Source organism: Lissotriton vulgaris, chromosome 3_1, assembly GCF_964263255.1.
Source record: "Lissotriton vulgaris chromosome 3_1, aLisVul1.2, whole genome shotgun sequence".
In the NCBI taxonomy this organism is placed as follows: domain Eukaryota; kingdom Metazoa; phylum Chordata; class Amphibia; order Caudata; family Salamandridae; genus Lissotriton; species Lissotriton vulgaris.
Genome location: NC_141689.1, coordinates 1,755,208,236 through 1,755,280,324, shown reverse-complemented (window position 1 = coordinate 1,755,280,324; position 72,089 = coordinate 1,755,208,236).

Here is a 72,089-nt window from a genome sequence, read left to right as displayed (position 1 = left end):
GGCATCTTGTCATTTGGAGTATCTAGAAGTGTCCAGTGTTTGCGGATAATCTGTCTTATTTTTGTGGACAGTGGGTCAAAGGTGGTCACGACTGGTAAACACGGCTGATTGGTTTTCACATTGCGTTCAAGCAAAGCCTCACGTGGGGTGTTAAGGGCCCTCTTGCGTGCGTGTTTAATTACTCTGGTCGGGTACTGTCTCTGTGTCAGTTTGGTGACCAGTCAAGCTGACTGGTCCACATATGCTTCAGTGGTGGAACAATTCCTGCGATAACGAAGAAACTGGCCAACCGGCAAGTTGTCTCTGAGGGCTCGTGGATGGAACGAGTGGTAGTGTAAGAGGGAGTTCCTATCCGTGTCTTTGTGATGAACCGTGGTGACTAGCATGTTCTCCTCCACTAATATGTCCACATCCAGATACACTGCCTTGCTGTTGCTAATGGACCAGGTGAAGCGCAGGCTATCATCGGCTTGGTTTAGCCAGTTAAGAAACAGATGTAGCCGGTCCTCTGTACCTGACCAGATACAGAGGACATCATCGATATAACGTCTCCATTCCTGGATGTTACTCAGGAAAGGATTGGAGGGATGGTATATCACATTCTCCTCGAACTGGCCCACATAAATGCAGGCCAGGCTGGGGGCAAATGTAGCCCCCATAGATGTCCCAGACGTCTGCAAGTACAGTTGTCCTTTGTACTCAAAGAAATTTCTCGTGAGTGCCAGTTCAATACATTGAAGAACAAATGACACAGGTGTGTCATAGAACCATTCCATCGCCCCCAGGGCTCTAGCTGCTGCCACTAGCGTCGCGCCCTGGGGGATGCTGGTATATAATGATTCGATGTCAATAGTGACTAGTAACTGATTGGTAGGGTCAAAGGTCATGTCCTTCAGAATGTTTAAAATGTCTGTGGTATCCTGCACAAATGATTTCTGTGTGATGACTTCTTCCCTGAGGAAGAAATCGGAAAATTGAGATAAGGGTTCGAGGATCGATTGAATCCCCGAAACAATGGGGCGTCCTGGTGGTGGCCGCTGTGGCTTGTGAATCTTTGGCAAGATGTAAAATGCCGGTATGCGGGGATTCGCATTGATGATGAAGTCAGCCTCCTTGGTTGTGACCCATTTCTTTGATACGGCGTCCGCCACTAAGTTCTTGATAGTGTTGGCAAGTTCCTGGGTGGGGTCACGCATAATGGGACTATAATTGGTGGGCACAGACAAAAGTCGCAGCACCTCCGTCTCGTAGTCGGCGGTGTTGAGCACGACCACTGCGCCACCCTTGTCCGCCGGCTTGATGGTAATGGCGGAATTCTGTTGTAATGCTTTGACTGCTTGCCAGTCCTCTTTAGTCATATTCTGTCCCTGATGGAAATGAGTTTGTTGTTCAAGGACCTCCACTTCATGTAGCACTCGTTGTTCAAAAACTGCAACTTCTGGACCCACAAATGATATTGGAGGACAGAACGTAGAGGGGCGGTGTAGATTTGTGTCGAACAATGACAAAGGAGTCTTTTCTTTGTCATGGAAAAATGTATGCAGCCTAATGTTGCGCATCATCTCAGACAGCTCAGTTCTGCAGAGGAAGGAGTCATGGTGGGGTGTAGGCACAAACCCCAGTCCTTTATTTAGGACACCCTGCTCGGTAGTGGTGAGTTTGTAGCTGGATAGATTGACTACAATGTCATTCTCCGGGACAGGAATGGGAGTGGCCGACCCTGTCACTTCTGGAATGTGCGACCCCTGCTCCGTGTCACGCTGGGAGAGAAAGTCTGCCATGTTGGTGGCGCTCTGCCCCTGCCTCGGCCTTTCTGAGCCTGACCACCTCCCCCTCTTTGCCCTGACCTAAAAAAGCTTGCAGCAGTACTCCAAGGTCGTCTTCAGGTTTGCCACCTGTCGTGAAATTGACCCGGTTGCCAGTAGACGTGGAGGGACGGTCTGGTGCTTCCTCGTCCTCACTACTGGTCACCAAACTGACACAGAGACAGTACCCGACCAGAGTAATTAAACACGCACGCAAGAGGGCCCTTAACACCCCACGTGAGGTTTTGCTTGAACGCAATGTGAAAACCAATCAGCCATGTTTACCAGTCGTGACCACCTTTGACCCACTGTCCACAAAAATAAGACAGATTATCCGCAAACACTGGACACTTCTAGATACTCCAAATGACAAGATGCCAGCCCCGCGCTTTGCATTTAGAAGGGCGGCCAACTTGCGTGACAAGTTGGTACACACCAGGAATGCGACTACTATCTCGGAAGTTAGCACGATCCCGGCAGGCCACTATCCTTGTGGCGGGTGCACTGTGTGCCCGCTGACCGCCGCCACAAAGGAGATTACTTTACACAATGGCAAGACCTGGTACTTGACTAAATTTAGTAATTGTAACACGAAACACGTCATCTACAGGATCACCTGCAGCTGCGGGCTACACTACATTGGCCTTACCACACGTAAAGTGAAGGTCCGCATCCAGGAACACCTTAGCACGATTCGGGCTAAGAAACTTACCACACGCCTGGTGCAGCACTGCAAAGAGAAAAACCACGGACAGGGTGATTTAAGGTGGACAGTCTTGGAGAAAGTGGTGGGCAACACACATAATCTAGATATGATATTGGCCAGGAAAGAAGCAAGGTGGATTTACCTGGAGAAGGCTGACGAAGAGGGGCTTAACGATTCCATTGAGTGGAATAAAGTGAGCAGACGATAGGTCATTTGGGTGGGCCCCCTGAACCATCTATGTATCACAGATATAGGTTTGATATCCCCTCAATTACTTCTCCACCCGTTGTTGCTTTCTGTTTGCTGAGTGCTTGATACATCTGAGTCAGTACCCCCCTCTGGACCCAATCTTGTATAGGGGTGCTATGTGTATCTATACATTTTCACTGACTTTTTATTTACACATCAGTGAGAGACAAAATTCTTTTGAGGGCATTATGGTAATTTTGTATACTCTGGGCACATCTGTACCACCATACTCCCGTGTGATACACCTAACCTTAATGTTAGCCCATGGGTTCGTTTCCGTTATTTGAGGAATTTACATAGTACATAGCTCCTTGATAGTCACGACAATCAGCGCTACATTCACATTGAGGGATCATCCCCTATGAGATTTAACCTCGGCGATTGTGTTTACCTTTACTTTACTCTAACTTCATACCTTACCTAAGATGGCCGCCACGTTGCGCGATGGGAGGAGTCCCGCCAGGCTTACTTCCGCGTCCCCGATCCTGTTGTGGATTGTGAGACGTCGGAAGCGCCGGAGGGACTCGGCATCGGTATGTTTCAGCCGGTGCTGGGAGCATGAGGCTTTCGTCTGATTGTTGTTAGCCCCGGTTTGTTATGGTAGGATCTTTTCCTCGTTGCATGCTAGTGGCGGCGGGTGTGCTCTTCGAGCCACACTGCAGGTAAGCTCCACAACTCGCCTGTCGTCCCATGAGGTTTCATGGGTAGTTCTTGGCAGTTTCATAAGCATGTGGCTAGCGCCGGTTGGTTATCACTTTACATTCTCCAATCTACATGCACTTGGAATACTGATAACTTTATGACAAACTATATCGGTTCGTTTTAATTGAACATGAAGGGTGTCACCGCTGTGTATTCTAGAGGTAGATAGCACACCGCGTTGACACCAATATGGGGAGCATAGTTCCAACTTCTTTCCTACTCCTCACTTTACTAACACAGCCGGACCATTTCTATATCCTATTCAAGTACATTACAGTATAGCAATGGTACCGTTATGTGTCTCCTACATAGGTTACTCACATATAGGAGTTTCCGCGACGGATCCGTGATCTTTGACACGCCGTCTGTTGATGCTCGACGGTACGACTACTACAATCGAGCATAAGGTAATTATAGCGCCATACAGCCGCCGGCAATGGGGTGGTGTTGTGTGCTGTAGCCTCCTTTTATGTACTCTCCATATGACCACTGCTGTGCTCTGTGTTTTTATGTATGTATGTGTACAGGTTCTCATATGAAAAAATGGAGGACTGAGAATAGAGACCCAACTATTTTCCCTGACGAAGTTGCCAATGACAAGGCAATGAAACATGTCGGTCCAGTCACAAAATTTATGGTAGTAATTTAACCATTTTTAATGGTGGAGTTTGGCAGCACCAGAATAAAATCGACTTTGCCAGCCAAACCCCACATTTTTATACTTGTTGGTTGTTGGGTGTAGGCACTTTTCTTAACACTTCTTTCTGTCCTACTTGGCAGTGTATTTGTACACTCCTTGCCTGTTTCTTTCTCTATTCTTTCTTGTGCATATCTTCTCTGCACTTGTTTCATCCTCCTAGCAAGGAAAGTAACTGATGATGAGAAGTGGGTATACCGGTGATTAACAAACCAGGAACCCCCTCGGGTGTTACGTCCGTGAGGTACTTTCCTTGCCTTCTCACATATTTTCTCTATGTGGGTGAGTCTGTACACATCTACTTTCATATTCCATGGCATGTCCGACCTGTAACACAGCAGTGGTCAAAATTTAAAAATGTTTTTTCTGGTGAGCCAATATGAGGTGTGGCCCCATTAGTTACAGAGTTTGAGAATTTAACCATGCAGGCTGAATAGGGCTCTTTGTTTCATGTTTGCTGAGTGGGGGGATGCCCTATATAGCCTTTCTTCCCCCTTCCATCCCTTTTTGAATGATTGTTTTAGTACGGCGGCCCAGCCGTGAGGATGGTGTTTAGAATTTGTTTTTAAATTTGCAGAGTCAGACAAGGTGGTTTGGGGGTTTCCAGCATCACACACGACCTTAGCAGCCCGTGCGAGGAGCGTTTTACCTTATTCACCACACAGTACACATTAACTATTAAATCTGGGAATGAACTGCCTGGCCTTCTCCGATGAACAGATTGCACTCATACTTGCAGGCCCTCCGCTACTACCAGATGCACCCCTGAACACGGAAGGGTCAGCAAGGGAGGAGTGGGATAAACTTAGTGCCCTTAAGAAACGTCAGATCCGAGTGGCCCTACATGGGGCGCTTATGACCGAGTACTTAAGAGCTGGGGCGTCCCCTCCTAGTCTCATAGTTAGGCTTGAACCCAAGATCTTTCTGGAAGACAAGCAGTTCCGGTTTGATTGGAGCTGTGTTGCTAATAAATGCACACGCGATTGGTTAATCCTTATTATTAACACAGCGAAACGCCTCAGTGAGGCACTCCTGAAAGAAATCTTGGAATTAGAAGAGAGTCTCAATAACAACAGTGCACTACTGGATGCGAAGGACCAATTGGCGCGCATTCAGGGGGATTTAGCGGACTACAAGGCCTATATGGTTAATCAAAAAATCAAAGGCCTTAAAAAGAATCTTGAACGCCATACCCACAAGTGGGCTTTCCCCTATATTGAGGACGAGTATTACGAGAGACCGCAAGAACAACCTAGGGGTCAGTACCAGTCTAGGAGGGGCCAACAGCAAGCCAACCGAGGGGGCCAGCAAAGTTATAGACGAACACCAAATAACTGGCAGTTCGATAATACCAGTAGTGAGGACGAGGAAGCACCAGACCGTCCCTCCACGTCTACTGGCAACCGGGTCAATTTCACAACAGGTGGCAAACCTGAAGACGACCTTGGAGTACTGCTGCGAGCTTTTTTAGGTCAGGGCTCGGGAGGCCAAAGAGGGGGAGGTGGTCAGGCTCAGAAAGGCCGAGGCAGGGGCAGAGCGCCACCAACATGGCAGACTTTCTCTCCCAGCGTGACACGGAGCAGGGGTCGCACATTCCAGAAGTGACAGGGCCGGCCACTCCCATTCCTGTCCCGGAGAATGACATTGTAGTCAATCTATCCAGCTACAAACTCACCACTACCGAGCAGGGTGTCCTAAATAAAGGACTGGGGTTTGTGCCTACACCCCACCATGACTCCTTCCTCTGCAGAACTGAGCTGTCTGAGATGATGCGCAAAATTAGGCTGCATAAATGTTTCCATGACAAAGAAAAGACTCCTTTGTCTTGTTTGACACAAATCTACACCGCCCCTCTACGTTCTGTCCCCCAATATCATTTGTGGGTCCAGAAGTTGCAGTTTTTGAACAACGAGTGCTACATGAAGTGGAGGTCCTTGAACAACAAACTCATTTCCATCAGGGACAGAATATGACTAAAGAGGACTGGCAAGCAGTCAAAGCATTACAACAGAATTCCGCCATTACCATCAAGCCGGCGGACAAGGGTGGCGCAGTGGTCGTGCTCAACACCGCCGACTACGAGACGGAGGTGCTGCGACTTTTGTCTCTGCGCACCAATTATAGTCTCATTATGCGTGAACCCACCCAGGAACTTGCCAACACTATCAAGAAGTTAGTTTCGGACGCCGTATCAAAGAAATGGGTCACAACCAAGGAGGCTGACTTCATCATCAATGCGAATCCCCGCATACCGGCATTTTACATCTTGCCAAAGATTCACAAGCCACAGCGGCCACCACCAGGACGCCCCATTGTTTCGGGGATTCAATCGATCCTCGAACCCTTATCTCAATTTTCCGATTTCTTCCTCAGGGAAGCAGTCATCACACAGAAATCATTTGTGCAGGATACCACAGACATTTTAAACATTCTGAAGGACATGACCTTTGACCCTACCAATCAGTTACTAGTCACTATTGACATCGAATCATTATATACCAGCATCCCCCAGGGCGCGACGCTAGTGGCAGCAGCTAGAGCCCTGGGGGCGATGGAATGGTTCTATGACACACCTGTGTCATTTGTTCTTCAATGTATTGAATTGGCACTCACGAGAAATTTCTTTGAGTACAAAGGACAACTGTACTTGCAGACGTCTGGGACATCTATGGGGGCTACATTTGCCCCCAGCCTGGCCTGCATTTATGTGGGCCAGTTCGAGGAGAATGTGATATACCATCCCTCCAATCCTTTCCTGAGTAACATCCAGGAATGGAGACGTTATATCGATGATGTCCTCTGTATCTGGTCAGGTACAGAGGACCGGCTACATCTGTTTCTTAACTGGCTAAACCAAGCCGATGATAGCCTGCGCTTCACCTGGTCCATTAGCAACAGCAAGGCAGTGTATCTGGATGTGGACATATTAGTGGAGGAGAACATGCTAGTCACCACGGTTCATCACAAAGACACGGATAGGACCTCCCTCTTACACTACCACTCGTTCCATCCATGAGCCCTCAGAGACAACTTGCCGGTTGGCCAGTTTCTTCGTTATCGCAGGAATTGTTCCACCACTGAAGCATATGTGGACTAGTCAGCTGGACTGGTCACCAAACTGACACAGAGACAGTACCCGACCAGAGTGATTAAACACGCACGCAAGAGGGCCCTTAACACCCCACGTGAGGCTTTGCTTGAACGCAATGTGAAAACCAATCAGCCGTGTTTACCAGTCGTGACCACCTTTGACCCACTGTCCACAAAAATAAGACAGATTATCCGCAAACACTGGACACTTCTAGATACTCCAAATGACAAGATGCCAGCCCCGCGCTTTGCATTTAGAAGGGCGGCCAACTTGCGTGACAAGTTGGTACACACCAGGAATGCGACTACTACCTCGGAAGTTAGCACGATCCCGGCAGGCCACTATCCTTGTGGCGGGTGCACTGTGTGCCCGCTGACCGCCGCCACAAAGGAGATTACTTTACACAATGGCAAGACCTGGTACTTGACTAAATTTAGTAATTGTAACACGACACACGTCATCTACAGGATCACCTGCAGCTGCGGGCTACACTACATTGGCCTTACCACACATAAAGTGAAGGTCCGCATCCAGGAACACCTTAGCACGATTCGGGCTAAGAAACTTACCACACGCCTGGTGCAGCACTGCAAAGAGAAAAACCACGGACAGGGTGATTTAAGGTGGACAGTCTTGGAGAAAGTGGTGGGCAACACACATAATCTAGATATGATATTGGCCAGGAAAGAAGCAAGGTGGATTTACCTGGAGAAGGCTGACAAAGAGGGGCTTAACGATTCCATTGAGTGGAATAAAGTGAGCAGACGATAGGTCGTTTGGGTGGGCCCCCTGAACCATCTATGTATCACAGATATAGGTTTGATATCCCCTCAATTACTTCTCCACCCGATGTTGCTTTCTGTTTGCTGAGTGCTTGATACATCTGAGTCAGTACCCCCCTCTGGACCCAATCTTGTATAGGGGTGCTATGTGTATCTATACATTTTCACTGACTTTTTATTTACACATCAGTGAGAGACAAAATTCTTTTGAGGGCATTATGGTAATTTTGTATACTCTGGGCACATCTGTACCACCATACTCCTGTGTGATACACCTAACCTTAATGTTAGCCCATGGGTTCGTTTCCGTTATTTGAGGAATTTTCATAGTACATAGCTCCTTGATAGTCACGACAATCAGCGCTACATTCACATTGAGGGATCATCCCCTATGAGATTTAACCTCGGCGATTGTGTTTACCTTTACTTTAGTCTAACTTCATACCTTACCTAAGATGGCCGCCACGTTGCGCGATGGGAGGAGTCCCGCCAGGCTTACTTCCGCGTCCCCGATCCTGTTGTGGATTGTGAGACGTCGGAAGCGCCGGAGGGACTCGGCATCGGTATGTTTCAGCCGGTGCTGGGAGCATGAGGCTTTCGTCTGATTGCTGTTAGCCCCGGTTTGTTATGGTAGGATCTTTTCCTCGTTGCATGCTAGTGGCGGCGGGTGTGCTCTTCGAGCCACACTGCAGGTAAGCTCCACAACTCGCCTGTCGTCCCATGAGGTTTCATGGGTAGTTCTTGGCAGTTTCATAAGCATGTGGCTAGCGCCGGTTGGTTATCACTTTACATTCTCCAATCTACATGCACTTGGAATACTGATAACTTTATGACAAACTATATTGGTTCGTTTTAATTGAATATGAAGGGTGTCACCGCTGTGTATTCTAGAGGTAGATAGCACACCGCGTTGACACCAATATGGGGAGCATAGTTCCAACTTCTTTCCTACTCCTCACTTTACTAACACAGCCGGACCATTTCTATATCCTATTCAAGTACATTACAGTATAGCAATGGTACCGTTATGTGTCTCCTACATAGGTTACTCACATATAGGAGTTTCCGCGACGGATCTGTGATCTTTGACACGCCGTCTGTTGATGCTCGACGGTACGACTACTACAATCGAGCATAAGGTAATTATAGCGCCATACAGCCGCCGGCAATGGGGTGGTGTTGTGTGCTGTAGCCTCCTTTTATGTACTCTCCATATGACCACTGCTGTGCTCTGTGTTTTTATGTATGTATGTGTACAGGTTCTCATATGAAAAAATGGAGGACTGAGAATAGAGACCCAACTATTTTCCCTGACGAAGTTGCCAATGACAAGGCAATGATACATGTCGGTCCAGTCACAAAATTTATGGTAGTAATTTAACCATTTTTAATGGTGGAGTTTGGCAGCAGCAGAATAAAATCGACTTTGCCAGCCAAACCCCACATTTTTATACTTGTTGGTTGTTGGGTGTAGGCACTTTTCTTAACACTTCTTTCTGTCCTACTTGGCAGTGTATTTGTACACTCCTTGTCTGTTTCTTTCTCTATTCTTTCTTGTGCATATCTTCTCTGCACTTGTTTCATCCTCCTAGCAAGGAAAGTAACCGATGATGAGAAGTGGGTATACCGGTGATTAACAAACCGGGAACCCCCTCGGGTGTTACGTCCGTGAGGTACTTTCCTTGCCTTCTCACATATTTTCTCTATGTGGGTGAGTCTGTACACATCTACTTTCATATTCCATGGCATGTCCGACCTGTAACACAGCAGCGGTCAAAATTAAAAAAAAAATTTCTGGTGAGCCAATATGAGGTGTGGCCCCATTAGTTACAGAGTTTGAGAATTTAACCATGCAGGCTGAATAGGGCTCTTTGTTTCAAGTGAATCTGAAGGGGACAACCGGCCACCTGCACATGCGCGCCATGCACGTGGGGAGAATCCAGCTGAAGGCCACAGACGTCGCAACCACATCACAGTGAACAGTTTCTAGTATACCCTCTTCCATCACCCCACAAATCAACAATGCATGCAAAAAGTAATGATGACACAACGCTAATGTGTGTAGCAAAATAAATGTATTTGTTCAAATCACAAAAAAAAAAGGTTTCAGTTCAACTATCTCCCACTAACAGTATTACAGCATACTGCAGTGTCATAGGACATGGCAGGCTTAAAGTCAGCCTGTGCCAATTAATGTCAAATGTTCTCAAGTGCGCCTACTGCGCGTTGCGCCCAAGCGCCTCTGAGGGGCATCCTCTTCCGGGGCTTCTGGACCTGGCGTGGGCCTGGTGCTGCGGCTGTGTGGTGGGATTTGTGAGGCTGAGTGGCTGCTGATGCTGGATGCCCCCTCACTAACATCATCACACCCCACAGTGGATGGTATTGCTGGAGGGTGTAGTGCCGTAACGGCCGTGGTGAGGTGCTCCAGGACCCTGGTCATGTCCTCACTGCACTGGACAAGTTGGTGCTGCTGTGTTAGGGACCGCCGCGCCAACAGAGAAGTTGCATTGGCAGCAACATAATTCGACCTGCTGTAGGAGGCCAGCCGGCTCATGAGTTGACGGTGGCGGCGGCGTGCTGCACTGCGCTGTGTGGACATCGCAGCGGTGTTGGCCTCCATGGCTGCAGTCATGCGGGCCATTCCCTCACCCACACCTGCCATGGCCGCCGTCATGCGGTCCATGCGGTCAGCGACTCCGGCCACATTGCGCCCTATCTTATGGAGCTGCAGCTGAATGGCACCTTGCTGTCGTGCCTGGCGCTGGTGTATCCTCAACATGTGTCTTTCAACGCTCAAACGCGCCAGCCCCTGTCCATTGCCCCTCCTGCTTGCTGGAGTGGTGTGCTGGCGAGACCTGCCACGCCTGCCCTGCTGGCCTGAGACTGTGGCTGGCCGCTGTGTCGCAACTGGCGCGGGCCCAGATGTTGTAGCGACAGCTGCTGGGGGTGTGACAGCCGGCGTTGCTGGTGCGCCAGATGCAGGGGGCACAATAGTAGCTGGCCTGGCTGCGGCTCTAGGTGGTGCGGCAGTTGCAGGGGGCACAATAGTAGCTGGCCTGGCAGCGGCTGTAGGTGCTGCACCAGTCGCAGGGGGAACACTGCTGGTGGATCTGGCTGCTGGTGTTGTAGCAGCGGCAGGGGCTGGTGCCTGGGTTGGTGGTGGCACCTCCTCCTCCTGGACCTCCTCATCAATTTGCAGCCTTTCACTGTCGCTGCTTTCGCCGCCACCTGTGAGGGTAAGTGGAGGATCATTAGTTGCATGTATCTGGCAGACGTGCAGTTGCTACATGCATGCTGGGTGACATTCCCTGAATGGCTGTGGCTTTGTGTGCTTTGGGACCTGTCTGGCTGCATTGTGGTACTACTACATTGTGGCCACACTACATCTCCCACAATGCATCAGGGCATTCCTTGATGTGCAACTATGGCATGCCTATGGGACATTAGGGGAGCCTATTTGGTCATGGACTTTCATAGGGGGCAGGGTCGCAGTCGCATGCCACTTACCTTGGGTGTCTTGGGTGGTGCGGGATGAGTCGAGACGTGTGAAGCCTATACAGGCTCCCTCTCTAGGGTGTCCTCCACCTGGTCCTCCATGGCTGTGTTGGGAGGGACTGTAGGTCCGCCACCTCCAGTGCCCGACGACTCTCCAAGGCGCTCCGCCGCCTTCTCCTTGGCACGGCCTCGGAGGTCGTACCATCGTTTCTTCAGCTCCTCTAGGGACCTATCGGCCACTCCCACGGAGTTGACAGTGGAGGCAATCCCCTGCCATATCCTCCGCTTTTCTTGCTCGGGGACCCTCCTGGAGTCTTTTCCGAAGAGTTTGTCGTGGTTGGCCACCACCCCCTCAATCAAGTGTTCGAGCTCCTGCTCGGAAAATTTGAGCTTCCTTTTGCGCCCAGAGGAGTTGCTGGGGCCAGGAACAGGTTCCTCTGACATTGTAGCAAAGTAGTAGATTTGTAGAAATCTCCTGTATTGCAGCAGCTCTCCCACTTGCTCCCTCGAGGTCTGCCTCACTGTGGTGAACGGGGGTGGGAACTGGCTGCTTCCTGGTTGTGATGTCATCACTGGGCTCGAAATGCGACTTCCCGTTTTCCCGATCTCGCGAGTTTGCGATCTTGCAAATAGCGATATCGCAAATAGCGATATCGCTATTTGCGAGTTCGCAATCCCGGCGCGGGTAGCCGGAAATAGCGATTTTTCTGCGATTATCGGTAATCGCTAACGGAATTTGCGCCCGCGTACAAATCGCTTTTTTTTTTTTTAATCGCTAATCTTCATGAATTCGGATTTGCAATATCTGAATAGCGAATCGCATTTTTTCGCTATTACAGATTCGCAAATGCCGTTTTTTATGAATCTGGCGGTAAATCCGCAGAAAAACACTATTTGGCGCTATTTTCTTTGTGCAAAATGCACCCTTCTGTCTAAAAATGGATGTGAGGATGAATGTACCTAAGAAAATAGCACGCCCCCTGCATACTAATAACTGCAGGGTATGTAAGGGCACTGAGATGTATGCAGTTGTTTCTAAACTTTGAAAACCACTGCATATCACTCAGAGCCCACCCCTTACATTGTCTGAAGTGATTTAAAAAAATGTAATCCCTGTGGAGTATGCAAAGGCACCGAGTGGTATATGCAGTCCTTGCCCTTACATACTCTGCAGTGATTAAAAGTTTTAATCAGAGCAGAAAGTTTAATTACTGCAGAGTATGCAAGGGCCTGAGTAGTATGCAGTGGTTTCTAAACTTTAGAAACCATTGCAGAATTTTTAATTCTGCCATCCGAGCAGCAGAATTTGTATTTATCACTAATTCTGCTTTACAAGAGTAATGTGGAATTACCAAAGTTCCGCCAATTTCCCCAGCGGAATTGAAAATTCCGCCCAGGACTACTTACAATACTTCATCTTGAATAGCACATTTGATAATAGCTATTTTATGAGGCAACGTAAAACCATTCACAATTTACCTACATAAGAATCATTCAATTATTTTGGAACTGTTTGAAGTTTTCCACATTACATTGCTAAAGGAACGCAATACCACAATGTAACATAACAAAAAACTTTTTCTTTTCTCCTCCATAGCCAATCACGTTCCCTCCCCCCACCCACATTACACAGTCCTCTCAAGATGTATTAACTCATCCTGATCTATTTTTATGATGACTTAATTTGGAATGTAGGGCATAAAATTGTTCGAAATATAGAGGTAAAAGCTACTGATTGGTCATTCAGTGCATATATAATCTTTTTATATTCCGACATCTTTATAAGTTCTGTATACCAATCAGCATGTACAGGAATCAATAGTGTCTTCCAATATCTCAAAATGCACAATTTAGACACTTAGGCTGCTATTTCTAACCATCAACCCTGGCCTATTTCATACCAAGAATCTCTGAAGTGTGATGCAAAATATCCATGGATGCTGCTGGTGAGAAATATACTTCATTCGCTGGTTGCAAGGTTTCCAGTATTTGCTTCCAAGGTCTTGTAAGACCGGGGCAAATCCATGGAGTATAGAGAATGTCTCCGTCTAGAATTCCACTTCCCCAGCAATTTGAGTTAAAGCTCATGTGTGCATTATGCAATCTTTTAGTGCGCCCGTGCAATTCACGTATACTTTTATAATAGCTAAATTTTAACCTTGCCTCTCTCATTCCCTTATCATGAAGTGCCATTATATCTGTCAAGCTTTTATAATCAAATCCTATTCTAACTTCTCTTGCCTTTTAGGTTTAAGTTACAATGCTGTTGGTGCCAAAAAGATGGGATCAATTATGGATCTGTACATCCCCAATGTCCTCACTCTGCACCGTCCCGATGTCATTAAATATTTCCTTATCTGGAACTTCCTTTCTCTGAACAGTTTGGTCCCCAAGGTTTGCATAAAACAGTAAAATGATAGATTATATCTCCAGGTTTTGGGGAGTCTTAGATTGAAACTATTTCTAAGGTCCTTGAATGGTTAGGTTATCCATTAATCGGTAGCTTGTTAAGAGTTTGGACATCAGCTTTTTCTCATTCTTTTCAGTAATGTGATTTTATTATGATAATTGTCCCCATATTACTCCAAATTGGGGTAACTAGATTAATGTGTTGGTCATTGTGTATGCGTCTGTGAGCATCTGACCAACCACCTGCTGTCGAGTATATGATAGTATTTCCTTTCCTCTCTCATTCCTGATGGGTCGGCATACATTATATCTGAAATCCCAGCTAACAATAGTTTGTGCTCATCATGAGCTCCCAAAAAGGGGGGTGTCCAGCTAAAGGCACATTTAAGAGATATATGCCAAATTAACTGCTAGATAGTATATTTTTGTGTGAGAGAGGCGTAATCATCTACTTTCCATAGCTGCATATAATTTAGAAGAGTTTAAGCTCATTTTTAATGATTTCCAAACAAGCTGTTTGATGTTCAGCGAGGGTGTGGCTAGCTGCCATAAGAATTACAAGATTGCTCTGGCAGCTGACCTAACAATCAGGTCTACACCCAAGAGGAGACCACGCAAAAATAACCTTAAAAGAGGGAAGCAGAGAGAGGACAGCCTGGCAACACATGCCATGATTCCAGGGGGAATGTAGCAGAATCCTTGAGAAAGGTTGCTTACTAGGCCCACCACACAAATGGAAGAAATGTATTGAAGGGCGACTGGTGTGGTGAGCCTTATGCACTGAGTTGGTATCTGCACTCCTTGCTGCCCCAGGGATGTATGAGACCCTGAGTGGTTATACACAGGGTCCTTGACTGCTGCGATTGGATCCTTGTAGTTGCCTGGCCTGCCTAGTGGTGCCTCACCCTCTTCATGAAGCTGCCAAATACCCATCCCACAGCCCTGGTCCGGGGGTTGAAGGTAGGATTGAGCACACTGGGGAGGGCCCACACAGCTCTGTGACTTCCGGACTCTTCTGGTGGGCAGGGGAAGAGAGGGCATGATGTATGGCAGGCAGGGGAAGAGAAGGCATGATGTATTAGAGGGACAGTTTGCATCGCCTTTCTGGTTGGTTAAGGTAGGCGCCTCAGCCAGGCAGAACCCACCACTCTAGCCAGGGTAAGCTAGATACACATTGAAGATAGCCTGTGCTCACCCTCTGGTAGCTTGGCACAGAGCAGGCATGTTTATTGACTGAGGCAATGTGTGAATATGTGTGCAACACACACACAGTAACACTGAATCTACCATAAAATACTCCACACAGGTTTACATAATGTAGCGAATTATATTCTGAACAAAACAAGACCAAAACTAAACAATTCTAAGTACTTCTCAAGTTATCACTGTAAATGCATACAATGCACAGAGGGTTAGAAATGCATTTGCTTCTTTTCAGTAAACAAACTTCCTCACAAAGTACTCTACTTTGAGCAGGGCTATACAGCTACTGACCTTATATATTTAAGGCCAGTCACTTTAGATCAATGTGATTATTAGGTTCTGGCCGTCCATAATAGAGTGCCGAACAATTACAGGGACTGTGCAGGCCCTGTGGGACACAGTACCTTTAGGTGGCAAGTTGTGTTGGAGCTCTGAGACTTCCTGAAAAAAGGGTCACACCAACAAGCTCTTGGACAACACTGATGAAGAGCACTGCAGTAGGTAGCAGACAGCAGCCCAGCAACAGAAGGCAGGTTGCAATGTGGCAGTCCCTTCTGTCATGTGCTTATCTAGGTTCCTGATCGATACTGTGACCTTATGCCCCTATTCGGCTATAAAGCCCTTTATTCCCTATATTGGCATAACCGTTCAAGTGCGATTTTCTGAAAAGTCATCTCTGGCCTCACACGAGCAGAGCCACAGAGCCACATTCCAGCATGACTCTCTGCTACTTCCTTTGCGACCAATTAGTGCAATGACAGAGCAGCAGTCACTATCTGATATTCCTAGATAACACTCCGAGTTCTTCAACAAGATAAAAACTTAGCAAACCTGGAAATCCCCGCTTGCTATGTTTTGATTAGTAATAGAACTCTAATGAGCAACTGATAGCTGCCACTTCCTAGTGACATCTTTTATTGACGTCTTATGTCCAGCAAACTTGCGTCAAACCTGGCACCTGTCAGGTATAAATATTACCAACGTTGCCTTAAGCAATGTGCGGTGCGTTGCCTGTTGCTGATGCCAGCTGCCTGCATGACCAGTGTTGGTAAAAACTAGCACTCTGTCGCTGCAGCCTGCTATCCTGTGGTGGTGAAGCTACTGATTACCATTATCGCCGCTACAGCGCGAACTGTGGTTCAGTACGCTTGAGGAGCCGTGCAGCCGTCCTCTGCGAAGACATCCAGCCCAGCTGCCCGCGGACGCTGTCACCCCTCCTTCCTCCCGACGCGCTGAGAGAAGCCGCTGCCTTTCTCGTGCAGAGAAATCCAGTCCCGGCGCTTCCAGTTTACCCTCGCGGGTGACTGGGATATCGAGAGAGACCCCTGAAGGAGATACCAATCCTCCATCATTCTATTCAGAGGTATGGTGTTGACTAAACCCTTAGAAGAGAATTCTTGAAACAAACCTTGGCAAAACCAACTTAACTTAAGCTACTTACTTACTCCCCTTCTCACGTGTTAGGCTTAGGTCAGGCACACCGGGGTAGGCTTAGTTAGAAGCACCAGTTGAGTATGTTAGCCTAATGTATATATGACTGTATATATGTTTTATTACTTTTAAACCATTGTATGGCTAAGAAACCATATCAATGCTTTTACAGTTCTATTTCGCAATTCTTATCTTACTGTACGTACTTTTTATAATAACAGTTATTGCAATTGTGGCAATACATTTCTCTTGTATGAGAAGAAAGACTGTTCAATAAATGTTAACCTTTATTGATAAACGCCCGTCTCTCTATTCTCTACATACTGTGAAAGTAAACTGCACCAGACTGACTGAGTGAAATCTATGTCTATTGTTTCACACGACCCTAGAGATCGACTCTTGATCTGAGGAGCAAAGTTGTCATGTTGCACGGTTGTTGGAAAACTGAATCCCTTCTTGTCTGTGCCAAGGAAGCTGATCACTTCCTATGCAGAGAAGAAAGTTTCCAGTGACCTCTGAGCTAGTTGGTAACACAACCCAATTAAGTTTAGCATAGTCAGTGGAGGCCTGGAATATCCGCAGTTCCACGTCGATACTACTGTTTATGTTATTCCAATGCGCAGGGCCTAGTGGGAAACTAGGAACTACACTACATGGCGCCCAACGTGGGGCAAGGCGATAAACTAACGTAAGACTTATAGAGTAACTCAGTCGTGCATATTTCACACCCCTTTCACCCGTAAATACTCCAATAGACGTCTGGAGTGGGTGAAAGGTTAAAATCCGCCCGACCTTAGTAGGAAGAGATTCCTATGTAAAGCTCCGGTTTATTCAACGTTGAAGGATACAGTGTTCCAAAATATTGTGCATCTAATCTTTGTCTCCTTGGAGACCTACTCTGCAAACCTGCATTTTTTGAAATGTCAGTAAATAACGGAACCTCTGGGGCCGCAGTAGATGCGACTCAGCAAGGTCCCGAAGAAGCAGACCCGGATGCTATCATCATCCCGGTCCAGTTAAGAAGATCTATAACTTTAAAACTTATAGAAAACGGACTGCCACCTCAAGGTGGTACAGTAATTTTCGTGATAGAGGCTCACGAGTATCGGCAGACAGAGGTATTCTATTCATGGATAAACTTTCCAGCGGTAAACGCAATAACACAAGAGTTTCACTATTACAAAATAGAGGAACCTCCGGGAGAGTACGCTCCTTTCGAGGAGATTGAAATCCCACTTAAATTTCAAGAGCACCTGCTCTGGTTTAATGGCGCCCTAAAACACAATGATCACATAACTAGGCTCGGTCCACTAGGTAGACCAGGAGCCACGTGGCCGGTTCTAGCCAGCTACACACCACATCCTGACATTGCAAAAATGTCTAGAGAAGAGCTGTTAGCACAGCTAAACACACTAATAAAAATACATAGGCAATTAGTCCAATATGTAATACGGACTGCAACAGTCCAGCCAGCTGTTAATTCACCACAGCTGACCCCTCATCAGGGGAACACAAATAAAATTACACCACAGAACATACAGTCATGTCTTGGTAAAACACCCGTAAAACGGGAACAAATTCCTTTCTGGTTAGCCCAGAAAATCACTCAAATAGAGGCAGTATTTCCTGATACTACCCCTATTGAGAAACACAGAATCTTGACCATCTGCCTTCCTATGGGAATCGCACCACACGTGGAGGACTGCGACACTTGGGGTACAGTCTTTGCTTCCATTTACACAAAAACACACGGTGTTCCGTCTATGGCGGTAATACCAGACGTGCTAAAACAGATTCAAAATGAATTCGGTCCAGAGCCCGCTTTAAATCTAGGTATGAAATTACTGAAAGACTTCAAGCAGGTCACGGCTATATTATTAGCCAACGTAAAGGGAGAAGCAGCATCTGTGGCGATTCGCCAGAAGTTGAGGGAAACAGATATAAAAGATCCTGTTGAGCTTGCAAAAATCATAGAAAAATGCTATGAAGAATTAGGTAGAGACAGCTTGGGTGGAAAACCAGTTAAGCCCCAACTGCTCGAAAATCCTGAAAAATTATTTATTAAGAATAATTTAAACACTCCTAAAAAGAGCTGGGATGGAAATAAACAATCCACTCCCAAGGAAAAAGTTTTCCAGTCCAGAGGAAGGTCTCCTCGACGGAGGGAAAGAACTCCGACTCGAGAACGCCAGTCTCCCCAACGGGAGCCCTCTGAGAAAAGATATAACCTTAGAAATAGGGATAATATAAAAAGACCTGATAGATATCAAAGTATTGATACACGTCCCTCTCGATCTTTTCCACAGAATTCGGAAAGAAGAGGACGGTCAGAGCCAGGAGAGCACACCAAGTCCAAAGACAAGGAACCTGCTCAAAATAAGAAATCTCAATTTCAGACAAAGAAGGTAGCCAGTATTAGAGTAATTAACCATGCCGAGAATACTGAGGACACAGTTGAAAAACGGGGAGTGGGCATTGACAATGTTGGACAGTGCAGCAGAGATCAGTATAGCGCGCAAGATCTTGATGAGTCATCTGGAGACAGTGGACACGAATGAATACATTCAGGTTGAAACTGCCGACGCCAGACTTAGCGAGCCCCATAAAATATACGAAATAACATTGCGTATGGAGGGTGATAAGACTAGGAAAATTAAGGGTCTATTTTGGGATAAGCTCTCAAAAGGCTATGATATTCTGTTAGCTGAAAAAGATTGGCCCCCGGAGTTTGTCAGGGAGTGCCCTCGTGGCGAAGAGGTGATTATGCCTGCCTTCTCGAATCACATACCGATTCATAAAAAATACACATATGCAAGGAAATGGGCAGTAGCCCAGGCACCTGCATTGTATAAAAATCACGTAGGATGGGATGAGGATTCACCGCCTCACAAAATCCAACTAAAAAGTGAACCAACTGCCCAACGGCAGTATCCCATAAAGCAAGAAGCTAAAAAACAAGTCAGGGAGATCCTAGATCAACTTGAGTACCAGGGGGTGATTGAAACATGCACCTCTCAAATGAACAATCCTTTGTTTCCTGTCTCCAAGCCAGACAATTCATATCGTCTAGTTTTGGACTACAGACACCTTAATACATGTTGCAAAACCTTTGCAGTTCAAAACTCGCATAGTGCAGCCCTAATGAATAATATAGTTAGGAAAAAATACAAAACAACATTAGACATTTCTAATGGTTTCTTTTGTCAAAACATTGCACCAGAAAGCAGATACTTGACCGCTTTCTCCGCATTTGGGTCGCAGAAAAAATTCTGTCGACTCCCACAGGGGTTCAAGAACAGCCCAGGACTATTCTCAGCTAGGGTAACAGAGTTACTACAAATCTATGATGATGAAGCATTATCTTACGTAGATGATATTTATCTCACAGATGACGACTTGGATACTCACTTGAAAAGAGTGAACACCATCATACTTGGGTTCGCAGCAGAGGGTTACAAATTCAACTTTAAAAAGTCCCGAATTGCCCATCTGACAGTACTGTTTTTAGGGTACGAATTATCAAGTGAAGGGAAAAGCCTAGCGGACAACTTCTTAGAGAAGTGCGCTGTACTCCAAGCTCCAAAAACACTGAAGAATTTACAATCAATACTAGGTTTTCTGAATTTCGGAAGAACTTACATCCTAAATTACGCAGAGAGGGTTAAACCTCTCTACGAACTAATTAAACCTGATTTAAAACAAATCAATTGGACTCAAAAACACACAGAAATTTTGAGATCACTGCAAACAGACATGTTAGCAAAAACAAAATTAGATACACGTGACAACACACGTGATCTGGTAATCCGAGTCATCCCAGGAAGATGCGGATTCACATACCTAACCTCTAATGAGGGAGAAAAGGTACCAATTTCAATTAAATCTCACTTGTACACACAAGCAGAAAAAACATTCAGTCACACAGAAAAAACTGTGAACGCAGTGCAAATCGCATTAGCAAATGAAAGAGAACTAGCACACGGCAAACGGATTAATATCCTCACAGCGGAATCCGCCTTCGAGGCGCTATTCAGCCCAGTAAACCTGCCTACAGTGTCACTGAATCCAAAATGGATACAGTGCATAGATTCTCTAGGAGCGGAAGATGTGAAATACTTTTTCGCCCCGCAATACACAGAACTGAATGATTTAGATTATGAAGAAGAATATCCTCTGCCAATCGAAATCCTGCCTCTCCCACAATACGCCTGTATAATCTACACAGATAGCTTTGTACAGCATTTCAACGTAGAGAGAAAATCCTACGATGCAGCATGTGCGATCATTAAATGTCGTTGGCTGTGCGGTAAAATCAAACCGAAAATAACGAAAACTGAATCAGTTAAGTACTGTTCGGCTCAAAGAACTGAAATCAGATCTTTAAAGATGGCGCTCGAAAATGCAGAACGCGAATTCCCCACACTTATAGTGTGCGATTCTCATTTTTGCGTCAATTCTTTCAATAACAAACTGCAGAGTTGGATCGAAAACGACTACAAAGATGACACAGGTGCCACAATAAAGCATAAAAAGCTCTGGAACGAGGTAGCTCTTTTACACAAAGAACTACAAATGACTCACGTGATTCACGCACAGAGTCTTCAACGTGATGGCGTTCACGTTGCAGGGAATTCATTGGCTAATACAGCCACCACGGAAGCAACTAACCCGGCTTCCGTAGTCACAAAAAAGCGTACAGATAAGTATATAGACGGGGAAACCATGCTGGCAGTAAGAACGACCGTAAAAGGCGACTGCGCAGCACTACCCGTAAACTATCCACTCAATTATGCATACATAATCGATGCAAACTCCGTTCCTTTTGCTCGAATCCCTGGAGTGGGGGATAGAGTAATTCCAAACAGGAGCAGGAGGGGCTTCCTCCTACTGGAAGCACACATGGGGTTGGGTCTGAAACATCAAACAATCAAAGCCTCTCTGAAAGAATTGCAATCAGAGTACTGGTGGCCAGGAATGAGTATAGATATTCAATGTTTTGCTCAAAATTGTGAAAACTGCAACAGAGATCGCAGTAATGAACAGGCCAGTGTAGTTTCAGGATCCCTTCTAGACAGCATAAGGCGGTCTATCTGCGCAATCAAAGAAGAGAAGCGCGTCCCAGTGTACAACGTTTAAGACGAAATACACTTAAATAATGAGGCCGCCAGCGCTCGGCTGACGCTAGAACTGTTATAAAAAGATTAGCGAGTCCATATCGGCACATACGCAATTACCACGTTCCATTCTGACCAGGGTCCTGCTTTCAGCTCTCGAGCTTATAAGGAGGCCATGGCTAGCATGGGAATTGGGTTGTGGTATTCTTGTCATTCATACATTAGTGTGATAGAAAGAAAAAACCGGGATATAAAGCAATCTATAACAGCGAAGGTATTAGGTTCAGGCGCTGGGTGGGTCAAACATTTAATAAGTGTCCAGACTAGTCTTAACAACATGCCAAGAAATTCTCTAAAAGGTTTCAGCCCATACGAACTATTGTTCGGAATAAGAATGAACGTTCAGGACCTCGATAGTCAGATGTCAGTGGTACAAAAAGAAACAAAGCAGTTTGAAGTAAAAGACCGTTTGGCTGTTTTACAGGAACTGAATGAAACAAGAAAATCATTAAGCAACATAAAGTTAAAGCAACAGCCAAGTACCACTGACGAGGCACCACCCGCAACAGCCCCAGCAAGGCCTGTCTGGATTCCAAAGATTGGGGATCTAGTCAGAGAAAAGATCGCGGTTAAGAAGGAATTTGGGCCTTCTTACAGAAAAGCAGTACCTGTCTTGGCAGTCACCGGAACAAGATCAGTTGTGCTACCGCCCCTTGCTGGTAAAAAGGAGAACAGAATCGTGTCCATCGATCTGGTAAAACCACAAGCATGTGGCCTATAATCAACAGTAGGCCCAGTGGACTCCCAAGAAACAACAGAATACCCAAACTTGCAACAATCCAAGAGGTTCAAACTGAAAGACTCATCACATTCGATCAGCCTGCAGTGCACAATGAAGGACTATGCAATACAGCCATGGAACTCGTGCCTCTTGAAACACAAATTGAAACAGTTCGTCAAGAAAGACCAGTCTACACTAATGTGGCATCAGAAAGTGCTACCGAGAGACAGATTGAAAAAACAATCCCCTCAATTGACAGAACTGCCTCTGGTTATTTCATCAACTTCGACAACTTCTCTGAAGGTTTTAACGACCACAAAGTGATGCCAGAAACAAAAAAGTATTCTAAAGAAAATACAACAGGACTCCTTCAACAAATCAAAGAATTATATCTGGATTCACCGTTGATTGAGCATTGGATTATCTCAGGGGTATTCATACTCCTACTATGCCTAATTTTAGTTTTAATTTTAGGGAAGTTCATTACAATTGAATGGACACAGCAAGTCAGAACATCAACCTAGTCCTGAAACCACACAGATCATCCCACGTGAAGAAAAGAGAACTGTCAGCAGTAAATGTCACAGCAATTCCAATACCTGGTGGGGTAGTATGGGAGAAAACAGACTATGAGATCTATGGTCCGGTCGAAATCCTGAAGTATCCTCATCAACTAAAGGTTTCCTTAAGTGACTTTGTTACACCAAGTACATTCTCTGATGATTGGGACTTTAACAGTATTAATGACATGATGTCTGATTTAGTAATGTCAGCTAGATTCACAGATCATGATTATTTACAAGGTTCATCTAGTTATGAGCAGTTATTCTGTTACACCCACTATGGGGATCATTACTTGCATAAATCTGCACAGCCTAGAAATGTTTTTATGTATAATCAATGGGAACATTGTTCTACACCACCTAAAAGCAGTTCTAAAGCATTTTTTGAGAAATTCAAATACTTCTCAGGGTTTAACACAAGTGATGCAGAAACGTTTTATTACAAACTGTTAGATAAAACAGGAATGAAAACAGTGCTGACAAATTCTAAATTGATATATTCAGAAGCATTTTATGATAAAATGATGACATTTGGTTTTGATTATTGGAAAAATAATATTGAAACGAAAACAATTTGGGGTACAAAAGATTGGCAGGTGCAAGGCATTGAAGCACTATTTAGAACCTGCATGATACCAGAACAAATGTTATTTTTAAATGACACTGTACACCAAACATCCTGTCTTGGCCTAGCTAAGAACAAAGAAATGAAAACACCGTCTATACCAAAGCCAATACCTGAGAATGCAACTGCAGATAATGAGTTAGACGTGTCACACATTTTACATTTCAACAGAACACATCCTGATTGGAAAAAGTGGTTAATCTGGCCTACAGACACAAATAACTGTCAAGACAGGTTCCTGAATAAAACACAGGGTTTAAAAATGACCAGATTAGACTCTAGATATTCCCAGAGACAACATCCAGGAATAATAACAACATACAGTGTAGGTAAACTCTGCCTAGAATGGCTAGCTACATCCACACTGGCTGAAATTAAGCAACACTTGTCTTTATTAAAAGATGGTGCTGATTTGCGCGATTTCATTCTTGGACCACGCAAACAGCGTCAGAAGCGTTTCATAGCGACCAGCATCTATGCGGCTTACAACGAGGCTTGGAAAGTAAAGCAAATTGAAACTGCTGAAAAGATACGAGAAATTGATCGTATTAATTTGGAGAAAACACTTTCTGTAGTAGACAATGGGTTAATGACTCTGTCTTCCAGAATATATTCTTTGGACAATATTGTATCATCTGCCTTTGATGTGATAGACAGAGATTTGCTAATGTTACAACATGGCCAATCTCAATTACGCTCTATTATAGAACTAGGCTGGACGCTGCAAAATCTTCGTTCAGGCTATGTGCCTTGGCGTTTAATCAACACAACGTCATTGTTTTCCATTTTTAACCTTACTGATAAACAGATCAGTTTGGCACAGAAAGGAGCAGACTATACAATCTTGAGCATCGAGAAACTCGAGAGATTACCATTGACAATGTCAGAGAGCCCTGTCATTGAATGGATAATACACGGAATTATCACAATTCCGATTACAACTTTCCGATTTCATAAGTGCCTTGAGTACATACCTGCTGGCCAGTATGAACAATTGGGTAAGGGATATATAAAATCCGAATGGAAATTACCATACACTCATTCTTGCTATAGTGACAGCGACAAAAATGTATTTCTTAGTGGTGAGAACTGTAAACACTCACTAAGCGGTATACTTTTGTGTCAGGGTATTAATTTACACGGAGCATGTGATGGAAATTCAAACAACCTCTCATGCCACCAGCTAGTCACACCTGCAACTCAGATAGAGCCCTTCTTTATGCAACTTTCGAACGGGAGTTACATTCTAAGAACGGATCACAGGTGCTGTGGCCTCGCGCCCGGACTAAGTTATCTAGTAGAAGTAACGTCCATGGTCAAATGCTGTATGCAAGCATTGTTCCCGAGCGGGCCGCCAGACATAGTGACTCCCATCTGGCCTCGTCTGAATCTCTATTCTATACGAATTGATACATTAAGCAAAATGAAATCTGTGCTTTTACAGACAACAGTGCCTATAACGTCATCTAAAGAGACGTATGATCTTCTAGTCGCAAGGACGGCTACTGAGGTCCATGACCTTTTATCAACAAATTGCCCCGTGCATTTCGTACAAATGCTCGATCAAATCCTTAACATGTCTAGTGCCACGAGCATCCCAGGCATATTTAAGACAGTCTTTACAGGACTGCTAACACCCTTCCAGGCAATTTTGGGAATCTTTCCTAATTTTGTGCACTCCATTTTTGGTGGTATTCCACTATTTTTTGGACTCATCGCAGGGATTCTATTTTTGACCCTCCTGCTACGTTATGGCAAGCCTCGGCTCAGACATAGCTCCCATGGGAATGGAAGAGACAATCCTAGCAATGCGCTACAGGGACAGGATAACTAACGTCCTTGGATTGGCCAGGCTGAGAGATCTAAACATGACCTGGTTCCTTTCATTCAGACCGATATGGCAAAATTGCATTTTACCTGTGCTACGGTGTATGCTTTGCGGCGAGGAATGCGTGTTGGACATCTGTCTTTCACTTCCATCAGCAGTACCAATGGACGTCGATACTTTGCTAAGTCCAATAACGGCTCACGCATTGTGTTGTCCCCAGCGGCTACCAATCCTGATGACGGCATTTGTGGAGACTCCTGTACTACAGCCAAGTGGTAACAGTGGAGCGAGTGACAAAAGCAACATCATCCAGGTACAACGTGCTGTGAGCATTGCTGATCCTGCCTTCGATGACAGCAATCATTCTCACACCTGCCAAGTTTCAGCGCTATCTAATTTGGTTGAACTATCACCTGATTTTGTAGACCAATTCTTTGCGAGCCTGTCTGATACGATGTTCTCACCCATAGAGAAACAATAACTTTTGAAAAGCTTTCCGACAGACACAGCGTTCCTATGAACTCTGGATTCGGCCTTCAGTTTTGTTCAACAAAAAACTGCCAGGAGCTTTGGTAAACTGATTTTTCTTTGAATTGGACAATTTTTCAAATATTGACCCTTTTCTTTTTTGGCACGAACAATTCTTTGCTTAACGTAAAAACTATTCTTAGAGAACAGAAGCTTCACACTTCTATTTCTAAACACATCTAGAGACATAACAACATAACACCAGCCTCTAGCACACATGTTATTACAATGCATTTTTATGTGATGATTTATCTCGCATTTCTTCTGTCAGAGATACTTCATGTGTAATTCTTTATGCATAATCGTTCATTGATTTCATATGCAATACCTTTTGAATGATTACTATGCTTTAAACTACGTACAGTACCTAAATTCCATGTATTACAAGTACGCCTATTTCGAATGCATTTATGTATTTTGGGGTGGGCTATGTTACACAATGTTACACATGCATCTAATTGCTTAGTTTTAGTAATTTTGATGGACATGAATTCGTGGAGTGGGTGTCATGTGCTTATCTAGGTTCCTGATCGATACTGTGACCTTATGCCCCTATTCGGCTATAAAGCCCTTTATTCCCTATATTGGCATAACCGTTCAAGTGCGATTTTCTGAAAAGTCATCTCTGGCCTCACACGAGCAGAGCCACAGAGCCACATTCCAGCATGACTCTCTGCTACTTCCTTTGCGACCAATTAGTGCAATGACAGAGCAGCAGTCACTATCTGATATTCCTAGATAACACTCCGAGTTCTTCAACAAGATAAAAACTTAGCAAACCTGGAAATCCCCGCTTGCTATGTTTTGATTAGTAATAGAACTCTAATGAGCAACTGATAGCTGCCACTTCCTAGTGACATCTTTTATTGACGTCTTATGTCCAGCAAACTTGCGTCAAACCCGGCACCTGTCAGGTATAAATATTACCAACGTTGCCTTAAGCAATGTGCGGTGCGTTGCCTGTTGCTGATGCCAGCTGCCTGCATGACCAGTGTTGGTAAAAACTAGCACTCTGTCGCTGCAGCCTGCTATCCTGTGGTGGTGAAGCTACTGATTACCATTATCGCCGCTACAGCGCGAACTGTGGTTCAGTACGCTTGAGGAGCCGTGCAGCCGTCCTCTGCGAAGACATCCAGCCCAGCTGCCCGCGGACGCTGTCACCCCTCCTTCCTCCCGACGCGCTGAGAGAAGCCGCTGCCTTTCTCGTGCAGAGAAATCCAGTCCCGGCGCTTCCAGTTTACCCTCGCGGGTGACTGGGATATCGAGAGAGACCCCTGAAGGAGATACCAATCCTCCATCATTCTATTCAGAGGTATGGTGTTGACTAAACCCTTAGAAGAGAATTCTTGAAACAAACCTTGGCAAAACCAACTTAACTTAAGCTACTTACTTACTCCCCTTCTCACGTGTTAGGCTTAGGTCAGGCACACCGGGGTAGGCTTAGTTAGAAGCACCAGTTGAGTATGTTAGCCTAATGTATATATGACTGTATATATGTTTTATTACTTTTAAACCATTGTATGGCTAAGAAACCATATCAATGCTTTTACAGTTCTATTTCGCAATTCTTATCTTACTGTACGTACTTTTTATAATAACAGTTATTGCAATTGTGGCAATACATTTCTCTTGTATGAGAAGAAAGACTGTTCAATAAATGTTAACCTTTATTGATAAACGCCCGTCTCTCTATTCTCTACATACTGTGAAAGTAAACTGCACCAGACTGACTGAGTGAAATCTATGTCTATTGTTTCACACGACCCTAGAGATCGACTCTTGATCTGAGGAGCAAAGTTGTCATGTTGCACGGTTGTTGGAAAACTGAATCCCTTCTTGTCTGTGCCAAGGAAGCTGATCACTTCCTATGCAGAGAAGAAAGTTTCCAGTGACCTCTGAGCTAGTTGGTAACACAACCCAATTAAGTTTAGCATAGTCAGTGGAGGCCTGGAATATCCGCAGTTCCACGTCGATACTACTGTTTATGTTATTCCAATGCGCAGGGCCTAGTGGGAAACTAGGAACTACACTACACTTCTGCAGCTCAACAAGCAGCAGGCTAACACAGAGTGACAGTCCCTCCAGGCAGCACAGCAATTTCTTCTGGCAATGTGCCGGTGTAGAACCAGCGATGTCTGGTTACAGGTCTGAAAACTTTGATTAGATGGGGTCAGAGACCTAGTACCTATACCCTAGATTGCCTTTGAAGTGGAGGTAACTTCAAAGGAAGGTCTTTGAAGTGCACAGGTCCCCTTTCAGCCCAGTCCTGGCTGCCAGGCTACAATGGGGGAATTCATCAGTGCTTTGTGTGAGGGTGGGACACATCCTATTGAAGATTACGTGTCAGCTCCTCCCATTCACTCCTGCCAAGGAAGACCCATCATACTGCAGATGTATGCAGATGCAGCTGAGTGTCCTGTGTTTGTGGCTAGAGGGAATGCACACACTGTAGCTGTCACCCAAAACTTGAAGTGTATTGGAAACAGAATTTAAGGCACCCAAATATCTTACAGATAAACATATAACTCATGGAGTATCTTTATAGATAACAAAATCCTGGATCCATCTCAAATGGGGTTCAGACCATCACATAGTACAGAGTAGGGGTAGGCGGAACTCGTGGAGTTGTACACCAAGGAATTCAGCGGACCAAGTTCAAAACTGTGAAATTCTGTGAAGTTCCGCCCATCCCTGGAGCAACACATGCTGAGAGACTTCCACTGAACAACCCCATCTTAGTCAGTCTGGCAAGGAAAAACACTTCTGTGGCTAAAATGCGCAAACACACATAAGTCAAACATACGCATGGGAAACGACTGAGGGCATAAAGTAAAAGGCCTAAGAAATGCTACAGCTTATCCAATTAAACCAGATTGTGAGATCGCCACTTACTTTAACAGGTACCGTCCTGGCATAAACAAGACACACTAAACCCTATGAAGTATTGAAAAAAACAATTAAATGTTATTTGCATGGATGCATGGCTTGCGAAACTGGAATCACATATGCATATAAGCTGCCAAGCAGAAATTGAGACAGAAGTGTAAGAAAGCATTTGACTTTCACTAGAATGCACAATATGAAACAATCCCCATTTAATGCCCCAGAAATGCCCTGGAACCTCTTTTACCATATGGGGGGCGAGCCTTTCTTTAAAAAACCAAAGGCCACTGTCTGTAGAGTGTCAGAGAGGGGTAGGCGGAATAAGTGGCCGGCTCTGACTTACACAAGGGTGCTGCTAATGAAGGCGCTGATGGATCCCTCAGCATTCAAGGACAGGGAAATTATGTCTCCGATGTGAAGTGAAGCTGAACACATCTTATTCATGTGAGGCCAGACTGTTCCCAGACCGCTGCTCCCAGCGCCTGCTTTCATGCACCTCACACCATGTGTCCAGGTTGCCCGTTGGCTAAGGGGTACCGGGGCCTGGGAGAAAGCAGCCACCTCCATTCACCAGGCCACAGTTGAACTCCACAGTGGCTGGAAACATAGCCCCTACTGCTCTACCCTAGTCCCTGAAAGCAGGCGAGGCAGCATGTTACCTAAAGTGTGGCAGGGCTTACTCTCATGTGGAGTGCTGTGCTGGCCGTGCCACAGATTTCAGCCATGCTTCCAGGTGACTGCAGCAGAAACTTTTTTTTAAGTGTACACCACGTGGTACATATGGACAAGCAGAATCTACTGTGCTGCCACCAGCCTCCCTTTGATCTAATTGGGTGCTACCCAGGCTGCATCCCTCCCACTGGAAGCTAGTGCTACATGAATGCAAGATTGGCATGAAGGGCTGAAGCCTGGGCAGGGGGCTCCCCTGCTAGCAATCAGTGTGTGACACAACTCCCCAATGAGGCAATAGGAATCATTGAATTTGAATAAGAAAGGGTTTGCTCCCTCAACAACAGGACAGGTATACACTGCACTGCGTGCCGGTAAACGCCGCTATGTGGCAGCTTTTGGAGTCTTTACCCAAATTGTGCACTCCAAGTGGAGCACGGAGTTGCAAAAGCTCTGTAAACTCTGCCAGCGGAGCGGAGTTTATCCACCACCACTAGTACAGAGTCAGCCTTGCTTGCATTCAGAGACCACATGACTCTCCCTGGATGTAGATACTCCTTGCCATATAGTGCTTCTGGATTTCTCCACAACTTTTGATACTGTTTCCTCCCACAGGCTACTCCAAAGGCTGTCAGAGATTGAAATTCATGGGACAGCCCAGAAACGGTTCAGTGATTTCTTAGCTAACAGAACTCAGACCATCTCTCTGGCCAACTATAAATCACATACCATGATAATTGACAAGGGAGTTTCAAAGGGCTCATGTTTGAGCCCACATTGTTCAGTATTTACGTTGCTTCCCTTACCAAAGTCATCAGATCATTTGGTTTCGAACTGCTGTCCTATGCGGATGACATGCAGTTAGTCATCTCCTTTGACAAAGATCTGGCCAAAGTAAAAAAAAATATTCCTAACCAGGATGACTGCAGTCGCTACCTGGATGAAACAAGTATCTTCAGGTGAACGCAGACAAAACTGAAATCAGCCCAACCACTTTGGTGCCCAGGTTGGTGGCCCCCGGAAATAGGCTCTGCCTCACACCTAAAAAGGTTATGAAGAACATGGGCATTCGCATGGACAAAGTCTTGACTACAAAAGAGCAGGTCCTGGCCACAACGGGTGCCTATTACCATGTCATGGACCTATTGCAGAAAACTCTTTCTTGCCTTCTGCTCTCAGTTAGGAAGACCTTGGTACAACCAATGATACTGAGCAGATTTGATTACCGCAACACGTTCCTTGCCTTTGCCAAGGACATTTTATTTGCCAAATTACAAGTGGTCCAGAATCCGACTGCCTGGCTCATTTGCCTCCTCCCATCTGGCTCAGCTTTCACTCCTTTACTTAGATCTCTACACTGGCTGCCTGTCAAGAAAATAGCTGTTTTTAAAATCTGCTGTCTTACACATTAAGCAATATTGGGCAAAGCCCCCAACTACATAATTTCAAATCTAAAACTATACTTTCCAGATAGATGCCTCAGATCTAGTGACAAAGCTCTGTTCGATGCCCTGCGTATCAGAAAAGCCCAAACGGGAGGTCGGTCCTTTTCCTACTTAGCTCCCCTGTACTGGAATAAGTTACCTCACCGTCTGCGTATATGATCTGACTACCCAAAAAATTCAGAAAACAGAATTGTTGTGAGTTGATGCCAAGGATGCTACCTTCAATCTTTCTGAGCACCAAGATACTCCTCTCGGGGTGATTCATGCACTATATAAGCTCAAGTAACATAACACAACAAAGAGCTAAAAACAGAGAAATGCCCACTCTCTAAAAGTGGCCCTCCTAAATTAGTAATGCCAAATCCAACGTTACCAGTAAAGAGGATTCGTCCTTAGCATTCCAAAGACATTAAATATCAAGCAGCTACTCCTCTGTAATCAGGAACGACAGCTTAAAAGTATTTTAAGTAATCCCCAATGATATGAGAGAAGCAGGCCTCAGAGAAGTGAACAATAAGTGTGAGTGTTTATCACTACCAGGACATGTAAGACATACATGTACATGTCCTACCTTTTACTTACATGACATCCTGCCCTTAGCGTCACTTAGGCCTAAGTGAGGGGTGACTTATATGTAATAAAAGGGGAGTTTAAGGCTTAGCAAGCAGATTTAAATGCAAAGTAAACTGCACACAGAGGGACTGCAATGGCAGGCCTGAGATAGGTTTAACCCCTTCGGCGCGCCGCGATTCTGCGCCTGTGCAGCGTTTTTAATAAGTGGGCGGGTTCATGACGGCTCCCAGCCATCATCAGCACCCACCCACCGCAGTGCATGGTGGACGGGGGCCGTCATCAGCATAGAAGGGGTTAAAAGGCCACTTCAGTGGCTGACACAATCAGTGCTTAAGGGTAACTAGAGACTGAACTGAAGAAGGGCAGTGTGTTGAGTCACACTTTATCCAAAACATGTATCCAAATAGAACCGTATTTATCCTGGGCCACCTCCAGATATGAGCGGTTTTTATTGACCAGATTTCGTTTTGACCTTTTCCATCTGATGCTAGCCGTGCCCAGTGGTGCCCATAGGGGACAAGTGCTGCCAGCTTGCGGCTGCGACAATAAGTCTCCGCAAGATCTGGCGCACTTTTTATTTATATGCTCCTACTACATCTTACCTCGAAAAATGTTTTTAAAACCTCTTCTTAAGAAATTGAATTTCGTTCAAATAAGGCCAGCACTAATTTATCTCAAAATGTTGCATTGTGAAAGCACTTTATACATAGTCAATTTTTTAAAGACAGCCCTGAGATTTAGGAAAAGTATGGAAGGCTAATAAGTTTCCTGATGATTTGTACCGCTGCTCCCGTATGAGATGTGATAGGCTATATTGTGACCCACTGTCCTTTTTTACTTAATGTTTTTAGTGATGAACTGTTTATATATGTGTTATCTTTTTTCTCTGTACTTTTATGACTGATTTTTCTTTCAGTCGAATAAAGAAACTTTGAATTGAATTGAATTGAATTGGGTAACTAGAGGCATTTGAAATACAGGATCTGGGTATATGGGGTACCGCTTTACAAGGAACTTACTAGCAAATGAAATATGCCAGTCAGGTATACACTAATGTCCCCATGTTTAGGGAGAACCACTTGCACTTTAACACTGGTGAGCAGTGGTAAAGAGCTCAGAGTCCTAGAATGAAGAGAAGACTGTCTGTGAGTACTTAAAGGAATGTACCTGTAGTGCTGGCCTTGGGGGCCCCTGTGTGACAGAACAACCAGGTCAGATGAGGAGCCCCATTGGGTGATGTCCACTTCCTCTGCACCTACCACTCGGTTCTGACCCAGCTAGCCCCCTCTTGGCCCACCCCCTATCTTCTTCATTGCAACACAGCCTCCCATTTGTGTCCTGCTTAGGCTCTGGATATAAAGAGATCCCTTACCGATGTGACATTGCCTCCTTCAGCTGCTTGTGTCAATCCCTTTTGTAAGTACCTGGCGATCCTCCACTTTCTTCCCCAGGGGTGCCTGGTGAGCTGAATCGTGGACCTTTTCAGACAGTAGAACACAACGTGCTTTGCCTTACTAACGCCTGACCTTCAGACAAATCAATACCAATACACTCAAGAAACACCCTGCACAATACCCCTCCTTCACCCAACAGAAGACGCATGCCTTGCATCTCCCCTAATCTGACCAACCCCGACCCTCCTGTCCCAACCTATACCCTCAGCCGAATCAGCCCCCCAACAGCTCCCCTTCCCCTAATCCTACCAACCCTCAACCCCCCTGTCTCAACCCACACCCTCAGTCGGATCTGCCCTCAACCCCTCCACTCCCCTACCCCAAACCCAGAGTCACTGCCAGAACTAACTGAACGCCGCACACGTATAGAAAATCAACTCAACACTCTCTTTCCAATGACCCCTACGCACCTCTCAACCATAAATGAAAACCTTTCCCTCCTACACACCCAAATCAACACTATCACGCAGGGCATAAACAAAATCGTTCTCAACACAATTATGCCCCCTCCCCGTCCAACACTCAACCCCCCCCCCTCCCTTATAAGCATCAGTGACCCCCCCACCAGCGTCTGTCTTTCCCCATCCTAACATGAACATTCTCCCAAGAATCTTACCCGTAGTCAGTTCAGGGGGCCATCCAGAGTGGAGGAACTGCAGTATCAGAGGCAAAGTAGAGCAGGGGTAGAGGTATGTAAATGACAACAATCCATTAAAACAGGCCTTTCTGCTACCCCAGGAGAGACCTCATCTCAGTTACTAGGCATCTAGAATCTGCATATCCTGATGGGCACATAGGTAGAGCCCTAGCCCGCATGCCACCTGCTCCAAACCACTGAGGGAGAGAAAGCCCAGTATAAGTATTCAGGGCAGTTTTCCTACAAATGAGGAAGGACCACCGCATACCCTGCGGCCCCTGCATTATAACTTGCATTGCCGTAGGGTCGTGGAGTTGTCCATCCACCTCACTAATACACCAAGGTAGGTCAACCACAGGTTAGGTCCTCTCAGTTCTTTTGTCGCAGTCTAACCATCAGTGCTCTGAGTTGCCCCCATCGCCTGCCTCAGCAGAGCAGAGTCATCCGGTGCCCATCAGGGCAAAGCCAGCCTTGGCACCATTCCATAAAACAGTCCAGGGTTTGCAGCACCGGTGCACCACTCAGGAGCATCTGTGGAGGTCCCAAATTATCCAACTCCTCCACCTCCGTCCTTCCATTGCTGAGAGAAATCCGGGAAGAGAGGCCCCACCCAGGCCTATATCAGCCAGGAAATTGCATCAGCTTGCGCCTCAACAGCTGCAGACCAGGTTGAGGAGGTAGAAGTCCACCTGACCCTCTTACTGCGTTGTCGCCGCAGCTCCCGAATGGTGTCTGCTGCCCAAGGTGTACGGCCCAAGACGAAGTCCAGGAGATGTCCCTCTTCAGCTGTACCAGTCCAGATTCACCTCTTGCTGTCCCACAAATAGTGAGGAAAGTGCAGATATTGCAAGAGTCTGATTCATTATTCTACCATCAATGCTATAAACAACAGGGAAGGTTCACATAAGCGTAGTGGAGATCTATTTTCTATTCTAACTCCAGTCCCACAAACACTGTTGGAAATGCATATAATGAGGGGATGGGGAACATATTTACTATTCCCACTCCAGTTCCAAAAACATTTTGGAAAGTACATATATGGTAGGGATCAAATTCACTATTAAAACTACAATATTACAAACACATGAGAAATTATGTAATTGAGGGGAGGAGGGGACATACTTACTGTTCTCACTCAAGTGCCACAAATTTTAACTTGAATCCAACAAATATTGGTGGGGCTTTGATTTACTATTTTAACTCAATCTCATAGACGTGCATTTAAATGTGCATATATTGTGGGGATGAGATTTACTATTCTTACTCAAATCCCATGCACACTGGTTAAATAACATAGAAGTGGAGGCATATTTACTTTTTTAACTTGAATCACACAAGCACTGAATAAGTCCATAAAGAAGGTTAAAAAGTACTCTTCAAACTCAAAACATCTCAACAATGTGCAAAATATCTATTACGAAAGATTCTAATTAGGGGAGTGAGAAATGTGTGTAATCTGATTTCGGTAATTCTGTAAACTTTCAGCAAAATTCCCTGAAATGTTGTTAAAATGACATAATAATTTACATAACTACACAAACTTCAAATCAATCATTCAGCACTCTATGTTAGTGGGAAATGCACCTTCATGGCACATCCTTGAGAATGCATTTGCGTTAAGAAATAGTGCAAAAAACTAAAACAACCTGAAAAACAGCTGCTGGCTTTCTGAAGTTTGCATTCATTCACAGTAAACCTTTATGATGAATGGCTCATTTGTAGTAAATATTTACCACTAATAGCATATAATTAATCGATGTGGATTAATGGCATAATTCTGGAAATTTTACATAGCAAACATAACACAAAATTCCACAAATTACGCAAATTATTCTGGCATCATAATTTTTTTCCCTAGTCCTAATATACTGCTATAACTCTAGGGCCAAATCGTGATGAAATATATTAAATATTAAATGTTCATAAAATATAAATGTACTCGTTTTTTTAATTGTAATTTTTTTCAAATAATAGATCAACTAATAAATTACATTACATGATATGTAAATATTACATTTTCTTAAATTAATATTTCAGTTCTTGTTCAATTTATAACTAAGGGCCTGATTATGATGGCGGTGAGACCGCCACCGTCAGGCAGTCGTGGCAGTCCCACCACCATTCAGCCATTGGATCCGACACCCGCTTTATGATGCAGGTGGTCAGAGCACTGCTCTCGGGGGAAAAGACTGCTGTATCCAAAAGGATCAAGTATCCCGTCAGGGCAGCGGTTTGACTCCTATTCCCTGCAAAGATAGTGATGCCTGCTCAGGGACCGCTGTGCTCATTAGGATGTCCCTTTCATGGTGGTTCACCCGCCTTGAAAAGTCAGGCAGAAAGTGAGTTTGGGGCCCCAAGCAAGACCCCGTTACCCACTGGCCCTCCGCTATGGTTTGGGGACACCTATAGTGCCTCCCTAAACATCCCTGTACCATATGGCAGCCACCGCATGGTACCTGCCAGATAGTGCAGGGATGTTTTAAATATGTATAATTTGTATTGAGGCTTGAGCTGCAGTCTGCAGCACACGCCGCAATGCAAAATATACACATTGCGACCACCTTGAAGGTGGTCTCATTGTAATGCGGGCAATGGGACTGCCGGCTTCTACTCAGGCAGTCCTGCTTCAGCCATGGTGGTGGTCGGACGAGAGTCTGATCGGCATCATAATCAGGCCCTATATTATACCCAACATACTGATTACCGTGCAATTGAGGATCGCAATAAATAAAATCAATCATTTTATTAAATAAAATATTCATCATTTTAAAATTAAAATTGCCTACAATAATTATTGAGATCCTTTGAAAAAAACCTGCATACATAAATATTTTTTTAAATAATACTTTTAGAACACATAAATCACACTATTTTTCCAATACTTTTTTGGAATTATTATCCTATTAATAAAACACTATCTAACTAGTTCCATAATGCATATCTGAACGTAATTTACCCTATTGTGATAAGAAAATTATCATTTAAAACAATAACAAAATTATAAATGCAATCTCTTTTTAAAGAAAATAAACCTAATAACAGTGAATAATTCATATATTCATTAAACATGTTCCATCAAAATGAAACACTACCCACTTCAGAACAATGACGACATACTAAAGAATTAAAAATAACTTTCAAAGCATCTCAAGCTATATCAAAACATAAAATAATAAACTAACATGCATAAATAATATTTAACCAACATAGAATGTATAGAAAATTATAAATTAATAAAACACAAATATGTTGAAAATATTTAAATTTACATCTCTGTCCACCAACACCCAAAATAAGCTACAATCGACAAAATAATAACACATTTATGTAAAATTAAGAAATAACGGGCCCTATTCAGAAAAAAGCTGAAAATTGCACTTGGATTTTGAAATGTTTTTTATAGTATAGTTTTACTATTTTTGGAGTTCACAAAATCCTTTAGGAATGAGAATTGGAGGTTGCGACAGGCTTGATTTTCCATGCATTCTCTCTGTATAGTGTTCTCATTGGTGGAGAACGCCACACAGGGAAAATGGATTCCCCCATCCAAATGCACGTTTTTCTTTATGGTGAAAATATTGTTTCCCTTGGAATAACCCCTTACTCCATATCCCCATCAAATTTGGGAGTGGTGTATTTCTCCTCAAACTCTGGGAAGAGGTATTTATGCTATAATTTGCTGAAGTAATACACAACCTTTCCAGGCTGAATAGCAGATTCGTAAAACTAGGCAGAAAACCGCTCAAAAGAGTATTGTAAAAAGGTTAACCTTAATTAGGTTTCTGTTCATTCTTCAGTGTTCGAACAGTTACACAATCCAGGCGAAGATACATGTTGAGAAAAATATACTATCTGATTGATAAGATTTCAATGAAAAGTTATGTGAACTTAAGTTGGAGAGTAGGATTTGTAACAACAACATCTAGGCAGTGAAAGAGAGAGCGCAGGTAGCCTCTTCCGGGGTTAAAATTGAAAGCAAAAAGGTTTCTCACTATTCCGAAAATTTACAGCATATGTAAATCGAGAAATCTAAACAATACTGACTATGGAACAGTGTTTATCGTGCAGGAGAATGTACATAATAAAAAAATAACATTGGCACGCCACAATAAAACACATTTTGAGACTTCATACTGTGGCTGTCTCCTTTTGCCTATTGCTTGTATTTCTTAAGTATCTCCTGTCTGCTGCTTGTATTTCTTTGGTATCTCGTATTTCTCCCTATTATCAATTCCATCTCTTTCTCCTGCAGTGCATGTCTCCCTCCATATGATCCTTTGGGTCAATGGGAAGACTAGCAATCTACTTTGAGCTTTGTATTGGCCGGAGGAAGCAGGTCTGTGGAACCAGAAGACACATGAGAGGCGTTTGGGGAAATATCACAACTGTCATTCAAAGTTCAAGCGGAAGGCCTTTTATTTTTGCTTTCTTAAATGAATGTATTAACTATCCCAACAAGACCCGAATCGTGGGGTGCAGACATCGGTAAACATATTTGTAGCCATAACATTGCATAGGATGCCAGCGTGCTTAATATACACTTTACATTAAATTCATTTAAGGCACATGAAAATACGGCTAGGGGACAGCGCTGTTCGCTCTACAAGTGTATTTGTTTGTTTGTACCTGATTAAAAGCGATCGAGATATTTTCTTACATTTTGAGCTGATAAATTCCATTCAATTATACACTGCATTTGCCTTCAACTATGCTCAACAGTAGTGATGCTGTGTCGCTCAGTGTTACAATCTGATAGTTCGCTTATGGTCTATTTCAAGGAGAATCAGAGCATATGTCCATTCTCTGCTTTTTATATATCTAAGTTGAATCTTTACGAAACACTATAAATGTGTGGCTAGCATTTTTATGCTCATCTCTCAGCTTAGATTTATGGGTGATTGTGAAAAAAACGTGAGTATTTTCTGTCAAAATGGAAGAGAGTTGTCCACCAGAAGTAAATTTATGTACTTAAGGCCGAACACATGGCCAGCCGACGCAGTTTATGAGACCCTAATAAAAGAGCATTAGCCACCCTAGGCACACTACATTCCCTAAGCTGTAACAAAATGGCCGCACAGCAAAAGACTGACATTTATAATCTTTCACACCTTTTTCACTTAAATAAGGAATGTAAGTTGAGGAAGTTACTCATCCGGAATCACAGTGGAATCTATAAAAATATTGCTTGACTTTTTAATGGACATGAAAAAAAGATTCTGGTTTGCAGGCTAACTTTACACTCCCTGTGCATTGGCTGGGTGCTGCAGTGTTATTGTAGGAATCTTGCATTACCAGATGCAGGTGTTTTGCATGATCTCTTGGGATGAAGGAGCTGGTGGAATCTGACAGACACATTCAATTTCCTCAAATATGTGCAAGCAATACAAGACAAAAGTATTTCACACTGGAAAAAGTGTTTCTAGAACAATATCCCATTATGTTAGTTAGGCATGTGATCACATTGTAGGAATCTTTCCCACACTGCATGGATTATGCATCCATTTAACTTGTGTCAATAAAGTATTAGAGGGAAAGAGGGAAAAGGTACTCTACGAGACATGGGAGGCACACATTGACGAATGACTGCAGAGAAAAATATTATTCCCAGATATAGCCATCTTTCTAATATTCCAGAAGGCATTGATGTTGAATATAGAATATATTATTAGCGATTTAATAAGCAACAGAGTAAAAGGAGGTATCGAAGCTGGTAGACTGCATCTACTAGAAGTTTCATAAAATTATCTTACACTTTTAAAAAAAAAGTTTAGAATATTTTGGTTCAGAGGTATATCGCTGCACTACCTGAACCAGTAAGATGGCTTGGATGTTTTACACTATTGCAAACAGACAATGGTTCATGCAAGGTCAAGTGTTTTAATGTGGCACGTCTATATATTAGGACCTCTGAAGTAGAATGAGGGGCAGAGTGCAAAGGAAAATAGTGTGTGAAAACAATCTCAATAGGAGAAAAACATCCATAGCCCTGTCTCACTATGCTTTTTAACCTCTATCCCTTAGGGCATAGGAATAAAGTTATGTTGCTCCGATTGAGATGGTTTTAACACACTATTTTCCTTTGCACCCTGCCCCTCATTCTACCCCGGAGGTACTAATATATAGACGTGCCACATTAAAACATTCCCTCTCCTTTCCTCTCTGAGGGCCCGATGTAGGTAATTCCTATTTACCGACTCTTAAATACCGAATCATACCGATTCGGTATTTAAGAGTAGGTAAATAGGAAGAGGGCAGATGTAGGTAATTCATATTTTAGAATTACCGAATCTGTAAGATTCGGTATTTACCGTATCTGTAAATACCAAGGGCAAGATGTAGGAGCCCTAATACCGGTCGGTACCGACCGGTATTAGGGTTTCCTGATGTAGGGGGCCTATATTTTACTGATTCTGTAAAGTTACCGAATCGGTAAATTTACAGAATCGGTAAAATACCGAATCGGTATATTTACTGATTCGGAAAAACCACATGTAGGTGGCACTCCTAAGAGTGCCACAGGCCCTTAAAAATCGGTATTTTAACACCCAATCCTATTGGGTGGTAAAATACCGAATTCAGGTGTGCATGCACATCTGTGCATGCACACCTGTCCAATGTGACACACAGACATGCCCTAAGGGCATGTCTGTGTGCCACATGGCACACAAGTCCGGAATTGGGGTGCTAGAGGGTGTCAAAGTGACACCCCCTGCACCCTTGCAGGATTCGGTATTTACAGATTCTGTAAATACCGAATCTGTATTTCCCATTGATTCCTATGGGCTTCATGGCCCATAGGAATCAATGGGAAATACAGATTCGGTATTTACAGAATCTGTAAATACCGACTCTTACAGATTCGGTAATTTTTTACCTACATCTGCCTCCTTCCAATTTACCGACTCTTAAATACCGAATCGGTATGAGTCGGTATTTAAGTGTTGGTAAATCGGATTCACCTACATCTGGCCCAGCGACGGCCCGTGGAGGGAGTTACGGTGGGGCAGGAGGGCGGGGAAGGGGAGGGGTACCTTGTGGTCCCAGTGTGCGGAGGGACCCAATAATGAAGCATTTCACCCTTGGGTAAGTGAGCGTTCTCCTCCAAACACCAGTAGTACCCCACCACCTCACTCTACAATTCTTATTTCATCTCTGTTCCTTTTTTCATATTGCTACTCTATACACTTTGTGAGTTTAGTTATCTTGGGAATGGTATCGTATACCTTTCAGTGGCATGTAATTCCCCTCAACCCTTTGTGTGAGATACATTATAGCACAGCCTCTTGGGCTGTGGGATTATTATTTATAATTGTTGCAGTTATTTAGGTCTCCATACCGCTGTAGGCTAGAAAGTGGCTGATAGTACAGACCTCGCTTTTGTTGAAGACATGGTACAACCCATACTTCAGACACCCAGTATGTTAGATACACATATCTCTCAAACACTAGCACAAACTGAAGACTGGACTAAACTGACTAATCTTAAGAGACAACAAATTAGAACAGCCTTACACGCGGCCATTCTTATTGAGTATTTCAGAGCCAACATTGCACCGCAAGGCCTCATTTTTTTCAATGCCTAAAAATTTTTGGGAAAACAAACTGTTCAAAAGAAATTGGTCGAAAATTGCTTGGAAATGTTCAAGAGATTGGTTGGTTGTGATGATCAATATGGCTAAAGAAATGGCACATCTTCTCATCATAAAAAACAATCAGAACCAATTGAAGTGTTCGGTACAAATTTCTTTTTTAAAAAACAGTTGGAAGAAATTACCAAAACATTGAAAGAGACCAAGTAGGATCTCATTAAATACAAGGTGAATAAACTCAAGAAGGATCTTGATAGATTCACTAAAAAAAAGTTGTACCCGTATATATCGGATGACTACTCCATGCAGCAATCTAAGAAGAATAATCGAAGAGAAGCGAAAGGATGGCATCGTAATACTGGTGAAGGGACATCTAACTCTGAAGACTGGAGCCAGTTTGAGGACTCGGGCTTGAGTGAGTCAGATACCTCATACAATGGCCGATTGGAGGGCGTGATAACCCTGCCCCATACTCTCAACCTCCTCTGTGGTAGACACCCCACCCTTGGGCTTTTCCACCACACCCGTTCCATATAATGGACCTGACTATCAACCTTTTTTTGGCCAGGACAGAGGACCAAGTAGACGCCTGGCTGAAATAAAAGAGAACGCAAGTCCAATGGGGCCCAGCATTAGAACAACGTATAACTAGGAGCATCATTGCATGACGACCTAACTGTCAACTTAAGTCAAAGATGCCTCACCCCTCTGGAAATACAAGCCCTGACAAAGGGTTAGGTTTTGTGCCTACCTATATGGGTGACGATATTAAAACGCACCAGGAGTTGTTTGAATTTTTTCATAAGATATGCCTTTCCTTTTTCTCTGATAAACAAAGTGAAATCACACAGGATATATCTAGTAATATTAGTCTGAGAAACAAATCCATGTTTCTGCCTACTCTTCAGCAAGTACTCTCGGAGGTAGCTACCTTCGAGAAGGCAGTTTTAAAACACTTCACCTCTGTTAAAGGGCTAGCTAAGCGTCCCTTTTTCAATCTTACCAAAGAGGAAGAATATTGCCTACATGAGCTTGGATCTGACCCCAATATTGTAGGAAAGCCGGCCGATAAAGGTGGGGCCACAATAGTCATGGATACTTTGACATATCGTACTGAATGTTTACGGCACCTATGGAATATCAAATATTACAAACTTATCATGCATGACCCAACCCCAAGACTGCAGAAAACAATCAAGACTATTGTATCTCAGGCCGCGGAATCAGGATGCATTACCAAAAGCGAGGCTGATTTTTTTTATCCCTGCCCATCCTAAGATTACGCCGTTTTATATCTTACCTAAGATAAACAAAACTCAAAGACCACCACCAGGTAGACCAATCCGGTCCGTTATTGGTTCTATTTTATAACCCAGGTCTCAATTTGTCGATTGGTTCCTCAGAAAAATAGTGGCACAAATGCCATCATATCTCCAGGACACCAAGGATATCCTGTCCTTTGTGACTACGATTCACTTTGACCCTGAGAAACATCTCCTGGCCTTATTTTATGGAGGTATGTGTACAAAAACGTCCTAGGCAATCTGAGTGACAGACTACAGATAATTGGACCAAGTAGAACTAGGAGTAGGCAAACAATCAAAAAGGAAAACATTAATAAAAATTGATCATGATTTTAATTAACATATTAAAAATCATATAAAGAACTAGATGTTCAAGTTATATGACAAACAATTACATAAAATGACACAATATACACTCTTTATAGATAAAAAGACAGCAACATACACTGGACAGTGTCTACAATAAAAAATGCTGAAAAATTACTCGACGCGCGTTTTGGCGAAAACGCCTTCTTCAGGAGCCGCAAGTTACAATCTGTAATTACATATAAAAAAAGTTTATTACAAACACAGCTCTGTAGGGATTGACGTTGGTGATTTAAATATACCTAAAACATATTTATCGCTTTTTACATTAACAGTGCAAATTTATATATACATTAAAATGTCGCCTATAACCTGGAAATAGGAGGTCCAACCTGTATATCTTGTGTCTGGCTTGTCATGTGATAGACATATCTAGACAGGAAAATTGTGCAGTACTCACTCTACTATGCTAGTATACAGAGAGAACATATGATTGACCTCTCTATACAAGACATATTTATAGCATTTAACATTGATATAGCTTAGATACCGAGAGATACAGAGAACACATATGATAGGCCTCTCTATAAAGAACATATTTATAACTTTAACATTGATATAACTTCGATATATGATACTAACATGAGTTGATCATAACTTGCTGGGAAAAGATCCCCAAAGATGTTATTTTCTAATGAATGACACAGTGACAATATATAACATTGACATTAAATTAACATAGATATATGATATTAACATAGCTTGATCATGACTTACTAGACAAAAGCAACCGAAGGATGTTATCTTCAGATGAATGACACAGTAACAGTGTACCTAGGACACGAGTAAACGATGTGTAATGAGTATATAAATAATACCAGACCAGTAATATATCAAGGCAAGGCGAATCAATAGATCAATGAACACAAGGATTCCATGCAGATCCAGACTCATGTGAAATGTCGTCTCTTCAGGTGGAAGATACTGAGATATGAGATCAAAGGGCACTGACTAGAGCAGCAATGTCTAAAGCCACCCAAAGTTTAAATTAGGATGAACCCAATGAAAACTGTCTGTAATACCTGTGTAGTTAGGAAATGATTCCTGTGCTCGAGGTGGCATGAAAAATGGGGCTTATAGACGGATAGTAATCCTTTACTATATCAGCAAAATATCTGAAAAATAAAAGGACGTCTATAAGTTGGTGAATATGGATGAACTCGAGGTGTTAATCGAGGCACTAGCGTCCATATAGCTAAAAACGATAGTGATTAACTATTTACCTTTTAAAATGTGTTCAGGTGCCGACACTCAATCAAGAGGACATGAAGATAAAATGTTGTTCAGCAATATTTATAGATGCATACATAGTCGGTAGTTCTGGAAAATAAATTAGTGTAAACAGAAAGGGGAAATGAGCAAAGTTTGATCCGACAAGTGTCCGTGTCACAAATGAAAGTTCAAAGTTCGTATAATTACCTGAACAGACAGATAAATATCTGTAATGATTGCTGGATAAAGGCTACGTGAACCGGCTGATAATTAGTATGAGTAAGGTGGTACCAAGGATACAAAAGAGCGACTGAAAAATAAATAAATAAAGATGCGCTCATGTTACATGTATTATTTTTTCATAGAACATAATGATGACTGGGCATCTATGGATGACCCGAACAATTGTACGTAGACCGCTCGTTCTAGCTACAGATTAGGCGTCTGATGTTATCTTAAAAATGTACAGAGAGGCTAGCTTTCCTCAATCACCATAACGGATAACAGTTAACGGGCCGTTTAAATACACAAACACAGCAGCGATCGGTGATACCATGCGGAATACACCACATGGCCATGCAGTTAGAAAGAGCCAAAACGGTAGTGGATAAAATGCGCTGCCTCTTTAATGATAAAGGAATCTAGGCCGGGAGAATGTACCTGATAAAGAGATTGCCCCGAGGTAGAGATGGTTTCTGCGGCGATACCGGGATATGGCGTGCCGTCGATCAAGTGAAGCATCAACTGAGTAGCGCTAGCCAATCCCTTTAAATGTATGGTGCAATGGGCGGGGTGTGCAACCGAGGCGGGGATATATTTATTTGAGGTAAACAACGGACTGCACCTAGCTGGAGAGGTAAATAGTCCCAACAGATGGTATAGGCAAATATAGACCTAAAAGAAGGACTGTGACAATATGTACACACAGACCTGGTCTCAGTACAGAGACCGATATATACAGGTCCTCGCTTTAACGAATGAAACAAAACGTCATTAAAAGGCTATAAAAAATGTCTTAGCCTCAATACAGAAAACGATATATGAAAGTTCCTGGCTATAATGAACTAATCAAGGTATCATTAGAGGGCTATACACGCCATCGATGCTTCTGAGACTAAACAAGATTAGCAAATGCACATGGTATGCAAGAGGACAACAGCCTAAACGCATGGTGTAGGCAAATGTAAACCTGGAAGAAACACTATAACACTATATAAACACAGATCTGGTCTTAGTCCATGCTGTGTATAGATAATTTATAAATGATGAGAATACTGAAAATATATACAGTATCAATAAGTGACAATGATAATAAAATGCTAGCTGGTAATAAAGTGTATAGAAAATATATATATATCCTAGCGTCTCAAAGGGCTACACGGACTATTGCTAATTGGTTATGCACGTGCAGGGGTTAGAGAAGGCAGTACATCTGCCAATGCAAAAAGGGCAATGATTGCTGCTAGCGAAAGAAAATGGAATAAGGGGAATATTTAAGTGATAGCGTTTTCCCAGGGCAATTCGGAATTCAATCCGTTCTTAAAGGTGCCAAGCGAAAAGATCCAAAAAACTTCTCGTTTTTTTCTGACTGTGCTTCCACCTTTGCTTTCTGGAAGTCTGATCTTTTCAATGATGCGCCATTTAAATTCATCTGGCCCATGTCCTTTCTCAAAAAAGTGTTTCACTAATGGTGCTGCGTGTTTATGGGTGCGGATAGCTGAACGATGTTCCGTGAGCCTTACCTGTACAGATCTAGATGTTTCGCCCACATACCCTAGTTGACATGGGCATAAGATGAAATATACACAGTTCGCAGTTTTACAATTCCACATGTCTTTTGCATTGACACGGCAACCATTGTGTTCAAATGACTCACCTGCCATGATATTCATACATGATTTACAGGCAGAACATTTCACGGTACCTTTAACGGGGAAATTATTATCCATTGTATACTAACATTCCACAAGAAGATACCCTCGGGCAGTTGAACAGGTGCTGAGCCAAATTCCACGGAGTGATCAGACTCCAAAAGCTTTTGTCATGAAATGTGCATCACTGGCCATGAGAGAGAATTTTTTTTACTTTGAGGACCAACTGTATTGGCAGGTGACTGGCACTTCCATGGGCATCATATGTGCCCCTAGCATGGCCAATATTTATATGGACTGGTTTGAGGAGACATACATCTACCCTATGGAGAATCCCTTCCATAGTAATTTGAAACTATGGAAGAGATACGTTGACAACATCCTGGTCAACTGGGAGGGTGATACAGTCTCCCTAGAGGATTTCTCTTTATGATTGAATTCTTTGAATAACCACTTCAAATTTATGTCCGAACATAGCAAGAGAGAACTTCCATTTCTCAATCTTAAACTGTATCCCAAAGAAGGCCAGATTTTCACTGAATTATACCAAAAACATATGGCACGAAATTCCTTGCTCAGCTACAAAAGCTTTCACACACCAGCCCTTCGTGATAATCTCCAGGTAGGGCAGTTCTTGTGATTGATAAGGAATTGTACAGAGTTGATAAAGTATGAAGAACATGCCAACAATCTCACTCAGAGCCTCCTTGCACGACAATATCCATCAGTTTTTGTCCGGCGGCCCTCTAAACAAGCACGCAACAATAACCGTGAGGCTCTTCTAGACATCTATTCTAGACCCCGTTCCGAGCGCCTGGTGTGTGTGAGTACATTTAGTCCCATGGTGTGCACTATAATAGCTGTACACTACATATTCTGATTATCACACCCAGCTACATTATCTAGCCCACATGTTATACCTATACCATGATAACATTGGTGCACTTTATTAAGTGTCTTCTGATATATTATATACACGTAGATATTAGGCAGTAGTGAGTGTAATTACACCACACTCCTGCACATAGGCATCAATCTACTTTTTGACTTTTTACTGTCATGACTCCCACTGACAATGAACTTGGATGACGTGAGGGAGCCCTTTTATCCCTTCTGTTTTGACTACATGGACCTATGGATGTTTGCCATACATTTTGTCTATAATGTGGGTCAGGCACTGCCTCCCTGCTTTATTTTTTCAGTTTCTTTGTTTCTATCCCGTTTTTGCATTGTTTACTTTCATGACTGTCAGTTACATTCACGACAGTACAGGTCTGCTACTGCAACCTGTGTAAGCTGGTGCTTGCACCACTTACTTTAGATATGTGTTCACTGTATCTATGGATCACTACTCTGAAAATGTATGTGACAGGCAGGGTGTTGGGTTTTATGTGAGAGGGGGCCCATGCATGAGCAGAGCCCCTCTGCAGCCTTCGGAGACCATTCTCCCTGGTTGTCTGTGACTCGTCTAGACATATAGGTAGAGGTGCATTATAACCTCGCCGTAACTGCTATCTCGAAAACGGCAGAAACAAAACATGTCGAGTTTGGCATCAAACACCATGGAATCATACTTACACACTGGTAACCAGTGTGGGAGGTATGATTCCACCCTTCTGAAACAAGCTTTGTGGTATCACTGCTCTATTCGGTGGCAGCTTTCTCGACCCAGTCAACACAAAATGGATGCTGCCGACCAGAGACACATTTCTGCCCTCCTGCTGCTGAGCCAAGTCCGAACAGAGGAAGGCAGCACAATAGGCATCCTGTCACAGGGAGGTGTGACCACCTCCCAGACAGGATTTAGTCTATTGGGGCTGAGAGGGTGTACTCTGAGTGTGCCTGAAAGTCTGAACCTGGGGCACATTTGGTGTCCCTGTGCATAGTCCAGCTCAAACCAGTTCTGGGAGTCTTATGCTCCTGCTCAGGCACAAAACTGGACAAAGGACAAGGGAGTAACCTCCCCTCTGTCCTGACCCTCCCCTAGGAGGATACCCTGAATCTTTCCAGCCCTCTCCTGTGGGTGCAAATGGGCTTACCTGACTGTAGCTCTCTAGATTTTATGTGGACAAGATTCTACAAGAAGAAACCACTGCCCTTCGACCATCTGGACACTCTGGACTTCAAAAGACTTTGACTGGGCACAACGTCGTCTCTCTCTGTCCAAAGCTTTGTCTGTTCCCTTGCTCCATACAAGCTCTGTGCAGGACCTGTGGTGCACTAAGGACAACTGGAGAATCTACCTTGGGTGAAGGAGTCCCTCCCCTGCATTTGCAGGCACCACAATACAACTGACTGGTCTGCTGATCCTGAGCTCCTGCAGACTCTGAAGGGACCAACAACACAGGAGGTGGATAAAGTTGAACATCAGGTAAACAGTTTTTTTGCCAGGCACTCAACACCAAATCTGGGTAAACGTAGCTTAATTAAACATGTACTCAACGGTGCTCATAGGGGAAGAACGATTGGTTACCTCTACAATCTTATTTTTACCCTCTTTATCAGGGTAACAAAACAAATGAAAACTCCTCCCTGAGCACTCTTAACCTATAACAAATATCAAATAATCAGTTCAAGAAATAGTATGCAGATCCAAATAGTTCACGCTTCAATGTCCATGAGTTTATTCAATTTCCTTTTCATCAGGTATTCTTCTCTTGGCGCAGCAAATAGTCCAAATCCAAAATTACAAATGAACAGTTCTTCCTCCGTTTATGCAAAAGAAAAGCAGCCAACTCATGTTTCGTCATGCAACATAATGCCTCTGTGCTGTGCTGTTGGGGTCTGATACAAAGGAAGGGTAAACCCAATAAGTGTTGCTGGGACTTGGGTGCTAGTCAGTATAAAGGGAAAAAGAGTCCCAAAACACTGTTAATACGCAAATGACAAAACTAAGTTTGAGCAATAGAAAACAAATAAGATCAACTTAAAGGTACATTGGTATTTAATCACAATGCGCCCAAGCAAAATATATTTGTATACACAATACATGGTATCATCATAAAATAAGACGTTCCCCAATAGGGTAGGTGAAGGGAGGTGTCTGTGAGAGGAGATTAGTGCAGTATTCGGGAAGTGGTATAGTGAAGGTCAGAAGACCTTAATCGCAACAGTTTCTAAACCTTGCTTCCAAACAGAGCCAAACACATAAACAATTAATGTACATAAATCACATGCTTCTAGGATTTCAGTATAAATCCCGCTCAGGGTAGATGCTGGCAGGTGGACCGGTTGTCGACGTTTCGACCCCACAACAATATAGGTAATGTTAGGACCTTAAAGGAGGGGCTTCCTCAGGACAGGGAAAAGGGAGGGGGCACAGACTTCCTAGAGCCGGAAACATTAAAAAGAAACATCAGACAAAAAAACTGGTCACACAGGATCCACAAAGCTGGAGTACGTGGTGGAGGAAAGAGAAAATTAAAGTAAAACTACTGTGAGTCCTAAGATCACACACCGGTCCTGGAGCAATAAAATCAATTCAAATAATCCACAGAAGAAAATCAATGTGAGGGATGGGCTCATTAAGTCACCGTCCTCGTTGTGGCTTCATTTCATTCAATTAGCCGCCTAAGCACAATTAATCATGCTATAATCCTACGGGCTATATAAATCAGTAGTCCCGGTGCGGGGGCAGTGAGTCCGGAAAGGCTAAGCTGTTGGGGTTGGTCTGCAGTGATTACTTTATTTGCCAAGGAAAGGAGAAAAGAAACGTTGTGTGTACTTTAGCAAACTTTTTTTTTTTTTGAAGTTCAACAAAATCTTTATTGGCATTAAGTTATCACCGCCAATGGCCTACAACCGGGAGGCCGGCCGCATGTGGCAGCAGCTTGGGAGTCATTTTTACACAGCCATTCAACTGGCAACCCACGGGTCCAGGGGCATATTGTGAGCCAGTCCATTTATATTCATCTAGCTGCTCGGACCCAACGCGTCTAGTTATTACATGAATCTTCAGTTTTTCAGATTTTTGGAATTACATAAGCAGAACATTCCGAACAGTGAAATTAAGAGCCGTAGGGCAATTCTACACTCTGTTGCCATTTGTATGCGTCATAACCTTGGTGTACCATAATGAGACATAACGTTCCTGGTTGTGCTGAATACTTAAACATTGCACTGTAACTCAAGCCACACCATCAGAGCATGCAAATCTACAGTGACTCCTCGTCTCCCTCAACAGTTAATAAGTAATGTGACAAAAAAGACCAAAAGTGTTTTGGGCGTGTTCTCCTGGGCAATTCTTCTTCATAAGTGAGTAATTTATCCCTGCAGTACGTCATGTCCTTAAGCCACGTCTTAATGGTAGGTACATTTTTCCCTTCCCAGCACTTGGATATTTGCCTTTTAGCGATCAGTAGAGCCACCGCACAAAACTTCCCCTTCCCCGCTCTGACCCCGGATAGAAGGCCCAATAGGCATACTTTCATGGTACATTCTATGTCAATTCCCACCATTTTGCCCAGTATGACAATCTCCTTTTCCCAGTACTCATGTATCTTTGGGCAATACCAGGATAGGTGAACAAAATCCGCCTCATCACATCTACATCTTTTACACCTGGCATTGTCTCGTAACCCGTATTTGTGTAGTTTTTTTGGCGTGTGATATGTTTGATGTAGATACTTCAGGTGTGTGATGCGCAGCTTCCCATTTGGGGTAAGTAGTTTAAGAAGTGTACAGGCAATGGACCAGTCCTTTTCTGTCAATGCTTCAGGTAAAGCATCATTCCACCTCTGCATTGCTTTTGCGGAAGAATGTGGAATTTCACTTTGAGCAACCTTGTATAGTCTGGACACCAGGTGTGAAGTGTTTGAAGACGTTATGATGAGTTGTAGTGATTGTAAAGTCGGTGGTTCATTCGGGTAGTCTGGGTACAGGTCTTGGATCGCCCTTTGTAACCTGTAGTGTGTGAATCTGTAGAGTAATGTTGGGTTGCTTATATACGTCAGATCCTCCGTCGTGCGGAAAGTCCCATCGTGATACAGGTCCCCATATGTGGCTATACCTATATTCCTCAGTATGTCCATACCCACTTTTTCATTTGTCACTGACACCTCCGGATGAAAGTTTAGCGGCAGCGCTGGTGCATATAACGGTGACTTGTGAGCTAACCTCCCCAGTGTCCGCCACGCCCGGGCAGTGGTGTCTACCGTGTTTATATCCTTCGAGTGAAGTGGGGGTCTGTTATGTGTCACTATTGCGGTCAATGGAATTGGTGAGGCGTCTCCCTCTTCAACCGCTGTGTGCGTGAGGTATGGTGTGGGGTGGTACCAGTGTGACGCATACTGGGCCTGTGCACACAGATAGTAGAGCTTAAAGTCCGGTACACAAAACCCCCCTTTCTCATAGGGTAAGGTTAGGGTGTGGAGATCAATGCGAGCTTGTTTACCTGCCCAGATGAGTTTTAACACTAGGGACTGTATGTTTGTGAAAATCGCTTTGGGAGGTGTGATCGGTATGTTATTGAACAAGTATAGGAATTTAGGTAGGATATTCATTTTGACTATTGCTATTCGGTCGGCCAACGATAGCGGTAGCTGTATCCATCTGGCTACCCTGCCCTCCAGGTCTGCGAACACCCTCCCATAGTTCGTTCTAATGACCTCTTCTGGATCTTGACTGTACCAGACTCCCAGATACCTCGTAGGTTCCATCTGCCATTCTAAAGGGAAATCCGGTAGAAACGGAATGGTGGAGTCAGTAAGTGGAATTATGGACGATTTTTCCCAATTAATTTGTAGCCCAGAGTGCCGCCCAAACCGCACATAGTCCCGAAGCAATGGGCTTAGATTCTGTTCCGGGTCTCGTACATATAAGAGCATATCATCTGCATATAGCGAGATGTGCAGGGGTCTCCCAGGGAAATGCAAGGCCGAATGATTGTGTGTTTGCCTTATTATACATGCAAGTGGCTCAGTGCCAGGGCGAAGAGTAGGGGCGATAGCGGGCACCCTTGTCTCGTCCCCCTCGCTATTTAAAAAGGCTCCGAAATGTGCCCATTTACTCTTACCCTTGCCATAGGACACGTGTACAGCAATGTAATCCACGTAATGAATCGCACCGGGAAGCCCATTCTCTGCAGAATCGTGCGGATGAAAGCCCACTCAATGGAGTCGAAGGCTTTAGCAGCGTCCAACATTACGGCCGCTGCTTTGTTCTGCGGCTTAAGATAGTGGGATAGTGCAAATAACGTTCTGGTATTGTGCGATGTGGCTCTAGTGGGAATGAAGCCGGCCTGGTCAGGCAATATCAAGTTTGTCATCAGGGGTTGTAGCCGGTCCGCTAGTATTTTGGCAAAAATTTTTGAGTCCACGTTCAGGAATGACAGTGGACGGTAAGAATCACATAGATCCGGCTGTTTGCCTAGTTTTAGGAGGGTGACTATCACTGCCTCACGCAGTGTCGGTGGCAGTATCGCCTGGTCGAAGGCAGCGCCATACATCTCGACCAGATGAGGGGCAAGTAGGTCAGCAAAATGTTTATAGAATTCACAAGAATAACCATCAGGTCCCGGTGCTTTCCCGTTGGGGAGTGCCTGTATAATTGCAGTGACCTCCTCTACTGTAATGGGTTGTGCCAGGTATTCCCATTGGTTGTCCGACAACCAGGCGAGAGCTATATCCTGTAGGTATCGGAAAGTTTCTTGTGGTTCGGCTGGTTTCCGAGATGTATACAGATCTGCATAGTTATCAACAAAACTGTTCATTATCCCCTCGGGGTGCAAGTGTAGTGTCCCATTCTTGTCCCTTATCTGAGTTATGAACTGCGAGTCCCTCCCTGTGCATATTTTCCTCATGAGCACCCTGCCAGGTCGTCCACCTTCACCGAAATGCCTGGCTGTGGGACGTTTAGTGACGTATCTCAGTTCGTCTTCCGCAAACTTCTGATGGTCAGTGAATTTTAACTTGATTTGCCCCAGTAAATCTACGTTCCCTGTGGTAGCGTATTCCTGTTCCAGGGCAGACATATCTCGTTCCAGCCTGGTTATCTGCGCCCTGATGTCCTTAAGTATGCCTGACGTCGTGCTAATGCATACCCCCCAAAGCGTCGCTTTGAATGCTTCCCATAACACACAGGGGTCGTCTACTGAATCTTTATTCAAGTGAAAGTAATCCTTAATTGCCTCAGTTATGGCTGTAAGATATAATGGGTCCAACAGCGCCTGCGCATCAAACCGCCAGCTAAAAGGTGGGGGCGTGTAATGGGGTATCTGAAGTGATAGTGCCACTGGGTTATGATCAGACAGCGTGCGTGGGAGCGTGTTAATTTTTGTGGTCCCTAAGACAGCATTGTCAGTCCCCAACCAATAATCTATTCTCGACCAACTTCCGTGCGCCAAGTTGATGTGGGTTGCGCCAGGCGCTGTCGGGTGTCGCACCCTCCAAATGTCTTTAAGTGCCATTTCTACCATCATATCCCTTAGTTTCTCCCCGGCCTTTTTGTGTGGTTCTATGGAAGATGAGGAGCGGTCTACTGCGTTGCACAAAGCTACATTGAAGTCACCCCCCAGACCAGAGTCGTGTCAGTGAATTCCAACAAATGATCCCATAGTTTCTGAAAAAATTCAGGAGCGTCAACATTTGGGCCATATACATTTACTATTGTTACACACTGCCCTCTCAGAACCCCAGACACTATAACATATCTGCCATTGGTATCTATAATCGTGCGTGTGATCTTGTAGTTGGTCCCTTTTTTTACCAGTGTCATGACCCCCCTAGAGTAGGATGAAAAGTTGCTGAATAAGTGGATTCCGCCCAGCGTGCGCCAATAGACCTCCTTGTGGTAGGGCCAATATGCGTTTCCTGAATCAGTGCAACATCAATGTGGTGTCTGTCGAGACTGGCAAAGATTTGTCTAACTTTCTTAGGATTAGTAAACCCCCGCACATTCCACGTTAACAGATTCAGATTATGGCGAGTCATCATTCTCGCTCTTCCATCCTAGTAAATGGTATGCCTCGCCCAACCCTTGTCTTCCCAGTACAACACAGCCTGACACCACAACCCACGTTCCCGACCAGGTGTCACCCACATAATGGAGGCCTGTATCAGAGCATAGTCTAGCACATTGCGATCCATTCGATCCCAGCACAACAATACGCAGTCTTACATGGTGAGTTGCCTCACATTTGCTGTATAGTTCAACATGGCTTTCAGCAGTGCATCTTAATTGCTCCTTTGGCCCAAAAAACAACAAACCCCAACTACCCCATTTCCCACCCACTTCAGCAACCCAATCCTGCCGAAGCCATTTTACCCGTAACACTTTCATGAGTAACATAACCGTTTGGGGACCGCCCTAGTAGAGGTCCGCCGAGGGTACAACATTCCATCCTTACAGAAAGATGGGGGCGGATCTATAGGTTATGAACAGACCCCACAGTTCCACACAGGAGTGGCTCCGTCTGATCCCGGTCCAGCGCCGGGCAGTACTCAAGAAGGAGCTGGATATCCCTGGGGGTAGGACGCAAGGTGTATGATAGTGTAGTGAGTGTCTACCTGAGTCTATTGACAGCTGTCCTCTGAGTAGCTACGCCAGTGCTATCTGTGCAAGTATTCCCCTTGTCATTACGCAGAGGGGCTATAACAGTTTTATGCCCATAGTTTGTACAAATAAGGGAGTTGCCAATCAGTACATCTCTAGCTGCCTGCAGGAGTCCAGAGTCAGAGGCAGGAAGGTCTTTCCCCCAGGGATGAATGCTCTTGTAGTCAAAATTGTCAATGCATACACATGTTCAGGCGCAATATCCGTGGTGATAAGATAGTCTTACCTTCATTTTGAGTCCTGATGCTTATCCCTGCGGGTAGTTCTTTTACCTTTGCCGGCTGTCGATTTTAGGAACTCCATTGCAGCTTTGGGTGTCGCCAGAAACACTGGTTTGTCATCCCAGGTTATCTTTAAAAGTGCTGGATACAACATGGCGTACGATATTTGCAGATCACGGAGTTTGGCGTTGACATCGTTGAATTCCTTGCGTGCTTGTTGTACCGCCATCGTGAAATCCGGATAGAATTCCAGCTTATTACCTTGATGTTGAATCTCTCCCTTCTCTCTCGCCAGCCGCAAAATAGTGTCCCTGTCACGGTAATTGAGGACCTTGCTATTATCGGTCGAGGTGTGGCACCTGGCTTTGGCTTTGGGGCCAAGGAGCGATGGGCGCGCTCCACTATGAAAATGGGCGATAGCTTATCGGCGCCAAAGATTTCCTTGCACAGGTTTTCCACGTACAGCTCCATCCGTCCTGTGTTTGTGGATTCCGGCAAACCCGCTATCCATATGTTGTTCCTCCTGGATCTCACTTCCAAATCCTCCGACTTGGTCTTAATAACCTCCAGTACTTTCTTCATACCCTTGCATTTGGCTGATGTGGCGCGCGAATCGTCTTCAACTGCGGAAATCCTGTTTTCCGCTGTGTCTAGTCTTTCACCTTGCTTGTCTAGCTTCGCCACCATGGTGTCCATTCAGCCCTTAAGGAGGTCCAGTTTAGCATTTATTTCTTGCCTCGAAGCCTGGACGTCCTTGAGAATGTTGTCCATGACATTGCCTTCTGGGAGTCTATGTCCTGCTCCTCTTCCACCTGCTCAGTCTGGCTCTTATTCGTCTTCTTCGCCTCAAATGTGAGCCTAGTTTTTTTTTTTTCTGGCTTCCCCATTGTGCAACGTACAGGTGTGATAATGCCAGGTTAGATGGCTTCGCGGGCCTGAAACTCCGTCAACCGTGGAGCCTTTGTGCGTGTATCCGGCTGTTCTCGAGGTCGTCGCAGGAGTGGTGTGGTGTAGTCGGATCTGCCGCCTGCTCATAGCCCCGTCGCTGTCTGTGGGGGACGCGAGATCAGGCCATCTGAAGCCTCTTAGTGTTGCTTGCAGGATGACAGAAATGCTGCTATATCCCCGTGCTGTAATTACTGCAGGCGGCGACAGTGCCAGTGCTGAGGTCCAACGCTGATCCCGCCAGTAACCTCGAGTGTAATAGCATATTTCAGGTGCTCAGGGGAACCCATTTTTGTGGCGGGAAGCAGCCTGGAACCCCGCGCCCTAGTCACAGTTTACACTTGTCCTGGAGAGCATAGCTATCATACGTGTCATAGCGCCCAGCCGTAGCGCAGAGGAAGTGCCTGACAGGTTGATCAATGCAGGTCACGAGGCCGGGATCATCACGCTGTGTAGTCGCTCAATCACCACACGATTCGCGTAGGATACTCCTGAACATGGGCGCCTCCATTTTGTCTGCGATGTCCGATAAATGCAAGTTTTGCCACTGTACCGCCAGGAATCGCACTGATTACGCCACACTAAAACTGATCAGAGTCTTTCAGGTGTGCGAGTGCGTCAGTGAGCAAGCAAACACAAGCGACTTCACGCAGAAACGTTCCGAGGGGGCCAGCCATCCGCAGGTTTACAGCGCCGCCATTTTACTATCAGGCGCACTTACTTCGGAAAGCCAACTTGACGCTGTGAGTGTCCTCTTATGTCCAGCGGCAGGGGGGTCCCAGTGCGCCGCTCTGCGGTTTGATCCAAGGACTCCGCTGTTGCCACTTTCAGTGCCGGCAGCATGCGCTCCCAGTCCGATCCTGGCTGGCTGCCGTCCGAACCGCGGCTGCCATTTTCCGCCGCGCGAGCACACCAGAATTTTCGTCCGCACCGGAGGGACAGTGCAGTTAGTCCCGTTCCATGGCCACAGGCAGGTGCCCTATGCTCTCCCCTTCAAAACGATGTGTTTTTCTCCCTGCTCCGGTCCGCTTAAGAACACATACCTGGCAATATTATGATCCGCCCGGCGGAGCTGCACGTCTAAGCAGCCATTCCGCTGTGCGCACCCTAGCGCCTCCGTACTTTTGCAAACTTGAAGAAGAATCTCCATGGGTTTGAACTGAGCTTGCCTCCTGCCTGAAGTCTCAGGGATACAAGACTTCACCACTATCTCCCCTGAATACCCTTGCTGTGAAATTCTGACTGCAGAGAGGTGCCTACTGTTGTTTGGACTCTCTGTAAAGACTGCGAGGCACTGGTAGCTAGAAGCGCAACGCAACAAGGACCCCTAGGGTCTGTACCTTCTTGATGATGGCCTTCCATGTGTCCTGCTTCTGATGGAAGTTGACCTGTACGGATACTTGAAATGAAACAAAAAATAATGGTTTTGCAACTTTTTGATTGTCTGTATTGATGTAAAAAAATATTTCTACATCTATCACTTGTATTACTCATAGGTTAGCATACAACATATGTATTGTTACATGCTGACCAAAAGCAATATCTTAATACACACTTTTGTAGTGACTTTTTGCCTACCCCTCATCACTGTAATTAATTCACTTTTCACTTATTCCATTTATTTGCATATTAAATTGTCCTTATCCAGCTGGATAATGACTAATGTAACGGTTGAGCTATATTGATTGCTTCTCTACTCTTTGCTTACTCAGGGACCACTTTCTCTCAAAATAATATACCCCTCAGCCCATGTCATGGTCTAAACTCACCAATGCAGGCGTGTGACATCACCTAGCCCCGGGGGCTTCAACATATTCTGCCTTGTGACCTACTTCTGATTAGTGCAAAAAGTTGGGAACTATGAAGACTAAACATATATACTTATCGCACAGTAAATAGTGGCCACAGTGTATAAGGGGCCTACAGCCTAGACATGACAATTTGAATTGGGAGTACAATGAAATGAAGTGTTAGCTCAAGAAGTTAAGTAACTCTCCCGTTCAACTGTTGTCAATTTAAATGCATTCAGGGGCACACCTCAAAATTTGACCTTCCAAGGGTATATGTTTATTACAGATGTATTTCGATGTTTCAGATGCTTGTCCCTGTGACTCAGCCCCAGCCTGGCCCACTATACTGATCGAGCACTGCTCATTGTCAGGCCTTCTTATCTGCAGCCTGACAGTCATGATGTCACATGAATCCAGCATTCCCTTTACTTTTACATGCAAAAATTATCTTGTGCCCATCTCATAAATGACCTTAAGGCTGTGTGCTACTCTGTAGAGGTGTGGGAGCTACTGGTAGCTCCCATACAACTGTTTGAAGAGCCCTGACATAGGCTGAGTGATTTGTGGAACAATACACAAAGCTAAATTTCAATTTGTTTGTACAGAACATTTTTTTATGTACAGTTGTAAAGAGTATATCGTGTGTTTTCTGATTTCCATGATGTGAGTTTTCAACATAGCATAGATCTCTCTAAACACACCAATTGTATTCTAGGCATGTAAACACACCACACATTCTTAATATTGTTCTTTTTTATCATTGTAAAGTGCTTAGAAATCCCCAACAACATAGTCCTCTGTAAATATCAAAATATATGACAGTTAGACAGATTCCCATAAAGATTTCAAACATGTACCTGTTTCTCTAGTGAGCGGTAGAGCTGGTAATGCAGGGAAAGGACCTCCTGTGCCAGCAACTCCAGTGAGAAGATAGTGGCCTTCTCACCTGCTCGACTTGGCATTCTTGCTCCCAGAGGTGGCAAACAGCAGCAACAGTGGAGTAAGTCTTGATTGCAGCAGTGTGAGGAGGCAAGTGAATTTTTTTTCTGAACACCGCGTACATGTAAACAACGTATGTGGTCGTCAGCATAGACGACACTGTCATTGGCCTTCGTATGTTACTTCCACCAACGTTAGACTATGATTGTGTTCATCATGGAGTTTACTGCCTACTGCAAGGTGAACTTCCGCTTTGCCCGTCTGATTCCAAATGTCCTATCAGTGAGGTCAGGGGGGCATAGGGCACGGAAGTACTTTAGACAGCGTAAGTCTGGTAAAACAAAGAAAACGTAGTCCAGGCGGGACTGTTATACAATATATGCTGGGACACAAGGTTAGGTCCATTCTCCGGCCCCGGACTTACGGGATCTCTGCTTTCTATTTACTGTGGCCAACCTGTCCACACACAATTTTTTGTACCTGGGCACGACTGACTCATTCCTCAACTTAACTATCGCCGTGTCAATAGAGTAATCTGATCGCTCACCCATGGCTTAATAGGACTCAACCAACGAACTGTCTATCGGCTCGTTAACCCACTCGGGCAAGATTCTGCTCCTCAGTCAAGATTCTAACGGCTCACACCTGTCTCGTCCTGATGATGATCTCACATTTATGAGATCAAAACGCTGTTGACCTTTACAACCAAAACTCTATTACTGCAACTAATTAATTTGGAGTTTTGTTTATTATTGTTGTCAATGCAATTAAAATTTTTAATGTCACAAACACCCCTCACTTTACGCACTTACACTTTTTGTGTGAGCACCGGAACTATTTCTAGAATTCTCCGTTTACGCTGTTAAAAAATGTGAGGTCAAACCTAACCTTGTGTCTCAGCATATATTGTATAACTAGTCCCGCCTGGACTATGTTTTTTTGTTTTACCCGACTAACGCTGTCTAAAGTACTTCAGTGGCCTATGCCACATGAGGAACTAGTGCCCTCCCCCTGACCTTTGTTTCCCTACAACTTAATCACCCCGGGTCATAATACTGGGGTTCCCTTGTTTCTTGAAACGTATACTATCAGTGAGGTCAGGCACCTTCCATTTCAGAAGTTCAAAATAATTTGTTTGTGCCTGTTAAGTACATCACCGCCTCTCAAAATGGGGGCTAGTTTGCTTACATATTAAAACTTTGATGGGGACTCATTCTTTTTAAAATAAGCATTCAGATGTAATGCGTTACTGTGCTAGAAAGCGATATTAGCACTGTTGTGTTTACAACTCTGTTGATGGTATTTTTGGAGGAAAATTATTTGACAAAAATAATGCGTAAATAATTCCTTTGAAAATTATTATTTACAATATATAATTTTTAATTTTATATTAGGTTATAAATGTGATGTGTGAATAATAAAGGACAAAGAGCAAATATTGGATTAAAATATGTAGTTAAACCATATATATTTTGTAGAACGACATGACTTGAGTGTTAATTACCAAATATGGTGCTAGGGAAAATGTGTCAAATGTTCAAATGTCTTTTCCTATGCAGACATATGAACCCTGGCAGAGTGAGGAGATGACAGTCTCAGGTGTACCTCCCATTTCCAGACTTTGCCACTGTGGAAGAAAGGGATACAATCAAGAAGTTCCAGTTGAATAGGCAAACTATACTGGATTTATGTCATCAGCTAAAGCCAGATCTTCAGGCTCGCAACAGAAATTCCACATTGATTACAATTGTCAAACCCATGGCAGTACTTCATTATGTGGCCACAGGATGTTTCCAATACAATGTGGCAGCATCTGGTGGAATGTCACAACCAAATTTCAGTGGTGTGCTATAAGAAGTTCTATTTTCAATTATGAGACACATAAACAGCTTCATCCAGTTTTCTTGGCAGCAGTATTTAACCATTTTGAAGAGGAACTTTTACAGCTTGGGTCACCTGCCACATGTGGTTGGAGCAATTGATGGTTTTTATTGCCTTAGTGCCACCGGAGAACATGTCTACTGAATTTGGAACCACTTCTATTCACTCAACATGCAAATTGTCTGCTTACTGGATTTGAACATCACAAGCATCTGTGTGCATTTCTCCAGCTCTGTCCATGTTTCCTTTGTACTACAGAACAGCTTCATAACCCTGAATATGTCACAACTTGTACTTGTGAGGGTCTGGCTTGTTGGTCAGTACAATCTTTCATAAAATTGTCAGAGAATTTCTAATGGAATAATCTGAAATTGTGTTACTTTTTTGGGCACAATTCACCTTCCTTTTAGGAGACTCCATTTATCCCAACCAACCATGGTTGTTGGCACAGCTGAGGAATACAACAAAGCCACAGGAAGTCTGCTTCAATGAGGCCCATGGAAGAACATGGCATTCAGGGGAGTGGGCTTTTGGGCTCCTAAAGTCATGATTGCATTGTTTGGGTAAAACCAGTGGAGCCCTCCTCTACTCCCCCGATAAGGTGTGCAAAATCACAGTGGCCTGCTGCATGCTCCACAGCATCAAGATGTCTTGATAATATCTTCCCATGAGTGTAAGTAGATCATTACATGTTATCACTTTCACGTTACACCAACTATTGATGTGATAGGAGAAGTATGTGGTGTAATTGGTTAGGATGGGCATTTTCAAGGAAAATCGGGCCAAAGGTGTTTGTTGTTCAAAGTTTTGACACATTGACTAATGTGTTCAGTTATATTGTTTATCTCTGATTGTTTTGTGAAACTGTGTTGACTTTGTAATTCATCTGTCATATTATGTTTGAGTGGTAAACTTTTTGTTTTGATCTGTTTTAGGTTCCTTCACCATGTCATCTTCAGTTTGACATTTCAGAGTTGTGATATTTGCAGGTATATGGTGCTGTTTTGAACTACAAAAGGAATATATGTTGATCTTGGGTAGGGCAAACACAGATTTTACGTGTACAAATCTTGTACCAAGGCAACTTGCCCTATGTTATATCCTAAGTATTACATTTAAATGTAATCAGTCTAGGTCCTCCTAGCTGCTCAGCCAGAGTGAGAGATAGTAATGGAATTTTGGTGTGACTGTGATGAATGGAATGCCTGGGTGCCTGTGTGGATGAGTAGGGACAGTTGGAGATGGGCTGAGCTGCTAGGCAGGCTGCTCCTGGTGGGGCTGGTGTAGGAGATGTAGGAGCTGGGACATGACTAGTACCTGTCAAGAGCTGGCTGAGACTGATACTACCCTGACATGGAACCAATAAAGAAGACTTGAAATATACTACAAGGCTACCAGTGTCTCTATGTGCAGGGTACAACACACTATAATTAAATGGAAGATTTGAAGCTTACATTGGACTAGTAATCTATAGTGTGTTGACTCTAAGGTAATATGTGTGCCATCATTAGCTCAAACCACGTGTGGCAGTGGAGCCACATCATACTACTCTCCCTTCACGTTGGCAAAATCCTCATTTTGTGTAATGGGTGTTGATTTGTCTCATCATTGTAAGACAAACTTCGCACACCACTGAAACCTGGTTGTGACATTCCCCTAGATACTGGAACCGTGGATTGGAATGATCCTGTGTCTACAAAATGTCGTACTGCCATGTTTTCGTCTATTGGCTTTATTGATGTGGTATGAGTTAGGTGAATAAGAAGATCTGACTCCAGCTGTTGACATTAGTCAATTATCATTTGCCTATTCAATCTGATTGTTTTGCTTTGTTTTGTTTGATATTGCCAAGGTCCGGACCTGGAAATGTGAAAACTGGCACTGAGTATTAGTCACATGCATGAATTATTATGTTAGTGATAATGTCGACAGACAATTATTGCTGAAATGTAGTAAGCAGAGTAATGGATGATGTAATGGGGTGACAGTTTTGGTAGTCATGGTTGTGAACTTGAAATAAAAATAAACTACCAGTAAATTACCTTTGTTTACAAAATCTTTTGATTTTTCTCATTGTAAAGTTATGATAGAACACAACAAATGAATTGATATAGTTGAGATAAACCACACCTGTCTATGAGTGTTTGAGTTTTGAGTTAATTGAACTATACATGAAGAAAATAAACAGGGTAAACATGGAAAAGCAAACCAAAAAGTGAAGAAGTCAGCCATGGTGAAAGAAATAATAGTTGGAGAGCCAAACTTGTTTGAAGTCCAATGTCCAAAATAGGTAGGCATTAGAAAGGCAAATGTGTTCAGAAATAGTCCACAGAGTGAACGCTAGTCACACACTGGAGGAAATTAGGGTTGGGGTTTCTTGCTGGTGGTGACATAGGTCTTGCCATCCTCACCTTCTGGTAATATACATGAATTTCCCCTTAGAGGGGGGCATCCACACTTACAGGGTCTGGGGTGGCTGCAGGTGGTTCTTCCGGTGGCAGTACCTCCCTTCCTGCGGTTGTGGCTGATGTAGATGGGCCAGATGTTGTAGGACCACAGGAAGTGGTAGATGGTGTTTGGAAAGCCCTGCACATATGTGTGTAAATGTCCTGCAGCACCCAGTCAGGGAGCCCATATTGGAGCTATGAGCCTCCATCTAATAATTGAGCTCCCTCTGCAACTGCTTCTTCTACCGGAGCTCGATGAGTACCTAGCTCCTCATGTCTTGGGACTGATGATAGGTTCCCAAATATTAGTCAACTATGGCCTGGGTGAGAGTGACCCCAGTAGCCTCACTACACTGGTCCACATAATCCCTCCCACATGCCCTGCCTCCACTACCCTGTGCCCTAGGCCCAATGTGCCTCATCCAACTGGGTCCTTTGTAGCTGGAACTGGTGATGTTGTGGCCTCAACATTACCGAGAACTGGGGGTCACATAATTGGTGTTATAGTGGTAGGAACACAGAAAGTGGCTGCTTCGCTTAGCAGAGGTGTTACAGCTAGGGTGAGAGGTGCCAATATGGGTCAAGTGAGATTCAATGCGGTTGTCTGCCCAGGGTAAGCAGATGGACCAGGAACCTCAACGTCATTCAGATAACCAGGAGTGTTTTCTTCACTGGAGGCTTGGTCCTGTGCTGGAGTGGAGGTCTCTTTAGTGGCAGATTCGTGGCCAAATGCTCTGGCTGTTGAACCTAGCAGGGGGCAGGATTTATAGTTACTTCAACCTTTATTATTTTCAGTAACATAGATATACAATACACATAGGAATATATAAAAACCGATATACAAGTTATAATTTCTACCTATGGTGCACAAAATGATGCTCATAGAGGACTTTTTTGACTTTGATTGTTTTGATTATGCACATTTACATATACTTTGTAATGATTTCTTGCCCTATGCCTGCTATCACTTGTATGGAAATTCACCATTTAGTGTGGTCTCACTAAATATTTTTGCTTTGTTGGGACTAACTTAATTGGCCTTTTTTAAATCTAAGCACCAGGAAGGAAAGTGTTAGACAACTCCTGGTGCATGTACTCTGACCCCTAAACATGGGGAAACATTGGCTGACCCTAATTGTTGTATCTGTTTTTTTAATGAGTTCTCAGTAATGTGTCACAGAAAAGTGCACCAGTGGCATATTATTTAGATGCCACTTTTACTCTACTATGTTGATCTAATCTATCCATAAAGGGCTTTAAAGACATAACTTTAAGCCTGCAATCACAGCCCCGAATAGATTTATTCACAAAACTGCAGCACCATGTAGCAAAGTACACCATTTTGAAATATAAAAAAATCTACTTCTAACACTAGCTAAGTGACTCCTGGGAATGCCATGGATTTTAAATGGCCTAGGTGTACAATTTATAATCATTGTGCATACCAAATTTTAAAAGTGGCGTGTAATACAGTGAAAAGATTAAAAGTGCTCTTTCACTGCACAGGCTGCAGTATCTTTCCTAATTCTAAACAAATCATTTTAGGGAGAAACTAGATAAATCATCCATGCACGGTTGTAATATTCATAAAGGTTTATTTAAATGATAAATACATATATATATTTTTTTTGTCATATATACTACAAAGTTGATTTCGCTCAAATGCTTTTTTCTGTACCTTAAAGGCTGCAAGTGACTAATTCTGTTTTGCCAGCTTCTCTGTAGTAGATTAATCTTTCCTTTATGGTCATCCCAGATGTTGAAACTTGTTCCGAACCATATTTATGCTGGTTGTTGTACTCTGTGCCCTGGGACACTGCTCTGAAAGTGGCTCAGTGCATGAGATCTGGTCCTAAATAGAAATTGGTAACATTGGTTTAACCCAATTGGTCTATTTAACTATCCTATAAGGCCATAGGAGATGTCACAGAAAATGCACCAGTGGCATGGAAGGTAAATGTCATATGTATGTTCCATTGTGTACTTACATCACCCACTGAGATGTGCCTGGGAATTTCCTAACCTAGATGGCCAAAAAAACAGGTTTGTTCCGCTTGGAGCTGTTTACCATGCTGAAAATAGGTTTACCAGAACCTTGTGGCAATGGTATCCAGCCTTGCAGTGTCTTCCCTGGCTTCAATTTCCCGCCTTGACCTATTTAACTTCCATTTATGAGACTGGGCTCGATGTAAAAAACCTTGACAAACCCCTTTGTGTATCTTTCCTCTGCTCCATTGCATTAGGCCTGAAATCTGCTTAGGTCACAGTCAACTACTGTTAGACCTGGCACCATTGGCGTGTGTCTACCTCCCATTTTTTTGCTGTTGCCTCCTGTGTTTTTGCTATATGTTTTGCTGGTCTAGATGCTTTGGGCATTGTGCCACTGCTATTGAGTGCCACAGTGCAAATGCTCCCTGTTGTAAAGTATTGTATTGGATTAGTGGCTCCATGATTGGATCATTTGATGTACTTGTTAGGCCCTAGTACTGTGCGCCATGTGTGCCGATGGCCTGTAAATCAAATGCTGCTGGTGGGCTTGCAGCACTGGTTGTGCCACCCACAGAAGCAGCATGTAAAATGTGACTCAGGCCTGCCATTGCAGAGCCTGTGTGCAGCCTGGGGCTGCCATGTCGACTTGGCAAGTGCACCCACTTGCCAGGTCCTAAACCTTCTCTTTTCTACATATTAGTCACCACTAAGGTATGCCCAAGGGCAGGCAGGGGGCATTGTATGTAAAAGGTAGGATATGCCCTGGTGTGTGTAGCATGTCCTGATAGTGAATTACAGCCAATGTCGTTTTTCACTATTGCAAGGCTACCTGTTCCCATAGGCCATAATAGTCAGTTGTATAATAACATTTTATAATCCTAACTGACTCAGTGAAGCAGGTAGAAATTTGAGTTTAGTATGCCTGAACTCAAAATGATAAAATACATATTTTAGTAAAGTTGGTTTTAACATTCTGTGGAGCTGAAGAGGCAAGATGGCGGCCGCTGCTGTGGCCGGTGAAGTGCTGTGAAGCTGCGCTCCGCATGACTCTTCATTAATCCCCCTCACTAAAGTCTTTTCTGCACCTCTTACCTGTTAGACGGCGGCGGCGGCGGTGGCAGCGTATCAAAGACGCCGATATCGTTGTCTTCTTTTACTGCGGAGAGTGTGGTGTTCAGAACGAGTGTTTTTGGCACACGGAGTACGGGGCTGACGGCAACACGGAGAGGCGGCTGGTGGCAGCTGGAGCTGTTGAGGAGGCGGTCCTCGGAGTGAGCAGGAGGGTTCGGCCGGTAACCGGCAAACATGCTGCCGCTGTGTTAGAGTCGAGTAGAGTGGAAGCTCGACGGAGAGCGGCTTACGTGGAGACTGGGACACTGTTTGACGGAGAATTTTGCCCACCTTTGAATATCGCCGGTGGAAGCGACTTGGAACTACACGAGGAACGGCTTATCGGCTTACGGACTACGGTGAGCTACACTGGTAGTGGTAAAAAGCAATTGTTGCTGCTGCATACGCTTTAAGCATACGACTCCACTGAAAGTCACAAGTGGTGAAAACGCCTAACTGCTTTGAGGTTTTGGGAAAAAAGCCCCAAGTGGTGAAAACGCCTAACTGCTTTGAGGTTTTGGGAAAAGAGCCCCTGCAGTTATATCCTCGTCGTCCCACTTTGGGAAATATAAATATAATGGCGAAGGGTAGAGGTGGCACGAGGAATCGGGGTGCAGCGGCTATTTCAGCCCCTATGAATACTCCAATAGAGGGGAATGCAGCAGGGAATATCGCTGATGATTCATTGCAGTCCTCTTTTGTAGATGGAACTTTGGAGACAGTATCTAATGGTGTATATTTGAAGGGAATAACTAATGTGAAACAGGATGCTTCACCCATCTTGACAACCCCCAGCGCTCAACCGTCCCAAAAAATTGCTGCAACACTCTCAAGTAAAGGCCCACAAGATGGGGCAGTGAGACAGCCAGTTGTCCCGGCAATCTTCAATAAAAAAAATAACAAATCCAAAGTAGACGCCTCTAAGGTGAAACCTCACAATGATCAAGTGATGGCTGGATCCCAGAACGATCCACAGCAAACTCTGCTGCCTGATAATGATCCACTTGTAATCTCCCAGCTCGAATCAACAGAGGAAACTGAAATAGAAATAGTTAACAGTGAGGATGGGGCGGATAACATTACAGGGCCAGATACCAATCTGGGGGTTGAGGGCGGCAACGGGTCAGAATATCCTGGTTCAGACGGAAATTTTTATTCAATGTCAGATCTTACCTCTCCATCAGACAAGGAAAATGAAGGAAATGATGAGGACAGTCTAAGTAACCTAGGAGATTGGGGGACAATGCCAGATGAGGAAGAACAGGACGGCTATGAACATGGTGCAACATGCGAGACAGTCAGGAAGATGCCAGAAGTGGCAGGAAATGAAGACCAGAATCAAGGTACCCCATGTGCCCAGTTCAATTTGGATGAAGAGGAGATAAATGAAGATGCAGTCACCTTAGGACTGATATACAAAAGCGTAATGGCTCATCAGAATGAGACTAGGGCTGAAGGGCTGCGGACACAAGGAGCGGTGAAAAAGCTTCAGAATACAGTAAGGCGCCTAGTGAAAACTTGCACTGAGGTAACCACCAGGGTGACGGAGGTGGAACAGCGAGTCTCCTCAACCAAAGATAGCCTGGGAAAACATCAATCGGCTATTGAAATACTACAAAAATCAAACTCGGACATAGACCGGAAACTCACTGACCTTGAGAATCGCGCTAGGCGCAATAATTTACGCGTTCTGGGCATTCCGGAAGGTAAAGAGGGATCGGACCCCTGTAGGTTCATTATACAGATGTTCAGTGAGGCCTTTCCGGAATTGAAATCCTGGAATTTTGAAATTGAAATCATTCGTGCACATAGGTTCCCTTTTGTGAATCGTCGGCATGACAATGGACAGAAAGCATACCCAAGGGCCATCTTGATCTGTTTAAATAACTTTCTTCTGAGAGAGGCTTTGTTCGATCTTGCACGTCCAGAGAAAAGGAGGAATGCGGTTGGGTGTGAGTTTTTTGTTTGTCCAGACTTTTGCCCAACAACCGTGAATGAGAGATGGCAGATGCGGAAGTTAATTGCACTATTCCAGGCAAAAGGTGCTCAATGTTTTCTACTTAACCCAGCCAAATTGAAGACTATTTTTAGAGATCAAACAAGATACTTTACCTCTGGGTCTGAGGCTCAGGTATACTTGAATCAAATTGATAAACAAGCGAAAACTTAATCTCAACTACTGAACTCTATGAAATAGACTATTAAGGACACACAGCATTTGTGAGAGGGAATTTAATTTGAGCTAAAATTTAGGAGGGTGATTATGGGTGGTCAGGGGTGTAGGAGGTGTAACGTTGCGTTGTTTTGTTCCTAAACTATAGGCAATAGTACATTAGGAGTGTTGTCCTCCCTCACTTAATTTTATTCTTTTTTTTAGTTAAAAATTAATTCAGGAGTTAGCATTGAAAATTGGCATATCAAGTAGGCAATTGGTGCCCTGGGGTTAAGGGCCTGAATACTACTGAATACTACAAAGAATATTATAAAGATAATTGAAAGATCGATTTAGTTGCAGATATAGGCCGGAGACCTCTGACTACATGTGTATGAGAGAAATATTATATGTATGATGTAACGGAGATCTTTGCTGGCTCTTGAAGTGGCATTTATGGAGGACATCCTAAGGAGGATACAATTAGCCTGAAGTAAGGCTGCTGATTAGGAGTTTGGGACGATAAAAAAAAAAAAAAATATGGGGGGAGAAGGGGAGTCATGACACGCAGTGAAGGCATTTCTGCATCACAGAGGACATGGTCCTTAAGCCTCGCGAAGGGTGGTGGCGAGGGTGGGAGGGTGGGCTCTGTTGGGGAGGGGTTAAGTGGGGGAGTGGGGAATTGGGGAGAAAATAGAAAATAACACATGAGTTAGGGTTGAGAAGAAACTTGTATTTTGGTGATGTAGGGGAGCAACTGGTGAAATTTATTTGGAGCAAAGATGCAAAATCTGAAGTGGCGAAATGGCAGGTAGGGGTCTAAGGGTTGGCACAGGGGGCTGAATTCATTGGAGAAAAGACGGAGAGTTACACAAGAGATACAGGCTTTGCAATGTGACATCATATGCCTACAAGAAATCCCATGTGGCTTGGTCTAAGAGACATCTGTTAACAGAACTGGGGTTCAATTTAATAGTTTGCACTAAATATTCAGGGGCGGCCAGAGGGGTGGCAATTCTTGCCAAGACTCATATAGCTACCACAGGGAGGGCACAATCTGATAGGTTGGGACGCTGGGCGATAGCAGAATGTGTGGTGGGTAATATTAAAGTTACTGTGTGTGTTGTATATGGAGCAAACTTAGACGAAGCAGAAACTCTTAATTTTTTAAATGTTGAATTGGCAGCTTGGCCCACACCATTGATTATGTGCGGTGATTTCAATATAAACTTAGCACCTAACGTGCTAAATAACGAGAAGGCGAGATATACAGGCAGGAAACCGAAGTATTCAAAGCACTACATGTATTCCTGGGAGCCCATGGATTGGTGGATGCTTGGTCGGTTTTAAGGGGTGGGTCACCTGGGTATACTTTTTTTTCTTTTCCACATCTCACATTGGTTCGATTAGACTATTTTTTTGTTTCTATATTTATGTTGAATCAGGCTGCAATTCAAGTATATCCTAGAGTGACATCAGACCATGGGACAGTTGTATTGACTCTATCTAGTATTATCCCTAGTGAACGTCCACGACAGTTCTCTTTTGATCGCAAATTATTCACTGAACAACTCTTTATTGAACACATGAAGGAGTGGATTGTATCTTTTTTTAACATTAATTGGGGGAGTAGTAATGTAGGGTGTGTGTGGGATTGTTTTAAGGCTGCTTTTCGTGGGGAGGTATTGAGTTGGGGTTTGTATAATCATAAAAAACAAGCTGTAGAAATAAAGGCATTGTATCAAGAGTTGATCACGGCTGAAGAGGCGCTTATGGTGGGGATACATGCAGGGATTAATATAGATGCAGAGATCAATGAAGTAGCGCGTCTGAAGGCAAGAATAAATCTGAGGTGGTCCCAGGAAGCAGCTAAAAAAAAATTTCGCTAAAAGACAAAGTCATTATGAATATGGCGAGGCAAGTGGAAGATGTCTCGTCCAAAGATTAAGAGCAAAAGCGGCAGCCCAGCAGATCGACGAGATACTAGATTATAAAGGTGACCCCGTTAAGGACGAACATGGTATTTTGGAGGTATTCAGGCAGTTCTATGAGTTGTTATATCAGGGGGATGTGTATAATGACGGTAATGCTGCATTTTTGATTAGCCAACATTGTCTGAAGGACCTTTCGGAAGATGACAGGGTAATGTTAGACACGCCTATCACTCTGGAGGAATTAGAATCAGCGGTAAACGGACTGGCACTGGGCATGGCTGCTGGCCCAGATAAATTACCCTTAGAAATATATAAAATGTTTTTCATGCTCCTAAAAAAGGATCTCTTGGCAACGATGCTTGCAGCACAGAAAGGCTCTGCCCCCAAAACTTGGCAAGAAGCGACTATAGTGGTATTTCATAAAAAGGGCAAGCCACTTAATCTACCGGGATCATATCGCCCTATATCGCTCCTAAAAGTAGACGGTAAAATATACTCGAAGATTTTAGCGAATAGGCTTTCTGGGGTTATTTCGGGTCTTGTTTCAAAAACACAGCATGGGTTTATTCCTCAACGTAGTACTTCTAATCATGTTAGAAGAGTGATAACATTACTCGATTATGCTAAGGTAACCAGGGAACCCTTCTGTTTAATTTTATTGGACGCCGAGAAGGCTTTCGACCGCGTGGCATGGTCTTTTTTGTGGGATAACTTGAAGAGTCGAGGTTTCGGCCCTGAATTTATCAAATCAGTACAGGTTTTGTATCAGCAACCGGTAGCCCGTATTAGCACCATGGGCCTGGAATTGGCGGTAGTACAAATTGGTAGGGGGACTAGACAGGGGTGTCCCTGCTCCCCCTTACTATTTGCTTTATACATTGAGCCTTTTTTAAGAATGCTGGACTCTAATGTCAATATAACTCCGCTAAAGGTACACATATATCAGGTTAAGGTGTTAGCATATGCTGACGACGTGGCAGTGGCCACGTCTAAACCCATCATGGCAATGCAGGCTATGGAGCATTTGGCCGCAGAATTTGGTAAATCATCCGGATACAAATTAAATTCAGCAAAAACCCAACTACTTAGTATGAATATATACCGAGCCATACAGATTCTAGACTATGTCAGGAGGTGGTATATCTGGGAGTCACGTTGCGAGCTTGTACAACTTCTTTAGTTAAAGTTAATTGGGACCAGCTCTTAGTTAGTGTTCGGAAAAAATTAGATCATGCAGAATGTTTATACCTTTCATTAGTGGGACGATGTAACCTATTGAAAATGCTGATTCTTCCTCAAATTTTATATTTTTTCCGATGTATACCCCTAGAAGTTCCTAAGACCAGTTTGGAACAACTGCAGACATTATGTATGCGCTTTATGTGGTCTGGAGGGAAAGCTAGAAGGGCTAGGCGTTTTATGATTATGCCAAGAAATCCGGGGGGATGGTCGGTACCTGATTTCACACTTTATTATTATGCGTGTATGTTGCAAGGAATGGGAATTTTATTAACCGGCGAAGATCCAACAAGACCTGCAGATTGACCATTGATCTATCAAATGCTGCTGGGGGTAAAAGTTAAAAACTGTTTATTTAAGTATCTAGAACAAAGTTACTACAAACGCACCCGTTTTAAGACAATGACAGCGGCATATAAGGTCTGGCATATAGTTAGGAGGCTATTGGGCCTTGGGAAAATAACGTGGTACACTCCATTTTCATCGTCGTTTTTTCTACCTTTAGACGTGTGGGATAGAATTGTACTCAATTGGAGGGAGAAAGGCATTAGAGTGGTGGGGGACTTGTACGATGTTAGTTATTGTAAATCTTTTGAACAATTACGAGAACAATATTCTCTTCCTAGAGACCATTTCGCAAAATATCTACAGATTCGTAACTATTTAATGGGTATGGGAGGTAACTTTAAAACGAATTCTCTGATTGAAGACATTACGAAAGGGGTAAGGATTGGAGCTTTATATAAACATTTGTTAGACACTAAAGAAAATGATCTAGAGCAACAGAACATTAAATGGTGTGCTAAACTAGGCAGACAGGATATTCAAATAGAAATTTCATTAGATATGGCCAAAGATTTATTCTTGTCTGCGAAGTTGG